Here is a 72,089-nt window from a genome sequence, read left to right as displayed (position 1 = left end):
CTCTTGAAGAGTGAAACTAGGCTGACTCCTAAGGATTGTACATTCACATACCAGTCACATACCAACACAAAACCGGAATGGGCACTTTACTCTGTGACAAACTGGACTTGGTGAAGTGACAGCACAGCTACTAGATTCTGACAGAGAGGAGTCAGTATCCACGACGATAACACTGTGGTCTGGTCTCTGTGGAGATGGCCTGGGGACTGGTTTCCATGACATTAAGGGGTCTGATGGTGATTCTGCTGTGGACTGTCACATCCACAGATGGGGGAGGTGAGTAACAACCATCATCATTCTGTCTTAGTTCATCTGTCTTTACCTTCTGTCTGTCTCAAAATATTATATTCCAAAAGAAGTCCTACGTAGTCCTAGTCCCTAGACACACCTTAGGCTCTAGTGTAGTATGAGCATTTAATAGGTGTAAGCAATGTGGTGAAACCTCTACCTAACCAGATTACAATAGCAGACTCCATATCATATGAAAAATACCATATAACTGTAAAACAAGTTTCTCTGAAACATGAATTACTGTAGATCATAAACATGGTCATTACAGAAGACTGACAAATTACTTCAAGAGCAGACTTTTCCTGTTGTGCGTACTGATCTTTGGCCACTTCCACCCTAAGTCAAAGTGTTGAACACTGAGTATACCAATTTGGGCAGTAAACCAGCATTCTGATCTCAGAACAGCCTCAATTCATTGGGGCATGGACTCTACAACGGGTCAAAAGCATTCCAAAGGGATGATGGCCCATGTTGACACCAATGCTTCCCACAGTTCTGTCAAGTTGGCTGGATGTCCTTTGGGTGGTGAACCATTCTTGAAACACACGGGAAACTGTTGAGCGTGAACAACCCAGCCGCTTTGAAGTTATTGACACAAACCGATGCGCCTGGAATCTACTACCATACCTTGTTCAAAGGCACTTACATCTTTTGTCTTGCCCATTCACCCTCTGAATGTAAAACATAAATAATCCATTTATCAATTGTTTCAAGGCTAAAAAAATCCTTCTTTAACCTTTCTCCTCCCCTTCATCTACACTGATTGAAGTTGATTTAACAAGTGACATCAATAAGTGATCAATAAGCCTTCATCAATAAGCTGACCAGTATTCACCTGGTCAGTCTATGACATGGAAAGAACAGGTGTCCTTAATGTTTCATATACACAGTGTGTATGATTCATCATGTGATTGACTATGAGGTCTCATCAACGTCTCTCTGTGATTGTTTGAACAACTAATGGAAGATCAGTGATTCAACTTAACAGACAGGACAGGCTAAGATGGTTCAACAATGTAAATGATTGCTGAATGGGTGTGTAGTATGATTAGAGGCATGAAGGAAGTGTAGTCATTCAGGTCTGACCAGAGTCTTTACTTTAGATTGTGATTTTAGTTAGAGGTTAGGTGCTGTCGGTGTGGAGGGGGGCGGGTGGAGGACCGAGGAAGACCACAATGAGAGATTAGACTCAGGTTAATATTAATAATAATAACAGCTTAATAACACTCTGATATAAACAAAGGGCCTACTCAATTTACCAAGGTATCTGACTATTGGGGAGTATAGGAGTCTGTATATGAATCCCTTCTGGTCCAGATGCTTATTTAACGTGTGTGTTTATTTACTTGCAGACGTCCATGTAACCTGTGTGTTCTCAGAGGATTGTGTCCTGCCCTGCAGCTTCCAGCCTGACAGTGAGGAAGTCATCCACTGGCTGAAACCAGAAGACAAGAACCTGAGCACCATCCACTCCTACTACTACAGTACAGATCAGCTCAAACAGCAGAGCCAGCCTTACAGAGGGAGAACAGCCCTGTTCAATGACCAGATCCCCAAAGGAAACGCTTCACTACTGCTGAGAGGGATCACACTCCAGGACCAGGGCAGATACAAGTGTTACACCAGCACTATTAAAGGCAACAAGGAGTCCTGCGTTAACATAGCAGTGGAGGGTACGGAATGTCTGTCTGTCTGTCTATGATGATCACTTCATGGCTGCTCCATGTGTAATGTCTACTTTGTTGCAGCTCCAGTCCGCTTGGTGGACATACAGTTATCAGATGACATCATCACCTGCAGTTCTACAGGTATCTACCCCGAGCCTAAACTCACCTGGTCCACTGACCCCCCCTCTGACCTTTCATTTGACCCTGGAACCATCCAGAACTCCACCAGCATCAAGGTGGATGACCGGGGCCTCTATGACATCACCAGCACAAAACAGTTTAGCAGAGACCGAACCAACATCTGTACCGTGACCTCTGGGACAGTAGAAAGGACAGCAACCCTGAAACAGCAAGGTAATCAATTAATCAACCTATTAATCAATCAATTCATACATCAATGAATAAATTCATCAATATATTTATCTGCCTGCAAACTGTACAAAAACAAGACATCATTGTGAGATAAAATACACAAAGATCAAGCTAAAAAGGCTGTTTCTCATGACATCATTTCAGATCCGGTCCAGGGTCCTCCAAGCAGTGAGGTGTCCATCCTCTGCAGTGTCTCTCAGTCTGACCTCCTGACCTTTGACCTCACCTGGAGGTTCAACCAGACAGACACCATCCTCACCTCCAGCTACACCAATGGCACACCTCAGATGCAGGTTGATGACCAGTGGACGGAGCAGGTTCAGAGTTTGTCTGACTCTGGCAGCCTTCAGCTCCACAAGTTAACCATGGTCCACCAGGGGACCTACAGCTGTGAACTCTCTACTGCCAGAGATACACACCTGATCCTCACCTACCTGCAGATCACACCTGGTCAACAATCAAGAGGTAAAAGTTTCCTTTTACTGTTTCTCCTCACTGTAAGTCATAGGATCACATTCAACAAAAAAACTGCTCATCTTTATTTTCCAGGTAGAATTGCTGTTATAGTGGCATCAGCAGCAGTGATTATAGCAGTAGTGATATGTTCCTTGCTGAAAGGTAAGTTACGATGATGACATCATAATCTGTTGAACCATTTAACACAACCACCTCCTGATGAACAGAGAGGAGGGTTAAATTGGTGGCTTTTGATGAACAGCTTTCAGTTTCTCCAATTTTACTGCCTCCCAACTCAAGGTTTTCTGCCCCAATGCAGAAGTTCTGTCCCCAATTCTGCAGGTAGACGTCCACGGAATATTCATGTCCTTATGGTTACATTTATTAACTCATACTAGCTGTTTGTGTGTCTGAATCCTGCTAACTCACCCTAAACTCACCTATCCCCCTCCAGCAAATACAAATGGTCCAAATGAAAACGGTCAGAGTGGAATACCACTTCAGAATGGAGAAGAAAGAGAGGAAGACTAGAACAAGGTCAAGGAGAAGACGGATCAGCCACATCAACCATACTAATGCCTCAGACAGAAGGAGATAACATTGACTAAGGGGAGGACAAAGAGGAAAGGTGACAATTAGATAATTGTCCAATTGCATATAGGCAATGCTAACACTTTCACCAACAAAAGGCAAGGTGTAGCTATAATCATATTGCTTACACACCTGTCCAATCCTTTCAGATCTCCATGAAGTGGCTAGCCGGGGGGTAGTGGCTAGCCGGGGGGTAGTGGCTAGCCGGGGGGTAGTGGCTAGCCGGGGGGTAGTGGCTAGCCGGGGGGTAGTGGCTAGCCGGGGGGTAGTGGCTAGGGGTTGTGTCTGGAACAAACCCATCTTTGACATCAAAAAACAATGTTTTGCAAGTAAAATGTGAATTTACCAATGTGTATCTCCTGTATCAGGTATTGTTGAGACTTCTAGCTCACTCAGGAAAATAAAAAATATATATAACCTGACCTGTGGTCTATATATATATATAGATAAAAGATTAGCAAATGGGTCTGATGTGTTCAATTAAATGGGGAACGAGTGATTTCTTTAAGTTTCTTAGATGCTCAGATATGTTACGTTATGTGCGCATGCGCAGCTTCACTAGAGACTTAAATTACAACACCTGGTAATCACTTCACCGCAGACAATCATCAGGAGCACACAGCCCGTCGGTATGTAACTGCGAACTACTCAGTCTAGCATTAATGTTTAAGTCACTTATATGTTTGTGCACTGAAAGTTTACCTCACTGTGTCGGTGTTAGTTGGCCGGAAGTAACTTGTAGCTCGCTGGGTGCGGTAGCTCAGCGACCCAGATGCTATATAGCATTAGGCTATTATTATCACCCATTTGCATTGTGCTGATTGTTCGGAGCACTCTGCTGGTTTCTGGTAGCGGTGGTGATAGCGTTGGTTTGGTTCGGTGATCCATGGTGGAGTGCCGCATTATGTTGCGTTTGTGCGTGTGTAAATCCTTTGGACGAGGCATGCGGTGGCATGGGTTCTGTGTCCTGTGACAGCGTCCATAGCAACCTGTGACGGCAGTCACTGTGCGCATGCTCCTCTGGCGCTGGGCATTCTGGGTGATGTAGTCGGTGCTGTTTCAAGCCAGATTCGCCACATTTTTGATGGTGTTGCAGTCTTATTTGATTTATTATTTACATTATGATTAGATTACTTGAATAATATCTGAATAATATATTGTCATTTTGTTTGTATTTCAGGTTTATGACCTGTGGTCATTTGATTTAAAATAAAATTAAGGACAAAACGAGTCATGACATTGTGTGCTTCCTGGTGAGCCTTTTCGGAGGGATAAATAATGAAAAATCCAAACAGTCATAAACCACCGGTTCTCCTTTACATGGATAATGCAAGGGCTAGAACATTCGTCACGAGACTAACTTCTGATAAGCAAACAGTCCACCCATAAAGCTGTCTGCTCATCTGCTGACTTATTAGGCAAATCATTAATGAGTGAAAGCCAAGAAGAGGATAGAGTCTTGTTAGGTCGCGTCAATTCGAATCTGGTATCAGAACAAAATAGTCAGCACATATTAAAGTACAAAGAAATCAGAAGTTACTTAATGCAAACACTTGAATGGTAAATATGTGGTTCGTATATATGGGGTCGCTGTGTCACCACGCAGGGCAGACAGAACTGAGTTACACATCCTTTGCATTTCATTAAATACTCTGACAGAGATAGGCCCGCAGTGAGCGGGAACTGTCAGAGGGAGGATGAGCGTGGTTTAAACTTACTCATCCTATCGTTGGCGTGCAGGTTGGTCCCAACCTCGAGACGCCTCCTGTTGCCGGGCGTAGTTATTATCTTTGGCAGTCGATTTATCTTGTGACTGCACAGTTCTCTAAAACCCGACACCCCTCTGCATATACATTTCACCCATATCCTGCCCTTATCTTTTAACAAGCTCTTCCACATCCCTGATTCACAGCATCTGCATTCTTTCCATATGACTCACCATCCCATGAGCCCCTTCCTCTCACACAGCAGTATGCTCTTGTCATATAGAGTATAAACTTTATATTATAGCATAGCTTCTTAGTTATATTATATACGTTATGCAAACAAATAGTTGGTCAAACCCTAACAGTCTACAGTTAAAGGACTACTTAAAACCCAGTTGGCAGAAAACACTTGAGCTTGAGTTAAACGCTAGAAAAGTTGGCAAGATGGCAGCATCAGAGGAGGAGCTGGAGAGGCTAAAACAGAAGCGGTCAGCAGCCCAGACTGCGTTCACTAGAAGAGCCAATTACCTCACCTCCAGAGCTAGTGCACTGGGGGAAAGTGAAATGAGAAGTGAGTGGAGGAACTTTAAAGTGGATCACTCCAGAGTCAGATGCAGGGTTTGAGTATGCCACGGCCCTGAGAGAAGTGGACGATGATGAAGCCAAAAAGAAGGTGGAAAACATTGACGGAAAAACAGCAGAATGTGACTAAGTTTGATGAAACTGAACAAATCATCCTGATCAGCTTCTGGACAAGGTTCGCTGAGGTGGAAATTACCACCCTCACTGAAGAGGCTGGATCAGCCATGGACCAGGCCGAGGACACCGATCACCACCATATGACCAGGAGGGAATGTGAATTGATTCATAGGAACCTGGAACGGGAGGTCAACAACTTCGAACGAGGATTGGATGAGTGGAAAGATTTGAACCCTCGGTCCAAGGCAACAGAGTCAAAGGACCAGATCCGGAAGTTGAAGAAAAGGCGTGAAAAACTGTGGGATGAGTGGGCATGGAAAGACGGTTCTCAATCCGGCGACGAAGAGAAACGGGGAAAAGTGAAAATTGTGGAGCAGGAGGAGCCAGTTGGGACTTACAACTACAGGCCCCAGATCAGCCTAGAACGTGCACGCTTGCCCATGTTTGCTGGTAATATGAGGGATTACTACCGCTGGAAAGCTGAATGGGAGGACTTGCAACATCTGGGAAACCCTCATGGATTGGAAAATGTGAGAAAATTCCATCTCTTGGGAAGCCTAGATGAAAAAGTCAAGAGGGACCTCATTGTCCAGCTGTGGATCCGCCAACGACGTGTTCAGGCTCCTGGACAACAAGTACGGAAATAAGCCAAAAATAGTGCTGCTGATTGCACAAGAAGTGCAAGGACTTTGCCCCATCAAAGGAAGACAATCGAACTGATTCAAGCCGTGGAGTGCTCTTCGTGACCTACAAGTCTTAGGGGAGGAAGATGCTGTAAAGAACCGAGTGGTTGTGCAGTCGATTGAAAGAAAACCACTTCTTTCAGGGAGTCAGGAAGCTAACACACAAAAATGACCCTGGAAGCGGGTTTTCACCACGCAACCACTGACTGTCTACTGCAATACTTGAAGAAGCAGGAGGACATTCGAGGAGCTAGACCAGCTACAGCCTAGCCCGGCGGACAATACTGAGAGGTCGAGCGAGAAGAAAAAAGAAAGGAGGGCATTCACCAGAGTCACATCAGGAAACACCCTAAAGGGCGCTCAACCAAGCTCATGCATCACATGTGGAGACAACGAGCACGGAGGTAGGCTGTTCGCCTGCAAGGTCTTCAAGAAGCTCAATCTGACAGGCAAGAAGGCTCAGCTTAGGAGAGCAGGAGCATGCTTTAAGTGCTTGCGCCTTCATACAAAAGTATCTATGCTCAAAGGATGACTGTCAGAAAGAGGGCTCTTCAGACCACAATTACTTGCTCTGTCCAAAGTCAGAGATCAAGAAGAAAGAGGAAAAGAGCGGAGAGCAGAGCGATGCAAATTTGGCGAAAAGGGGGCTTGGACTAACCAACAAACAGGAGGAGCTCCTTGCCAAACTTTCTCCAGAGCTGCGAGCAGAGTTCAAAGAAGCCTTTTCAAATAAGATCACGACAAAAGTGTGTGCTAGCATTGGTTGTGAGCCAAAAGAGTGCCCTGTCATAATGATGCTGTTGGATGTGACGACAAACTCTGGCCAGCTAGTCGGTACGTTGATTGATCTCGCTTCAGATACTAATTATATCTCTAATAAAGCAGCAGAGCGTCTGAAGCTAAATGGTGAGAACATTAAGTTGATTGTCCAAGGTGTTGGAGGGATGGAGAAAACCATTACTACCATGAAGTATAACCTGAGGCTGAGAGTAAAAACTCCCAGAGGTACAATAGCAGAGCACAAACTCCTCTGTTACGGCTTGGAAGATGTTGCGAAGGTGAACCAAGCTGTCACGCCACAGCAACTGCAGAAGTTCTTTCCAAATGTTCAACTCAAGGACTTGGTCCGGCCCGAAAAGATCGACCTGTTGATTAGCCACAGGGGGGGGGTCGCCTGGTCCCACAGCCAGTCAGAGTAGTTGGAGACCTCGTCCTCTGGGATGGTCCCCTTGGGAAGACTGTTGGTGGAACGCATCCTGACCTCTGAAGTGATAGACCTAGCAGTGCACAGATCTAAAACACATGTCGCTAGGTCAATGAGAACAGCTTCAAGGGCGTACAAAGAGATTCTCGTGAAGACGGGAGGACCCAGTGGAGTTTCGGTGGAAGAAGAAGACGCAATCCTCCGAAACACTGCAACTACCAACAAATACGTTTTTGAATGGTTCAAGTGGGACAGTATTGGCGCCGCCTGTGATCCTCAGTGTGGTGGCTGCAGATGCGGTAGGTGCCCCCCTGGAGGCAAGGAAATTACCCTAGGAGAGGAAAGAGACTTGGAGAAAATAAAGGAATGTCTCACCTACATGCAAGCTGACAAGCACAGCGAATCCCCTCACTGTGACGCAGCTTACCCGTGGAAAGGAGACCCCACAACGCTGCCTGACAATCGACGTGCAGTGGAAGCGACCTTTTTAAACACTGAGAAACGACTGGAGAGAGAGCCGGAATGGAAGGCTGCGTACAGAGAGCAAATCCACGATATGGTCTCGAGGGGCTGCCGGGCAACATCACCCAGGAGGAAATCGATAGCTGGAAGGGACCTAAGTGGTATATCAGTCATTTAGTTGCTCCTAATCCTCACTCAACCACTACCCCTGTAAGTATTGTCTGGAACAGTAGCCAAGAATTCATGGGAATAAGTTTAAATGATCTACTGTACAAGGGTCCTCATGTCCTAAATCAGATAAGGGGCGTGCTTCTGAGATTCAGGACTGGGTTGTACGCCGCCCTGGCCGATGTGAAAAAAATGTACTACTGTCTGGCTAGAAGACAAAGAAGTACACCTCCATCGATTCCTCTGGAGAGACAATCCTGAGGAGGTGATCGAAGTCTTTGCTGTCGTCAGGGTCAACATTGGCGATAAACCTGCTGGTTGTATCGCCCAGGTGGCAATGAGAGAAACAGCCAACCTGCCCCAGTTTGCAGCCATGGTTGAGGAGCGCAGAGTTGTGGTAGAAGATAGTTATGTGGATGTCATCTTGACGTCCCACAATGACTTGCAGATACTGGAGAAAATCAACAAAGGAGTGGGAAAGATCTTAAAGGCTGGAGGCTTCTCCCTTAAGCCATGGGTCTTATCAGGCCAAAGTGGGAGGTCCGCAACCACAACTGATGCCAGTATCAGTAAGACAACTGTGAGTGTGCCCAAAACGCTGGTGTTACCCAACCAGATGCGGGACAAAGAGAGCAAAGCACTTGGAGTCGGCTATGAACCAGAGACCTACAATCTTTGTGTGATGACCTCTGTAAATTTCTCAAAGAAGAGAGGAAAGATGAGAACAGGAGTCGATTTGCGCGAAGAGGAAGTCAGAGTTAAAACTCCAAACCCATTGACCCGTCGGATGCTGCTAAGCCAGATCGCTGGATTCTACGACCCCATTGGTCTTGCCACACCCGCAAAGCAGAAAGGGGTGATGCTTGTGAGAGAAGCTTACCAAGAAGCGAGTATAAGCAGTCCAGTTACGGACACTTGGGATGACCCACTCACCAAACTACGGGAGGCTTCCATAAGAGTCCTCGAAGAATGTGAGACTTGCCCAGATCAGGTTCGAAAGAAGCCTCACACCAACTAGAGCCATAGGCTATCCAATGGGAGTCACGTTTTCAGATGGGAGTGAGGCTTCCTACGGCGTGGTGCTCTATCGCCGTTGGGAGACGCAGAATGGGGTCGTAGTGAGGCTGGTTGAGTCAAAAGCAAAGCTTACCCCTCTCAACCAGAAAGGAGACGTGATTAAGGCAGAGGTATGTGGTGCTGTCTTTTCGATCCGCCTGAGAAAATACGTTGTAATGCACTGCCGCATCAAGTTCGCACACTGGGTCCACTTCGTGGATAGCCAAACAATCCTGGGAGCAATTCACAAGGATAGCTATGGCTACCAAACTTTCTTCGCTAACCGCATCGGAGAGATCCAGAAGGCTGGACCAGTGGAAGACTGGAGGTGGATTGAGGGCAACCTGAACATAGCAGACATTGTCACAAGGGGAGCAACTCCTGAGGAACTCGATGAAGGGTCAGAGTGGCAACAAGGCCCAGAGTTCCTGAGTTGGCCTGAGGCTGAGTGGCCTGTGAAGACGGCCAGTGAGATGGTGATCAGCGTGGCTGATGACGTTAAAAGGTTGCAGAGAAGAGCGTTCTCAGCTGTAGTCACCAGGTCTCAGGCAGAAAAATTCTCAGGCCGCAGCAATATTGATGTTGGGGCAGACTTGCAAGACTCCGCACCGCGACCGCAGATGAAAGACCAAGGTCCAACTCCAGCAGTAGAGAGGCCAAGGAGGAAGCCCTGGGGTGTGGCTCTAGTGCGCCTTGTCGGGCCCGAACGATTCAGTAGCTTGTCTAAATTGTGTGTAACGATCGCCTGGGTTCGAAGAGCGGCAGAATCCTGGCTGAGGACAAGCTACCAAGCCTCGAGCTCAGCAAACCGGGAGGTGAGGGGCCCCAGGCTGTCTGGGAGAGAGAACAGCGGCTTTCCAAGACCTAGCCCTTGCAGCCCAAGACGGCGTGAACTTTCAGGATACGACCTTAAACCGCTTTGTTGTGATGAAAGATGACAACAATGGACTCTTACTTTGTGGTGGTAGAGTCCAGTCTTGGAATGAAGACGGAACCGCTGTACCTTTTAATCCCGTTCCGGTCGTGGCTGGGGGCCTTGCTTGCGAGGGAAGCTCATGAAGCGAATCATGAAGGGGTGGCTGCCACACTGCTGCACACTAAAAGGCCTGGGTTGTGCAAGGTCAGAGGACAGTGAAGGTGGTCAACAGGTGCATCACTTGCAAGAAGCAAAGAGCCCGGCTGTGCCAGCAAGTGATGAGCGCTCTTCCTCAGGAACGTACCAGTAGAGCTTCTGCTAAATGACGTAAATGTAAATGTGATGTAGTCGGTGCTGTTTTAAGCCAGATTCGCCACATTTTTCATGGTGTTGCAGGCTTATTTGATTTTCATTATTTACATTATGATTAGATTACTTGAATAATATAATATATTGTCATTATTTGTTTATTTCAGGTTTATGACCTGTGGTCATTTGATTTAAAATAAAATTAAAGGACAAACGAGTCATGACATTGTGTGCTTCCTGGTGAGCCTTTTCGGAGGGCTAAATAACGAAAAATCCGAACAGGTATAGTTACTATTCAGTGACAGTATGTCATTCACCATCTTTGTGTCTTGGAGAGGCCCGTCATCCTCAACACACACTGAATGGACAGGAAAGGACCTGTTTCACCATCAGAAGTAACTTGCTGGCATGTTAATCAATCAATTACAATACATTATTAGGAGAAGTAGTTGATTGATTGCGGGACCTAGTTTTTAAAGTTTCAGTTTATTTTATTGTGTGTGTGAATTAATTTTGTTATAGCGGGAGGAAGTAGCTACACTGTGATACTGAGTATATCTACTGTAGCATCACAGCCACACCTTGATGAATGCAGGTGATCTTTACCTGTATGTAACATGATCCCTCTGGAAGTCCCAGACTCTCTCTGAAGAGAGAGGAGCTATAGTAGCAGGAACAATAAGTTACCTGAAACAGAATGGGAAGCTGTGATGATGATAACAACCATAGTCAGCCTCTATTGAGCCAATTAACACACCATAATTCTTATACATTTAGTAGAGAATGGTAGTGACTATTGGTTTTGATTGGGTTATACAACCTTCCCATAAAGTCTCCCACAGGTTTCCTCATGGATCTATCCAGTCATGTTCTCAATTTGTTCAGAGAACGTTAAGAAACAACATTCTTCTGTGGCAATTTCAGTACTTCAGCATAACATTTACTACAGGATTCCTTATGGTTCTATTTAAAGTCATGTTCTCAGAACATTAAGAAATCTTGCCATAAAAACTGAAAAAACATTAAACATTCAAAGAATGTTATTTAAAAACACATACATTCTGTTCTCAGCATCAACAAAACTCTTCTCTATCTTGTTAAGTGTGTTGGCTGCGCCCACTAATTGGCCACACCTGATCTTAATGAGTGCTTGTTTCCTTTGAAATAGGGTCTGTTTGAATAGACTAAAATGAACAGCTTTGTATGAGTTAAAAAAAACAGCATGGTAGCTCCATCCTGGTGGCTCAGTGGAATAATTCCATGGATAGAGAGCAGAAGATCATCAGGTTGAATCTCATTGATGCCATGCCACAATAAAAAAATCTGTGTGTTCGCATGATAAATGCATTTCCATGGGTCTTATCTTCAAATAACCTACTATTTCTGATCTCAGAATGTTAATAAAACTTTTAGGGAACCATAGAGAAATTCTCAGAATCTCCCTGGAAACTAAAAAAATATGTTCCAAGAACAGGCACATTTTTTACTTCCATTCTCAGAACGTTTAATAACTTCCAGTTTTAACTTTTGGTTTTATTACCAGAACCAATGGGAAACCAAAAACGTAGGTTCCCACAACTTCCAATGAACCAAATATGCTATCTGGGCTAATAGCGATAGCAGCAATACAGTAGCAATGCCTTATTCACAGTGGACGTCGCACAAGGCAGATATTTTCTTTCTGTTGGTTGATTTGGTTATCTGTGAATGTTTGTTGTCCTTATGTTTTGATATTGAGAAGAAAAGTACTGCCATAATAGCACTGGATCATTCCACATTATACTGTGAACATTAAATACATTCACTTTACTAGTCTTTGTTTGCTTCTGCTTCATGTTGCCTGCTCAACCCCAATCCAAACCTCTGTTTTACACCTCATAACATTTGGATCAGTGAGTCAATAATGCCTGGTCTTTGAAAGCTGTCTGGTGCATTAGAGTCTGAATGACATTCCAAGGACATTTTAGGGTGTGTGTGTGTGGTATCAGAGGCCATTGGTGGTTACTACACAGGCCGAATAGGGAGTGGTATATGGACACTTCTGAGGGTTGTGGTCCCCTCAGAACCATGGGTACTTTGGTCCATAGCCCTTCGGCGCCCAATTGGTGGTTACTACTCAGGCCGAGTAGGGAGTGCTATATGGACACTTCTGAGGGTTGTAAGCCCCTCATAACCATGGGTAATTTGGTCCATATCCCTTCGGCTGTTAAGGATAGGGGGCAGTATTTTCACGTTCGGATGAAAAATGTGCCCAAATTAAACTGCCTCCTACACAGACTCAGAAGGTAGGATATGCATATTATTAGTAGATTTGGTTAGAAAACACTCTGAAGTTTCTAATACTCACAGACATCATTCAAACAGTTTAACAGAACTCATATGGCAGGCAAAATCCTGAGAAAAATCCAACCAGGAAGTTTATCAACGTTTATGATGAGTATTTTTGTAAATTGATGTGCTCATTCACCAGAAGTTTTGGGTGGCAATACATTTTCTGAACATCACGCGCCAATGTAAAATGGGGTTTATGGATATAAATATGAACTTTATATAACAAAACATACTTGTATTGTCTAACAATGAGTCCTGGGAGTGTCATCTGATGACGATCGGCAAAAGTTAGTAATTCATTTTAGCTGTATTTGTGGTTTTTGTGATGCCTCTCCTTACTTGCAAAATGGCTGTTTGGCTTTTCTTGTTTAGGTGATGTGCTAACATAATCTAATGTTTTGCTTTCGCCGTAAAGCCTTTTTGAAATCGGACACTGTGGTTAGATTAACGAGAATCTTATCTTTTAAAATTATGTATAATACTTGTATGTGTGAGAAATTTGAATTATGAGATTTTTGTTTTTTGAATTTAGTGCTGTGCTATTTCACTGGCTGTTGTCAAATCAATCCCGCTAACGGGATTCGCGTGTTAAGTGGTCACTAAGAGGTTAACCTCTTACATCTAGACGTTCCGCTAGCGGAACACCGCTCCAATATCCAATGATTGGGCGTGGCGCGAAATAGAAACTCCTCAAATCCGAAAACTTCCATTTTACAAACATATGACTATTTTACAGCATTTTAAAGACAAGACTCCTTTATCTAACCACACTTTCCGATTTCAAAAAGGCTTTACAACGAAAGCGAAACATTAGATTATGTCAGAGTACCCAGCCAGAAATTCAGACACCCATTTTTCAAGCTAGCATATAATGTCACATAAAACCAAACCACAGCTAAATGCAGCACTAACCTTTGATGATCTTCATCAGATGACACTCCTAGGACATTATGTTATACAATACATGCATGTTTTGTTCAATCGAGTTCATATTTATATCAAAAACCAGCTTTTTACATTAGCATGTGACGTTCAGAACTAGCATTCCCACCGAACACTTCCGGTGAATTTACTAAATTACTCACGATAAACGTTCACAAAAAACAAATTATTTTAAGAATTATAGATACAGAACTCCTTTATGCAATCGCGGTGTCCAATTTTAAAATAGCTTTTCGGTGAAAGCACATTTTGCAATATTCTGAGTAGCTATTTTGACACCCACCAAGTTTGGTACTCACCAAACTCAGATATACTATAAGAAAAATTGGATTACCTTTGCTGTTCTTCGTCAGAATGCACTCCCAGGACTTCTACTTCAATAACAAATGTTGGTTTGGTTCCAAATAATCCATAGTTATATCCAAATAGCGGCGTTTTGTCCGTGCGTTCAAGACACTATCCGAAGGGTAAAGCGCGAACGCGTATCGTGACAATAAAATTCAAAATATTCCATTACCGTACTTCGAAGCATGTCAAACGCTGTTTAAAATCAATTTTTATGCGATTTTTCTCGTAAAATAGCGATAATATTCCGACCGGGAGTCGTTGTTTTCGTTCAAAGACTGATAATCTAAAATGGACTCTTCACGTGCACGCGCGCACCCGTCTCATTGTTCTCAGATCAGCTACTTACCAAATGCGCTACTGTTTTTCAGCCATGGGCTGCAAAGTCATCATTCAACGTTCTGGCGCCTTCTGAGAGCCTATGGGAGCCTTAGAAAATGTCATGTTACAGCAGAGATCCTTTGTTTTGTATAGAGATGACAAAGAAGGCCAAGAAATGGTCAGACAGGGTACTTCCTGTACAGAATCTTCTCAGGTTTTGGCCTGCCATTTGAGTTATGTTATACTCACAGACACCATTCAAACAGTTTTAGAAACTTTGGAGTGTTTTCTATCCAAAGCTACTAATTGTATGCATATTCTAGTTTCTGGGCAGGAGTAATAACCAGATTAAATCGGGTACGTTTTTTATCTGGCTGTGAAAATACTGCCAACTATCCATAACAAGTTAACATTTGGATAAGTGAGTCAAAAATAGTCAATAATGCCTGGTCTTTGAAAGCTGTCTGGTGCTGTTACGTTCCCCAGTTTCTGTGTTGTGGTTTATATATTTTCATGTATGTATTTCAGGAAATGGCTTCCTGACATTCTCCAAGCAGCTGATTGCTAATTGGAGAGCTGACCACGCCCCATTGCTAATTGGAGAGCTGTATCCCATTAGACTCCTTCTCCAGCTATATAAACCAGTGTTCTGTTGATCAGAAAGAGCGAGATGATTGCTGAGAGAGAAGGCTGATGGTTAATTCTGTGTTGTTCAGAGTTTACTTAAGTATTGTGTAGCTGCTGATTTGAGGTATGTGTGTGCGCCAATAGAACTGTGGTTTTGATTATTGGAATTGCTTACCGTAATTTCCGGACTATTAAGCGCACCTGAATATAAGACACACCCACTGAATTAAAAAATATATATTATTTTGAACATAAATAAGCTGCACATGTCTATAAGCCGCAGGTGCCTACCGGTACATTGAAACAAATGAACTTTACACAGGCTTTAACGAAACACGGCTTGTAACAAAAATAAATAGGCTTTAACGAAACACGGCTTGTAACAAAAAATTTGCAGTAAGCTTTAGTTGTCTTTTTGCACTGAATCAATTCCTCACGCTGCTGTTTCCAACGTCTTATCGACTCATTAAGACCAAGCTCCCGTGCAGCAGCTCTATTTCCTTTTCCAACAGCCAGATCAATCGCCTTCAACTTGAAAGCTGCATCATATGCATTTCTCCGTGTCTTTGCCATGATGAGGGTGACCAAAATTACTACCATAATCAGAATGATGGGAAGTTTGAGAGTGCTCGATTTAATCTAAACAGTAAACAAAAAAGTTGTTTGACCGTAACCCGTTCGGCAATTTCATTGGTCTAATGAAAGCTTCATGCCGCCAAAAAACTGAGCACGTCACAGAATGTGTGTATTTTTATTTTTAATTTTTTTAATTGAAAGCGGGAAAAATCCATATATTAGCCGCGTCATTGTTTAAGCCACGAGGTTCAAAGCCTGGGAAAAAAGTTGCGGCTTATAGTCCGGAATTTACGGTACTTAAATTTGTGATATTATGTTTCATTTGTTGCCAGGGGGGAAGGGGAAGGCACCTAGGGAGTGCTTAGGAAACAGGCCCGCGGGCATACATTACCCGTAGTAGTTTACTGTCTATGCACACTAGGAAAGAGCTGGGCGTACCGTCCCCTGTATTTTGGTTAGTGCACCAGGTGGTGCTAGTTAGGTAAGTAGTGGGTAGGCAGGTAAGGTAGGAGAGGGGGCTTTGATATTTACTTTCAAACAGCAGAGCCAGCATTACAGGATGACAAAAGGCAGAGAATACCATTTACAGGGAATTTATTCCTTCGCACGGTAAGTTTGGGGAAAAGGGGAAACTTACCGTGCGAAGGAATAAATTCCCTGTAAACGGTATTCTCTGCCTTTTGTCATCCTTACTCACACCTACAGTCCATACCGCTTTCACACCACGGAGAGTTGAGTTGTAGCAGGGTGTGGCGTTCCCTCTTCTGAGAGGCGTGTGTAACAGGTGCATTACAGAGTCTGAATGACATTCCATGGACATTATAGGGTGTGTGTGTGTGTGTGGTGTATCAGAGGCCATTGAGCCCCTACATCACACTGTGTTGTGATGACAAACTGAAAGGCAGCACATTACATTACACACCAGGTCCTCCTACACCACAGGAGTGTGTTTTCAGACCCATTTCACTCTACATGATGATTATTACCACACAGGAGAAACCTGTCCACAGCCACACAGTACTGATATATTAACACACACTACACACACGCCATAAGACTAAATAGCTAACAAAATGGCTACACTGACTATCTGCATTGACCCTTTTATTTTTGCACTGACTATCACAGGACTCAACACTCTCTCTCTCTCACACACACACACACACACACACACACACACACACACACACCATCCAATCATCATATAAGCTGCTGCTACTCCTGAGGCCAAGTCACCTTACCCCTATACATATCTACCCCTACCACTGCAGTATCCCTGCACATTGTAAATATGGTATTGGAACTGACCGTGTATATACTGTAGCTTGTATACTTTCTCATGTTCTTCTTATTTCTATTTCTCATGTGTTTTTGGTCTACTTTACTTTATTTTATGGTACTATACTGTATATTGATATTGATTACGTTATTATTGGGAAAAGAGCTGGCAAGAAAGGTATTGCACTGTACTGGTGCACGTGACAAAAACTTGACACTTAAAATATTAGCATGTTGAAACAGTGCAAAGATACTAAACCAAAGCATGTGGATATCATGAGGTGAATGCACCAATTTGTAAGTCGCTCTGGATAAGAGCGTCTGCTAAATGACGTAAATGTAAAATGCATGAATTGCTGTCATACCTTGTCCATAGACTATTTACAGGTTAAAGAAACCAATTTGTCATTTGGGTGAACTATCCCTTTAACTTGGTCTACCAATGGCACTGCTCTTGAAGAGTGAAACTAGGCTGACTCCTAAGGATTGTACATTCACATACCAGTCACATACCAACACAAAACCGGAATGGGCACTTTACTCTGACAAACTGGACTTGGTGAAGAGTGACAGCACAGCTACTAGATTCTGACAGAGAGGAGTCAGTATCCACGACGATAACACTGTGGTCTGGTCTCTGTGGAGATGGCCTGGGGACTGGTTTCCATGACATTAAGGGGTCTGATGGTGATTCTGCTGTGGACTGTCACATCCACAGATGGGGGAGGTGAGTAACAACCATCATCATTCTGTCTTAGTTCATCTGTCTTTACCTTCTGTCTCAAAATATTCCATTCCAAAAGAAGTCCTACGTAGTCCTAGTCCCTAGACACACCTTAGGCTCTAGTGTAGTATGAGCATTTAATAGGTGTAAGCAATGTGGTGAAACCTCTACCTAACCAGATTACAATAGCAGACTCCAATTCATATGAAAAATACCATATAACTGTAAAACAAGTTTCTCTGAAACATGAATTACTGTAGATCATAAACATGGTCATTACAGAAGACTGACAAATTAATTCAAGAGCAGACTTTTCCTGTTGTGCGTACTGATCTTTGGCCACTTCCACCCTAAGTCAAAGTGTTGAACACTGAGTGTACCAATTTGGGCAGCAAACCAGCATTCTGATCTCAGAACAGCCTCAATTCATCAGGACATGGACTCTACAACAGGTCAAAAGCATTCCAAAGAGATGATGGCCCATGTTGACACCAATGCTTCCTACATTTCTGTCAAGTTGGCTGGATGTCCTTTGGGTGGTGAACCATTCTTGAAACACACGGGAAACTGTTGAGCGTGAACAACCCAGCTGCGTTGCAGTTATTGACACAAACCGATGCGCCTGGAATCTACTACCATACCTTGTTCAAAGGCACTTACATCTTTTGTCTTGCCCATTCACCCTCTGAATGTCACACATACATAATCCATTTATCAATTGTTTCAAGGCTAAAAAATCCTTCTTTAACCTTTCTCCTCCCCTTCATCTACACTGATTGAAGTTGATTTAACAAGTGACATCAATAAGGGAACAATTAGCTTTCATCAATAAGCTTTTACCTGTATTCACCTGGTCAGTCTATGACATGGAAAGAGCAGGTGTCCTTAATGTTTCATATACACAGTGTGTATGATTCATCATGTGATTGACTATGAGGTCTCATCAACGTCTCTCTGTGAATGTTTGAACAACTAATGGAAGATCAGTGATTCAACTTGACAGGACAGGCTAAGATGGTTCAACAATGTAAATGATTGCTGAATGGGTGTGTAGTATGATTAGAGGCATGAAGGAAGTGTAGTCATTCAGGTCTGACCGGAGTCTTTACTTTAGATTGTGATTTTAGTTAGAGGTTAGGTGCTGTCGGTGTGGAGGGGGGCGGGTGGAGGACCGAGGAAGACCACAATGAGAGATTAGACTCAGGTTAATATTAATAATAATAACAGGTTACTCACTTTACCAAGGTATCTGACTATTGGGGAGTATAGGAGTCTGTATATGAATCCCTTCTGGTCCAGATGCTTATTTAACGTGTGTGTTTATTTACTTGCAGACGTCCATGTAACCTGTGTGTTCTCAGAGGATTGTGTCCTGCCCTGCAGCTTCCAGCCTGACAGTGAGGAAGTCATCCACTGGCAGAAACCAGAAGACAAGAACCTGAGCACCATCCACTCCTACTACTACAGTACAGATCAGCTCAAACAGCAGAGCCAGCCTTACAGAGGGAGAACAGCCCTGTTCAATGACCAGATCCCCAAAGGAAACGCTTCACTACTGCTGAGAGGGATCACACTCCAGGACCAGGGCAGATACAAGTGTTACACCAGCACTATTAAAGGCAACAAGGAGTCCTGCGTTAACATAGCAGTGGAGGGTACGGAATGTCTGTCTGTCTGTCTATGATGATCACTTCATGGCTGCTCCATGTGTAATGTCTACTTTGTTGCAGCTCCAGTCCGCTTGGTGGACATACAGTTATCAGATGACATCATCACCTGCAGTTCTACAGGTATCTACCCCGAGCCTAAACTCACCTGGTCCACTGACCCCCCCTCTGACCTTTCATTTGACCCTGGAACCATCCAGAACTCCACCAGCATCAAGGTGGATGACCGGGGCCTCTATGACATCACCAGCACAAAACAGTTTAGCAGAGACCGAACCAACATCTGTACCGTGACCTCTGGGACAGTAGAAAGGACAACAACCCTGAAACAGCAAGGTAATCAATTAATCAACCTATTAATCAATCAATTCATACATCAATGAATAAATACATCAATATATTTATCTGCCTGCAAACTGTACAAAAACAAGACATCATTGTGAGATAAAATACACAAAGATCAAGCTAAAAAGGCTGTTTCTCATGACATCATTTCAGATCCGGTCCAGGGTCCTCCAAGCAGTGAGGTGTCCATCCTCTGCAGTGTCTCTCAGTCTGACCTCCTGACCTTTGACCTCACCTGGAGGTTCAACCAGACAGACACCATCCTCACCTCCAGCTACACCAATGGCACACCTCAGATGCAGGTTGATGACCAGTGGACGGAGCAGGTTCAGAGTTTGTCTGACTCTGGCAGCCTTCAGCTCCACAAGTTAACCATGGTCCACCAGGGGACCTACAGCTGTGAACTCTCTACTGCCAGAGATACACACCTGATCCTCACCTACCTGCAGATCACACCTGATAAACTATCTGATGGTACAAAGTTTACTTTTACTGTTTCCCCTCACTGTAAGTCACAGGATCACATTAAACAATACAACTGATACTCTGTATTTTCTCCTTCAGTTTCAGATGGACTGAGTCCAGGTGCAATCACTGGTATAGCAGCAGCAATTATAGCAGCAGCAATTATAGCAGCAGCAGTGATATGTTTCAGGCTGAGAGGTAAGTTATGATGATGACATCATAATCTGTTGAACCATTTAAAACAACCACCTCCTGATGAACAGAGAGTAGGGTTACATTGGTGGCTTTTGATGAACAGCTTTGAGTTTCTGCTATTTTACTGCCTCCCATCTCGTAGCATTCTGCCCCCAATGTAGAAGCAACACGGTCATCTGAAGAGGGAGAGGCACTCTCTGCCACAGGTAGACGTCCATGGAATATTCATGTCCTTATGGTTACATTTATTTACTCATACTAGCTGTTTGTGTGTCTGAATCCTGCTAACTCACCCTAAACTCACCTATCCCCCTCCAGCAAATACAAATGGTCCAAATGAAAACGGTCAGAGTGGAATACCACTTCAGAATGGAGAAGAAAGAGAGGAAGACTAGAACAAGGTCAAGGAGAAGACGGATCAGCCACATCAACCATACTAATGCCTCAGACAGAAGGAGATAACATTGACTAAGGGGAGGACAAAGAGGAAAGGTGACAATTAGATAATTGTCCAATTGCATATAGGCAATGCTAACACTTTCACCAACAAAAGGCAAGGTGTAGCTATAATCATATTGCTTACACACCTGTCCAATCCTTTCAGGTCTCCATGAAGTGGCTAGCCGGGGGGTAGTGGCTAGCCGGGGGGTAGTGGCTAGCCGGGGGGTAGTGGCTAGCCGGGGGGTAGTGGCTAGCCGGGGGGTAGTGGCTAGCCGGGGGGTAGTGGCTAGGGGTTGTTTCTGGACCAAACCCATATTTGACATCAAAAAACAATGTTTTGCAAGTAAAATGTGAAATTACCAATGTGTATCTCCTGTATCAGGTATTGTTACTACTCAGTGACAGTATGTCATTCACCATCTTTGTGTCTTGGAGAGGCCTGTCAGCCTCAACACACACTGAATGGACAGGACAGGACCTGTTTCACCATCAGAAGTAACTTGCTGGCATGTTAATCAATCAATTACAATACATTATTAGGAGAAGTAGTTGATTGATTGCGGGACATAGTTTTTTAAAGTTTCAGTTTATTTTATTTTTGTGTGTGTTTATTCATTTTGTTATAGCAGGAGGAAGTAGCTACACTGAGTATATCTACTGTAGCATCACACCCTCACCTTGATGAATGCAGGTGATCTTTACCTGTATGTAACATGATCCCTCTGGAAGTCCCAGACTCTCTCTGAAGAGAGAGGAGCTATAGTAGCAGGAACAATAAGTTACCTGAACCAGAATGGGAAGCTATGATGATAACAACCATAGTCAGCCTCTATTGAGACAATTAACACACCATAATGTTATACATTTAGTAGAGAACGGTAGTGACTATTGGTTTTGATTGGGTTATACAACCTTCCCATAAAGTCTCCCACAGGTTTCCTCATGGATCTATCCAGTCATGTTCTCAATTTGTTCAGAGAACGTTAACCTCTTACATCTAGACGTTCCGCTAGCGGAACACCTGCTCCAATATCCAATGATAGGCGTGGCGCGAATTACAAATTCCTCAACAACAAAAAAAACTTCAATTTTTCAAACATATGACTATTTTACACCATTTAAGACAAGACTCTCCTTTATCTAACCACACTGTCCTATTTCAAAAAGGCTTTACAGCGAAAGCAAAACATTAGATTATGTCAGCAGAGTACCCAGCCAGAAATAATCAGACACCCATTTTTCAAGCTAGCATATAATGTCACAAAAAACAAAACCACAGCTAAATGCAGCACTAACCTTTGATGTTCATCAGATGACACGCCTAGGACATTATGTTATACAATACATGCATGTTTTGTTCAATCATGTTCATATTTATATCAAAAACCAGCTTTTTACATTAGCATGTGACGTTCAGAACTAGCATTCCCACCGAACACTTCCGGTGAATTTACTAAATTACTCACAATAAACGTTCACAAAAAACATAACAATTATTTTAAGAATTATAGATACAGAACTCCTTTGTGCAATCAAGGTGTCCGATTTTAAAATAGCTTTTCGGTGAAAGCACATTTTGCAATATTCTGAGTAGATAGCCCAGCCATCACGGCTAGCTATTTTGACACCCACCAAGTTTGACCCTCACCAAACTCCGATTTACTATTAGAAAAGTTTGATTACCTTTGGTGTTCTTCGTCAGAATGCACTCCCAGGACTGCTACTTCAATAACAAATGTTGGTTTGGTTCAAAATAATCCATAGTTATATCCAAATAGCGTCGTTTTGTTCGTGCGTTCAAGACACTATCCAAGGGTGACGAAGGGTTACGCGCCCGACGCGTTTCGTGACAAAAAATTTCTAAATATTCCATTACCGTACTTCGAAGCATGTCAACCGCTGTTTAAAATCAATTTTTATGCCATTTTTCTCAAAAAAAGCGATAATATTCCGACCGGGAGTGGTGGTTTTCGTTCAAAGAGAGAGAAAGTAAACATGGGTTCGACTCGTGCACGAGCCTCAGTCTCATAGTACTCTGACCGGCCACTATCCAAACGCGCTAATGTTTTTCAGCCAGAGCCTGCAAAGCCACGATTCAGCTTTTTGCCGCCTTCTGAGAGCCCATGGGAGCCGTAGGAAGTGTCACGTAACAGCAGAGATCCCCTGTTTTGGATAGAGATAATCAAGAAGGCCAAGAAATGGTCAGACATGGTACTTCCTGTATAGAATCTTCTCAGGTTTTGGCCTGCCAAATGAGTTCTGTTATACTCACAGACACCATTCAAACAGTTTTAGAAACTTTGGAGTGTTTTCTATCCAAGGCTAATAATTATATGCATATTCTAGTTTCTGGGCCGGAGTAATAATCAGATTAAATCGGGTACGTTTTTTATCCGGCCGTGAAAATACTGCCCCCTATCCATAACAGGTTAAGAAACCACATTCTTCTGTGGCAATTTCAGTACTTCAGCATAACATTTACTACAGGATTCCTTATGGTTCTATTTAAAGTCATGTTCTCAGAACATTAAGAAATCTTGCCATAAAAACTGAAAGAAAACATTAAACATTCAAAGAATGTTATTTAAAAACACATACATTCTGTTCTCAGCATCAACAAAACTCTTCTCTATCTTGTTAAGTGTGTTGGCTGCGCCCACTAATTGGCCACACCTGTTCTTAATGAGTGCTTGTTTCCTTTGAAATAGGGTCTGTTTGAATAGACTAAAATGAACAGCTTTGTATGAGTTAAAATAAAAACAGCATGGTAGCGCCATCCTGGTGGCTCAGTGGAATAATTCCATGGATAGAGAGCAGAAGATCATCAGGTTGAATCTCATTGATGCCATGCCACAATAAAAAAATCTGTGTGTTCGCATGATAAATGCATTTCCATGGGTCTTATCTTCAAATAACCTACTATTTCTGATCTCAGAATGTTAATAAAACTTTTAGGGAACCATAGAAAAGTTATCAGAATCTCCCTGGAAACTAAAAAAATGTTCCAAGAGCAGGCACATTTTTTACTTCCATTCTCAGAACCTGTCACGTCCTGACCAGTAAAAGGGGTTAATTGTCATTGTAGTTTGGTCAGGGCGTGGCAGGGGGTGTTTGTTTTGTGTGTTTCGGGGTTTTTGGTTTATGTTCTAGATTATCTATTTCTATGTTAGTTTTGTCAATGACCTCCAATTAGAGGTAGCTGGTTGTTGTTATCTCTGATTGGAGGCCATATTTAGTTGTGTGTTTTCACTTGTGTTTGTGGGTGGTTGTTTCCTGTATAGTCTGTGCACCTTACGGGACTGCCTAAGTATGACTCCCAATCAGCAACAACGATATACAACTGTTCCTGATTGAGAGCCATACCCGGCCAAAACAAAGAAATCCCAAACATAGAAACACGGACATAGAATGCCCACCCAAATCACACCCTGACCAAATCTAAATAGAGACATGAAAAGGCTCTCTCAGGTCAGGGCGTGACAACGTCGCACAAGGCAGATATTTTCTTTCTGTTGGTTGATTTGGTTATCTGTGAATGTTTGTCCTTATGTTTTGATATTGAGAAGAAAAGTACTGTCATAATAGCAGTGGATCATTCCACATTATACTGTGAACATTAAATACATTCACTTTACTAGTCTTTGTTTGCTTCTGCTTCATGTTGCCTGCTCAACCCCAAACCAAACCTCTTAGTTTTACACCTCTTAACATTTGGCTCAGTGAGTCAATAGCCAATAATGCCTGGTCTTTGGAAGCTGTTTCCTGAGGATGGCTCACCTCTCACAGTTCTAGGTGACTTTAACCTCCCCACGTCTACCTTTGACTCATTCCTCTCTGCCTCCTTCTTTCCACTCCTCTCCTCTTTTGACCTCACCCTCTCACCTTCCCCCCCTACTCACAACGCAGGCAATACGCTTGACCTCATCTTTACTAGATGCTGTTCTTCCACTAATCTCATTGCAACTCCCCTCCAAGTCTCCGACCACTACCTTGTATCCTTTTCCCTCTCGCTCTCCTCCAACACTTCTCACTCTGCCCCTACTCGGATGGTATTGCGCCGTCGCAACCTTCGCTCTCTCCCTCCCGCTACTCTCTCCTCTTCCATCCTATCATCTCTTCCCTCTGCTCAAACCTTCTCCAACCTATCTCCTGATTCTGCCTCCTCAACCCTCCTCTCCTCCCTTTCTGCATCCTTTGACTCTCTATGTCCCCTATCCTCCAGGCCGGCTCGGTCCTCCCCTCCTGCTCCGTGGCTCGACGACTCATTGCGAGCTCACAGAACAGTGCTCCGGGCAGCCGAGCGGAAATGGAGGAAAACTAGCCTCCCTGCGGACCTGGCATCCTTTCACTCCCTCCTCTCTACATTTTCCTCTTCTGTTTCTGCTGCTAAAGCCACTTTCTACCACTCTAAATTCCAAGCATCTGCCTCTAACCCTAGGAAGCTCTTTGCCACCTTCTCCTCCCTCCTGAATCCTCCTCCCCCTCCCCCTCTCTGCGGATGACTTCGTCAACCATTTTGAAAAGAAGGTCGACGACATCCGATCCTCGTTTGTTAAGTCAAACGACACCGCTGGTCCTGCTCACACTGCCCTACCCTGTGCTTTAACCTCTTTCTCCCCTCTCTCTCCAGATGAAATCTCGCGACTTGTGATGGCCGGCCGCCCAACAACCTGCCCGCTTGACCCTATCCCCTCCTCTCTTCTCCAGACCATTTCCGGAGACCTTCTCCCTTACCTCACCTCGCTCATCAACTCATCCTTGACCACTGGCTACGTCCCTTCCGTCTTCAAGAGAGTGAGAGTTGCACCCCTTCTGAAAAAACCTACACTCGATTCCTCCGATGTCAACAACTACAGACCAGTATCCCTTCTTTCTTTTCTCTCCAAAACTCTTGAGCGTGCCGTCCTTGGCCAGCTCTCTTGCTATCTCTCTCAGAATGACCTTCTTGATCCAAATCAGTCAGGTTTCAAGACTGGTCATTCAACTGAGACTGCTCTTCTCTGTGTCACGGATGCTCTCCGCACTGCTAAAGCTAACTCTCTCTCCTCTGCTCTCATCCTTCTAGACCTATCTGCTGCCTTTGATACTGTGAACCACCAGATCCTCCTCTCCACCCTCTCCGAGTTGGGCATCTCCGGCGCGGCCCACGCTTGGATTGCGTCCTACCTGACAGGTCGCTCCTACCAGGTGGCGTGGCGAGAATCTGTCTCCGCACCACGTGCTCTCACCACTGGTGTCCCCCAGGGCTCTGTTCTAGGCCCTCTCCTATTCTCGCTATACACCAAGTCACTTGGCTCTGTCATATCCTCACATGGTCTCTCCTATCATTGCTACGCAGACGACACACAATTAATCTTCTCCTTTCCCCCTTCTGATAACCAGGTGGCGAATCGCATCTCTGCATGTCTGGCAGACATATCAGTGTGGATGACGGATCACCACCTCAAGCTGAACCTCGGCAAGACGGAGCTGCTTTTCCTCCCGGGGAAGGACTGCCCGTTCCATGATCTCGCTATCACGGTTGACAACTCCATTGTGTCCTCCTCCCAGAGTGCTAAGAACCTTGGCGTGACCCTGGACAACACCCTGTCGTTCTCCACTAACATCAAGGAGGTGACCCGATCCTGTAGGTTCATGCTCTACAACATTCGCAGAGTACGACCCTGCCTCACACAGGAAGCGGCGCAGGTCCTAATCCAGGCACTTGTCATCTCCCGTCTGGATTACTGCAACTCGCTGTTGGCTGGGCTCCCTGCCTGTGCCATTAAACCCCTACAACTCATCTAGAACGCCGCAGCCCGTCTGGTGTTCAACCTTCCCAAGTTCTCTCACGTCACCCCGCTCCTCCGCTCTCTCCACTGGCTTCCAGTTGAAGCTCGCATCCGCAACAAGACCATGGTGCTTGCCTACAGAGCCGTGAGGGGAACGGCACCTCCGTACCTTCAGGCTCTGATCAGTCCCTACACCCAAACGAGGGCACTGCGCTCATTTACCTCTGGCCTGCTGGCCCCCCTACCTCTGAGGAAGCACAGTTCCTGCTCAGCCCAGTCAAAACTGTTCGCTACTCTGGCACCCCTATGGTGGAACAAGCTCCCTCACGACGCCAGGACAGCGGAGTCAATCACCACCTTCCGGAGACACCTGAAACCCCACCTCTTTAAGGAATACCTAGGATAGGATAAAGTAATCCTTCTAATCCCCCCTAAAAGATTTAGATGCACTATTGTAAAGTGGTTGTTCCACTGGATATCATAAGGTGAATGCACCAATTTGTAAGTCGCTCTGGATAAGAGCGTCTGCTAAATGACGTAAATGTAAAATGCATGAATTGCTGTCATACCTTGTCCATAGACTATTTACAGGTTAAAGAATCCAATTTGTCATTTGGGTGAACTATCCCTTTAACTTGGTCTACCAATGGCACTGCTCTTGAAGAGTGAAACTAGGCTGACTCCTAAGGATTGTACATTCACATACCAGTCACATACTAACACAAAACCGGAATGGGCACTTTACTCTGACAAACTGGACTTGGTGAAGAGTGACAGCACAGCTACTAGATTCTGACAGAGAAGAGTTTGTATCCACGACGATAACACTGTGGTCTGGTCTCTGTGGAGATGGCCTGGGGACTGGTTTCCATGACATTAAGGGGTCTGATGTTGATGGTGATTCTGCTGTGGACTGTCACATCCACAGATGGGGGAGGTGAGTAACAACCATCATCATTCTGTCTTAGTTCGTCTGTCTTTACCTTCTGTCTGTCTCAAAATATTATATCCCAAAATAACTCCTACGTAGTCCTAGTCCCTAGACACACCTTAGGCTCTAGTGTAGTGTGAGCATTAAATAGGTGTAAGCAATGTGGTGAAACCTCTACCTAACCAGATTACAATAGCAGACTCCATATCATATGAAAAATACCATATAACTGAAACATGAATTACTGTAGATCATAAACATGGTCATTACAGAAGACTGACAAATTACTTCAACAGCAGACTTTTCCTGTTGTGCGTACTGATCTTTGGCCACTTCCACCCTAAGACAAAGTGTTAAAACCTCTTACAGCTCCTTAAGGATAGGGGCAGTATTGACAATTTCGGGAAAGATATGTGCCCATATTAAACTGCCTCCTACTCAAACTCAGAAGGTAGGATATGCATAGTATTAGTAGATTTGGATAGAAAACACTGAAGTTTCTAAAACCGTTTGAATGGTGTCTGTGAGTATAACAGAACTCATATGGCAAGCAAAAACCTGAGAGAAATCCTACCAGGAAGTGGAAATCTGGATGCATGGGCTCTCTAAGTCGTTTCCTATTGAATACACAGTGATGTAGTAATAATTGTGCACTTCCTACGGCTTCCACTAGATGTCAACAGTCTTTACAAAGTTGTTTGAGTCATCTACGATGAACAGAGACCGAATGAGAAGGAGGGGAGGTTGTTGAGGCAGGGGGTGACATCACTTCTTGGTGCGCGTTCACGAGGGTGGATCCTCCGTTCCAAAACGTTTTTCAAGCCCAGGAACCGTCCGGTTGAAATATTACTGAATCTTCACATTCTAAAGGCCCTAAAGATTGATGTTTTACAACGTTTGACATGTTTGAACGAACGTAAATACAACTTTTTTTAAACTTTTCGTCGTGACATTGTCCGCGCGCTTCCTACATTTGGAGTAGCTTACTTAACACGCGAACATCAAGGAGTTATTTGGACATAAATTATGGACTTTATCGAACAAAACAACATTTGTTGTGGACCTGGGATTCCTGGAAGTGCCTTCTGATGAAGATCAAAGGTAAGGGAATATTTGTAATGCAATTTATGATTTTAGATGACTCCAAGATGGCGGCTGTCTGTATAGCCTAGTGTATTTTTCTGAGCTCAGTACTCAGATTATTGCAAAGAGTGCTTTCCTCGTGAAGCTTTTATGAAATCTTTCATAGCGTTTGCATAAAAGAGATGTTCATCTATAATTCTTTGAATGACAGCTTAATTTTGTATCAACGTTTATGACAAGTATTTTTGTAAATTGTGGCACAGATTCACCGGCAGTATTTGAGGGAAAATATTTTCTGAACGTCACGCGCCGATGTAAAATGCTGTTTTTATATATAAATATGAACTTTATCGAACAAAAAATGCATGTATTGTGTAACATGATGTCCTAGGAGTGTCATCTGATGAAGATCGTCAAAGGTTAGTGCTGCATTTAGCTGTGTTTTGGGTATTTGTGATGCATGCTAGTTGCTTGGAAATGGCTGTGTGGTTATTTTTGTCGATGTACTCTCCTAACATAATCTAATGTTTTGCTTTCGCTGTAAAGCCTTTTTGAAATCGGACAACGTGGTTCGATTCAGTAGAAGTGTATCTATAAAATGGTGTAAAATAGTCTTGTGTTTGAGAAATAGAAATTATTAGATTTGGTTTAGAATATGGCGCTCTGATTTTACACTGGCTGTTGATCCCGCTAATGGGATTGGAGCTGTAATAACACTGATTATACCAATTTGGACAGTAAACCCCCATTTTTACCCTCAGAACACCCTCAATTCATCAGGACATGGACTCTACAACGGGTCAAAAGCATTCCAAAGGGATGATGGCCCACGTTGACACCAATGCTTCCTACATTTCTGTCAAGTTGGCTGGATGTCCTTTGGGTGGTGAACCATTCTTGATACACACGGGAAACTGTTGAGCGTGAACAACCCAGCTGCGTTGCAGTTATTGACACAAACCGATGCGCCTGGAATATACTACCATAACCTGTTCAAAGGCACTTACATCTTTTGTCTTGCCCATTCACCCTCTGAATGTCACACATACATAATCCATTTATCAATTGTTTCAAGGCTAAAAAATCCTTCTTTAACCTTTCTCCTCCCCTTCATCTACATAGATTGAAGTGGATTTAACAAGTGACATCAATAAGTGATCAATAAGCCTTCATCAATAAGCTTTCACCTGTATTCACCTGGTCAGTCTATGGCATGGAAAGAGCAGGTGTCTTTAATGTTTTGTACACTCAGTGTGTATGAAGCATGTGAGCATGTGATTGACTATGAGGTCTCATCAACGTCTCTCTGTGATTGTTTGAACAACTATTGTAAGAATCAGTGATTAAACAACAGACAAGACAGGCTAAGATGGTTTAACAATGTAAATGATTACTGAATGGGCGTGTGGTGTTATTAGAAGCATGAAGGAAGTGTAGTCATTCAGGTCTGACTGGAGTCTTTACTTTAGATTGTGATTTTAGTTAGAGGTTAGGTGCTGTGGGTGTGGAGGGGGGCGGGTGGAGGACCGAGGAAGACCACAATGACAGATTAGACTCAGGTTAATATTAATAATAATAACAGGTTACTCACTTTACCAAGGTATCTGACTATTGGGGAGTATAGGAGTCTGTATATGAATCCCTTCTGGTCCAGATGCTTATTTAACGTGTGTGTTTATTTACTTGCAGACGTCCATGTAACCTGTGTGTTCTCAGAGGATTGTGTCCTGCCCTGCAGCTTCCAGCCTGACAGTGAGGAAGTCATCCACTGGCTGAAACCAGAAGACAAGAACCTGAGCACCATCCACTCCTACTACTACAGTACAGATCAGCTCAAACAGCAGAGCCAGCCTTACAGAGGGAGAACAGCCCTGTTCAATGACCAGATCCCCAAAGGAAACGCTTCACTACTGCTGAGAGGGATCACACTCCAGGACCAGGGCAGATACAAGTGTTACACCAGCACTATTAAAGGCAACAAGGAGTCCTGCGTTAACATAGCAGTGGAGGGTACGGAATGTCTGTCTGTCTGTCTATGATGATCACTTCATGGCTGCTCCATGTGTAATGTCTACTTTGTTGCAGCTCCAGTCCGCTTGGTGGACATACAGTTATCAGATGACATCATCACCTGCAGTTCTACAGGTATCTACCCCGAGCCTAAACTCACCTGGTCCACTGACCCCCCCTCTGACCTTTCATTTGACCCTGGAACCATCCAGAACTCCACCAGCATCAAGGTGGATGACCGGGGCCTCTATGACATCACCAGCACAAAACAGTTTAGCAGAGACCGAACCAACATCTGTACCGTGACCTCTGGGACAGTAGAAAGGACAACAACCCTGAAACAGCAAGGTAATCAATTAATCAACCTATTAATCAATCAATTCATACATCAATGAATAAATTCATCAATATAGTTATCTGCCTGCAAACTGTACAAAAACAAGACATCATTGTGAGATAAAATACACAAAGTTTAAGCTAAAAAGGCACTTTCTCATGACATAATTTCAGATCCGTTCCAGGGTTCTCCAAGCAGTGAGGTGTCCATCCCCTGCAATGTATCTCAGTCTGACCTCATGACTTTTGACCTCACCTGGAGGTTCAACCAGATAGTCACCATCCTCACCTCCAGCTACACCAATGGCAGACCTCAGATGCAGGTTGACGACCAGTGGACGGAGCAGGTTCAGAGTTTGTCTGACTCTGGCAGCCTTCAGCTCCACAAGTTAACCATGGTCCACCAGGGGACCTACAGCTGTGAACTCTCTACTGCCAGAGACACACACCTGATCCTCACCTACCTGCAGATCACACCTGGTCAACAATCAAGAGGTAAAAGTTTCCTTTTACTGTTTCTCCTCACTGTAAGTCATAGGATCACATTCAACAAAAAAACTGCTCATCTTCATTTTCCAGGTAGAATTGCTGTTATAGTGGCATCAGCAGCAGCAGCAGCAGTGATTATAGCAGTAGTGATATGTTCCTTGCTGAAAGGTAAGTTACGAGGATGACATCATAATCTGTTGAACCATTTAAATACCGCCACGTCCTGGCCATAGAGCCATACGGTTCAATCACAGGTATAATAATAGCAGCAGCAGCGGTGATTGTAGCAGCAGTGATATATTACCTGCTGAGAGGTAAGTTATGATGATGACATCATAATCTGTTGAACCATTTCAACACCGCCACGTCCTGGCCATAGAGCCATACGAAACATACTTTACGTATTTCTTCACCTCCAAGACGTATGAAACCTACTAATGTGTAGTTACTTTAGACCGAAATGAAAGCAGCGAGGTTGGTCAGGGAGAGTGGGTGGGTGTAATCGGTGACCGTCTAGCAATCCAAAGGTTGCGTGTTCTAGATGGGTTGGGGACATTTGTAGCATTCTAGCTAACCCTTCCCCTACTCCTTATTCTAAACGTAACCAAATTTACTTCACTTCACTTAATCTTTATCGTTAGTTCACCTAACCACCAATGTAAATCCTTCCCATTATTCTCCTTGGTTGCAACAAGCAACCTGATCTCAGAGAAAGACGTATAATGATATATGTACTCCAAGATGTATGGTATTCTAAGTTAATGGTCCCAACCTTTTTCGGTTACAGTACTGACAGCTGAATTTTGCTCTGCCCGGAATAGCCCAAAAGTACCCCATCGTGCATTTTTCAGTAGGCCTATGGTCTCGTGGGTCTTCTCAAGTACCCCCTGTGGATAGGTGATGTACCCCAGGGGTCCTAGTACCACTGGTTTGGAACCACTAGTTGGGAACCACTTAAATTCGTATCATATTGTTCTGCCAGGGAAGACGTGTAATACTACACGTCCTCTAATTCATATAATATAGTGCGACTGCTATTCCATTCATAATGTAACTCAACGTAACATATCATACTAAATGGAGTGTCACAGATTTACTTACAGAATAATATGAATTGCCCTGAGATCACGTTGCAACTAAAGAGAGTAGTGTTACCATCTCAAGGTTTTCTGCCCAAATACAAAAGTAACACGACATCTAAAGAGATGAACACCATCTCACAACCTGAAGAGGGAGAGTCACTCTCTACCACAGGTAGACGTCCATGGAATATTCATGTCCTTATGGTTACATTTATTCATACTAGCTGTTTGTGTGTCTGAATCCTGCTAACTCACCCTAAACCCACCTATCCCCCTCCAGCAAATACAAATGGTCCAAATGAAAACGGTCATAGTGGAATACCACTTCAGAATGGAGAAGAAAGAGAGGAAGACATAGAAAGACAAGAACAAGGTCAAGGAGAAGAGGGATCAGCCACATCAACCATACTAATGCCTTGAATCAACATTAAGAAAACTTTCCATTAAACCACAAAACATTGGTAACGTTCAAGGAACGTTCAAAGAATGTTATTTAAAAACACATACATTCCGTTCTCTGCATCAACAAAACTCTCTGTCCTCCATCTTGTTAAGTGTGTTCAGGTGTGTTGGCTGCGCCCAATAATTGGCCACACCTGATCTTAATGAGTGCTTGTTTCCTTTGAAATAGGGTTTGTTTGAATGGACTAAAATGAACAGCTTTGAATGTGTTAAAAAAAACATATCATGGTAGCGCCATTGTAACGGTCATCGTACGTAGTGGACCAAGGCGCAGCGGGTTGAGTGCTCATAGTGACTTTTATTGAACACAAAATAAACAAAACAAGAAAACTATCGAAAGAACAGGATTGCAGCCTACACACACAGCTATGCAAACAACAACTTCCCACAAAGGGACAGGTGAAAACAGGGCTACTTAAGTATGACTCTCAATCAGCAACAACGATGTTCAGCTGTTCCTGATTGAGAGCCATACCAGGCCAACACAGAAATACACAACATAGAAAACCATAGAAATACAAAACAAGAACATTACCCAAAAACCCCGGAACACATAAATCAAACACCCCTCTTACATAAATACATATCCCATTAAACCCCGAACCACATAAACAAATACCCCCTGCCACGTCCTGACCAAACTACAATAACCAATAACCCCTTATACTGGTCAGGACGTGACAGCCATCCTGGTGGCTCAGTGGACTAATTCCATGGATAGAGAGTAGAAAAATATTGTTTTGAATCTCGCTGACAACACGCCACAATAAAAAATGTATGTGTTTGCATGATTAATGCCTAAGCAAATGAATGTCCATGTGTCCTATCTGTGCTTAGTGTTCACACTGACCACAGATACAAGCACATCTCTTCTTCTATAAAAAACAACAGTGGGTCAGTTACAAATATTTAATAAAATCACACCAGTAAATATGTACATATTGTCACGACACCAACGGATGGTGGCGCCCCTCCCCGCCCGGGCGGCGCTCGGCGCTCGGCGGTCGTCGTCGCTGGCCTACTAGCTGCCATCGATTCTCTGTTTCACTTTCTGTTGGTTAGGTCTAGGTTAGGCACGCACCTGTTTTGTATTAGTTGTTAGTGGGGGGGTATTTAGTCTAGCTGGGTAGGTTTGTGTTTTGTGCGTGATTGTTCTGTGTCAGGACTTATGTCGTTTGAGGAACGAGTGTTTCCCTCTGCCTGTGTTTTGTTTTGCAACAGAGGTTATTGTAGGCTGCGTCCCTGCTTAATGTTTGAGCTGGGGTTTTTGGAGCATTTGTTTGTATGCGCCCTGCCCTACCGTGTTCGTATGTTGTGGATGCTCATTAAAAGTGTATTCACGGATTTTCTGTCTCCTGCGCTTGACTCTGCCTCTCCTGCTTCCTTGAGCCAACCTTGACACATGTAATTTCTGAAGAACAGAGGAAGATTGCAGTGAGCCTCAAAAGAATCCGAAAAACAGCAGATTTGTGTTTTGAAATTCGGAGTAAAGCACCCGTCAAAGGATTCATCTCAGGGAAGACAACAGATGTTCGGGTTGAATACCTGAAGAAAATTCCTTGTGTCATTGGTGCCCGGCGTCTGACTCGCTGGGTGAATGGAGAGAAATTAGAAAGTCTGTCAGTCCTGTTCTTTTTTGATAAAGAGAAAATACAGTGCCTTCGGAAAGTATTCAGACCCCTTGACTTTTTCCACATTTTGTTACATTACAGCCTTATTCTAAAATGTATTAAATAGTTGTTTTTTTCTCATCAATCTACACACAATACCCCATAATGACAGCCAAAACATACTTTTTGCACATTAAAACAAAAAAGAAAAAGGAAATATCATATTTGCATAAGTATTCAGACCCTTTACTCAGAACTTTATTGAAGCTCCTTTGGCAGCGATTACAGCCTCGAATCTTCTTGGGTATGACGCTACAAGCTTGGTACACCTGTATTTGGGGAGTTTCTCCCATTCTTCTCTGCAGATCCTCTCAAGCTCTGTCAGGTTGGATGGGAAGCGTCGCTGCAAAGCTATTTTCAGAGATATTCGATCGGGTTCAAGTCCGGGCTCTGGCTGGGCAACTCAAGGACATTCAGAGACTTGTCTCGAAGCCACTCCTGCGTTGTCTTGGCTGTGTGCTTAGGGTTGTTGTCTTGTTGAAAGGTGAACCTTCACCACAATCTGAGGTTCTGAGCACTCTGGAGGAGGTTTTCATCAAGGATCTCTCTGTACTTTGCTCCGTTCTTCTTTCCCTCGATCTTGACTAGTTTCCCAGTCCCTGCTGCTGAAAAACATCGCCACAGCATGATGCTGCCACCACCATGCTTCACCGTAGGGATGGTGCCAGGTTTCCTCCAGATGTGACGCTTGGCACTCAGGCCGAAGAGTTCAATCTTGGTTTCATCTGACCAGAGAATCTTGTTTCTCATGGCCTGAGAGTCCTTTCGGTGCCTTTTGGACCAAACTCCAAGTGTGCTGTCATATGCCTTTTGCTGAGGAGTGGCTTCCCTCTGGCCACTCTACCATAAAGGCCTGATTGGTGGAGTGCTACAGAGATGGTTGTCCTTCATCTCCACAGAGGAAGTCTGGAGCTCTGTCAGAATGACCATTGGGTTCTTGGTTACCTCCCTGACCAAGGCCCTTCATCCCCGATTGCTCAGTTTGGCCGGGCGGTGTGGTGGCTAATTTCTGCATTACCAAATGAGGAGAGTTTCAAACTTCACACACCAGTCAGAGTTATACTTAAAACTACATCTTTAATAATTAAGATGCTTTTGCAAAAGCACTTGACTTTCAATGGTGCGCTATCTCTAATGAACCATTGAAAAGTGACTACACAAAAGTACAAAGATCTTTTATAGCCAAGATATACCCCTTTCAACGTACATGACGAACCACAGATACATAGAATGGGTCACAAGGTTAAGTTTTGTATTAAAGATATCTATAAAACATAGCAGACAGAAACTGCTGTATCAACAGTGTTCATTGTATAGACCAGTGTCTGGTCCTCCTACTCCAAACTGGAACCGTCTCTCCCTGGTACGGTATAGAACAGAACCATTATCTCATGTCCTCTGGAATGCTCTTTAGGCGTTATTATCAAAAGAGATCGTAAATCTCCTCTGTCAGTGCTATCTCATAGAGGCCCATCCTCAGTAAAACACACACACATATGTAGACAATGTTCCATTGTGTCCTCTTCCCTTTCTGATATTCTGCATAGCACCAGAGACATGTACAAGACAAGCCTGACCTCTCACCTCTCTGGGCCCCAAGTGACTGAGCCCCAGCTGAGGGAAAAGTGCAACTGAAAGACACCAGAGTCCAAAGAGATACATTCTAATGACAAGTATCTCACATAAGCATATTATGCAAATAAAACATCTTAATTATCTATGTTACCCAACTAATTCTGATTCATCCGCCACAGCGGGCAGCTGTCGGAAGAGTCTTGGTGGTTCCAAACTTCTTCCATGAAAAAATGATGGAGGCCACTGTGTTCTTGGGGATCTTCTATGCTGCAGAAGTGTTTTGGTACCTTTCGCCAGATCTGTGCCTCGACCCAATCCTCTCAGAGCTCTATGGACAATTCCTTCAACCTCATGGCTTGGTTTTTGCTCTGACATGCACTGTCAACTGTGGGACTTTATATAGACAGGTGTGTGCCTTTCCAAATCATGTCCAATCAATTGAATTTACCACAGGTGGACTCCAATCAAGTTCTAGAAACATCTCAAGGATGATAAATGGAAACAGGATGCACCTGAGCTCAATTTCGAGTCTCATTGCAAAGGTTCTGGATAATAATGTAAATAATGTATTTCTGTTTTATATTTTTTATATATTTGCTAAAACAAAAAAAACAGTTTTGGATTTGTCATTATGGGGTATTGTGTGTAGATTGATGAAGGGGGAAAACAATTTAATCAATTTTAGAATAAGACTGTAATGTAACAATGTGGAAAAAGTTGAGGGATCTAAATACTTTCCGAAATGCAACAATTTCCAAGATTTTACTGAGTTACAGTTCATATAAAGATATCAATCAATTTAAATCCATTCATTAGTCTCTAATCTATGGATTTCACATGACTGGGAATACAGATATGTATATGTTGGTCACAGATACCTTAAAAAAAGAAGGGGAGTGGATCATAAAACCAGTCATTATCTGGTGTGACCACCATTTGACTAATGTAGCACAACACAAATCCTTAACATAGACTTGATCATGCTGTTGATTGTGGCTTGTGGTATGTTGTCCCACTCCTCTTCAATGGCTGTGCGAAGTTTCTGGATATTGGTGGGAACTGGAACACGCTATCGTACACGTTGATCCAGAGCAGAGGTTCACAAACTTTTTATAGTCCCTTACGCCTTCAAACATCCAACCTCCAGCTGCACCAGGGTCAGTGCACTCTCACATGTTGTTTTTTGACATCATTGTAAGCCTGCCACACACACACTATACGATACATTTATTAAACATAAGAATGAGTGTGAGGTTTGTCATAATAACCCAGCTTGTGGGAAGTGACAGAGCTCTTATAGGACCAGGGCACAAATAATAATATATTAATAATCAATAATGTTTCTCTTTATTTAGCCATCTTACTTATAAAACCTTATTTGTTCTTGTGAATAACTCACCACAGGTTAACGAGAAGAGTGTGCTTGAAAGGATGCACATAACTGCAATGTTGGGTTGTATTGGAGAGAGTCTCCGTTTTAAGTCATTTTCCACACACAGTCTGTGCCTGTATTTAGTTTTCATGCTAGTGAGGGCCGAGAATCCACTCTCACATAGGTACATGGTAGCAAAGGGCATCAGTGTCTTAACAGCGTAATTTGCCAAGGCAAGAAACTCTAAGCGCAGCCCTATCCAGAAATCTGGCAGTGGCTTCTGATTAAATTCAATTTTCACAGAACCGCTTGTTGCATTTTCGATGAGGCTCTCTTGTTCAGATATCGGTAAGTGGACTGGAGGCAGGGCATGAAAGGGATTATGAATCCAGTTGTTTGAGGTGTCCGTTTTGGGAAAGTACCTGTGTAATAGTGCACCCAGCTCACTCAGGTGCTTCGCTATATCACATTTGACATTGTCCGTAAGCTTGAGTTCATTTGCACACAAAAAAATCACACAATGATGGAAAGACCTGTGTGTTGTCCTTGTTAATGCAGACAGAAAAGAGCTCCAACTTCTTAATCATAGCCTCAATTTTGTCCCGCACATTGAATATAGTTGTGGAGAGTCCCTGTAATCCTAGATTCAGATCATTCAGGTGAGAAAAAACATCACCCAGATGGGCCAGTCGTGTGAGAAACTCGTCATCATGCAAGAGGTCAACTCTGAAGGATCCTGGCGCACCAAAAAAAAGTGTCAAGGGAAACCAGTTTGGATTTGTCTTCACACCAATCACATCACATCAAGCCAAATGTCATTGAACATAACAAAGTTCAATTGTAGCTAGCTAGCTAAGAGCTGGACCTTTCCTAAATTAGTCATAGATGGAGATAGGGATTTGGACTTGTGGTTTTACTTAATACTCCATATTGGCCAATGATTGTAATGGCGATTCTGATCCAACCATAAATTCATATATTGTGCTTCTGGCCTGATGTAGTAGGCTAATGTTAACTAGCTGGCTCATCGTTGCCCATGAAAGGAAGTTAGGCTAGCGAGCTAGCATTTTAGTCAGGTAGCCTAGGACAACAAAAACTATAAGTATGTACTGTATGACAGAGTCATAGACTGTTTTGGCAACATGAAAGTGAGGAGGATGGCATTGGAGTTTCTCTACAAGTAGGGTGAGTCAACATGTTTTTTTTTAACTTGCAAACACACACCACACACACACACACACACACACACACGAGAAATCAGTACAGTGGACAGCCATTTCATATTTAGCTTATGTTGATTGGGCTAAATTGTTTTTGGTGTCTTTTAGTTGTCACTGTATTAGACTAAGCAGAGGTGATTTGATGATGTTGAAGTTAAAATGGTGCTGGAATAGTGGAGGCAGCTCCTGTTGTCTTTGTCTGACTCTCCATGGTTCTAAATCAATAGTTGTTCAGTAGTCCGAAAATGTCTGTCACGCCCTGACCATAGAAAGCTGTTATTTTCTATGGTAGAGTAGGTCAGGGCGTGACAGGGGGGTGTTCTAGTTTAGTTTTTCTATGTTGTCGGGTTCTAGTTTTGTATTTCTATGTTGGGTTTTGTTTGGGATGATCTCCAATTAGAGGCAGCCGGTCCTCGTTGTCTCTAATTGGAGATCATACTTAAGTAGGGGTTTTTCCACCTGGGTTTGTGGGAGATTGTCTTTGAGTTAGTGTATGTTTCACCTCTGCGTCACGGTTTGTTGTTTTGTTATTCAGTTTATTTATATGGATTGCATAGTTTCACAGTGAAAATAAAATGTGGAATGACACACATGCTGCACTTTGGTCCGCTCCTTCCTACAACAACCGTGACAGAATCTCCCACCACCAAAGGACCAAGCAGCGTGTAATGGACCAGTGGACTTGGGAGGAGATACTGGACAGGAAAGGACCCTGGAGGCAGGCTGGGTAGTATCGACGTCCTAAAGAGGAGATTGAGACAGCGAAAGCGGAGCGGATATTTTACGAGGCATTATACCAACCACAAGGCAAGTGTGAGAGGCAGCCCGAAATGTCTTTTTGGGGGGGGGGCACACGGGGAGATTGGCAGAGTCAGTATGCTTTGTGAACTTCACCGGACGGAGGCTGCTCCGGTTTTGTAATAAAACAAAGATGTGGTTGAATTTATTTTGCCACAGTATCTTCTTATTGTCTCAGCATTAGGCATATAAACTCAGCAAAAAAAGAAACTTCCTTTTTTCAGGACCCTGTCTTTCAAAGATAATTCGTAAAAATACAAACAACTTCACAGATCTTCATTGTAAAGGGTTTAAACACCGTTTCACGTGCTTGTTCAATGAACCATAAACAATTAATGAACATGCACCTGTGAAACGGTCTTTAAGACACTTACAGCTTACAAACGGTAGGCAATTAAGGTCACAGTTATGAAAACTTAGGACACTAAAGAGGCCTTTCTACTGACTCTGAAAAACACCAAAAGAAAGATACCCAGGGTCCCTGCTTATCTGTGTGAACGTGCCTTAGGCATGCAGCAAGGAGGCATGAGGACTGCAGATGTGACCAGGGCAACAAATTACAATGTCCGTACTGTGAGACGCCTAAGACAGTGCTACAGGGTGACAGGATGGACAGCTGATCGTCCTCGCAGTGGCAGACCACGTGTAACAACACCTGCACAGGATCGATACATCCGAACATCACAGGTACAGGATGGCAACAACAACTGCCCGAGTTACACCAGGAACGCACAATCCCTCCATTAGTACTCAGACTGTCCGCAATAGGCTGAGAGAGGCTGGACTGAGGGCTTGTAGGTCTGTTGTAAGGCAGGTCCTCACAAGACATCACTGGTAACAACGTCGCATTTGGGCACATACACACCATTGCTGGACCAGACAGGTCTGGCAAAAAGTGCTCTTCACTGACGAGTCACGGTTTTGTCTCACCAGGGATGATGGTCGGATTTGCGCTTATCGTCGAAAGGAATGAGCGTTACACCGAGGCCTGTACTCTGGAGCTTGATTGATTTGGAGGTGGAGGGTCCGTCATGGTCTGGGGCGGTGTGTCACAGCATCATCGGACTGAGTTTGTTGTCATTGCAGGCAATCTCAATGCTGTGCGTTACAGGGAAGACATCCTCCTCCCTCATGTGGTACCCTTCCTGCAGGCTCATCCGGACATGACCCTCCAGCATGACAATGCCACCAGCCATTCTGCTCGTTCTGTGTGTGATTTCCTGCAAGACAGGAATGTCAGTGTTCTGCCATGGCCAGCGAAGAGCCCGGACCTCAATCCCATTGAGCACGTCTGGGACCTGTTGGATCGGAGGGTGAGGGCTAGGGCCTTTCCCCCCAGAAATGTCCGGGAACTTGCAGGTGCCTTGGTGGAAGAGTGAGGTATCATCTCGCAGCAAGAACTGGCAAATCTGGTGCAGTCCATGAGGAGACGCACTGCTTTACTTAATGCAGCTGGTGGCCACACCAGATACTGGCTTACTTTTACTTTTTTTCTGTTAGTCACATGTCTGTGCAACTTGTTCAGTTTATGTCTCAGTTGTTGAATCTTATGTTCGTGCAAATATTTAAACATGTTAAGTTTGCTGAAAATAAACGCAGTTGACAGTGAGAGGACGTTTCTTTTATAGCTGAGTTTATATCATGGTGGCAAGGTATTTGAACTACCAGGTTATATAGCAAACAATTATCACAACACAGGTTGTAATGTGTCTTTTCTTTCCTGCCTTGGCTTCCCCAGTGCTTTTACCCACGCGCCACTACTGCTCCAAGAAAGGTAAAAATATCACCTTTCTGGTAAAAATGCTTATAAATTGTGAGGTGTCGTAACAATTGAGGACACAAGCTCAAGTACACAGTACAGATATGATGAAAACATGAAATATTTTATATAAAATATTTCCTGTAAATAAAAAATATATATGAATAAAGGCTTGCAAATAACTTATATGCTTTCTAAATATAGTATAATCAAATTATAAAACCACTACCTATAAGACTTCGCCTTTCTTATACCTGTAAAATACATATTTGTATGTTTACTGTTAGAGAAAATGTGCATATCTTCTGCCCCCACCGCTGTGAGCGTCACACAGAGCTCTAGCTTGACTTCCGAACTCATTTAGAACTTGCCTTTCATCTCATATTACTCTTGTCCATCTATGACAAAGTGTTTTGTTGAAAATCTATTAATTATTTTAGATGTATGGCTATAAATCTAACTCTGAATGTGCTTTAGTGATCAAGCCACTCTCTACTGGTGCACTATGATGTAAGGATTGCAGGCATGTGCTTCGTCAGTGGCTGTGACTTAGGGTTTAATTAGGAGGTGATGGACAGTCTGAAGAGCGAATGAAATGATAGGAGGGGCATCCCAGTGTTGGGGTCATGAAAGTGGCTACACCAAATGTTTATGTATATAATAATTGATTATGCTTATGTTGTATTAATAGAAGGGGAAGGGCTATAAGACCCCTCCCCCTCCACATTTATAGGGTCCTAGACTACAGATTAACAATATAGATATGCATTATAAGGTTTAATATTGTTCCACAGTCTTTTCTAGTCTCTGCCTCTTATAAAGAAACGGTCTGAGAGATGTGTGAGTTATTGCAGTCAAAACAGGGTGTCTGTGAGAAAGCGCCTCAAGGCTAAAAGAGATTCATAGACACAGAACCCTGCAGGGGAGTGAAAGAGATAAGAGACTAGTCAGACATACCTCTATAAATCAACTTGGGGATTGGACATTTACTGCTGAGCCTTTAGATAACACTGAAACTATTGTTTGTATAGCTGTGTATGCATGGGCTTGGTCTCATGAGTAGAAGGTAATGACATATGTAGGGACATCATTAGGGCTGGACTTCGGGCTTAACCTGTTATGGCTAGGGGGCAGTATTTTCACGGCCGGATAAAAAACGTACCCGATTTAATCTGATTATTACTCCTGCCCAGAAACTAGAATATGCATATAATTATTAGCTTTGGATAGAAAACACTCCAAAGTTTCTAAAACTGTTTGAATGGTGTCTGTGAGTATAACAGAACTCATTTGGCAGGCCAAAACCTGAGAAGATTCCATGCAGGAAGTGCCCTGTCTGACCATTTCTTGCCCTTCTTGATTATCTCTATCCAATACAGGGGATCTCTGCTGTTACGTGACACTTCCTACGGCTCCCATGGGCTCTCAGAAGGCGGCAAAAAGCTGAATCGTGGCTTTGCAGGCTCTGGCTGAAAAAAAGTAGCGCGTTTGGATAGTGGCTAGTCACAGTACTGTGAGACTCAGGCTCGTGCACGAGTTGACTCCATGTTTTATCTTTGAACGAAAACCACCACTCCCGGTCGGAATATTATCGCTTTTTTACGAGAAAAATGGCATAAAAATTGATTTTAAACAGCGGTTGACATGCTTCGACGTACGGTAATGGAATATTTAGAATTTTTTTGTCACGAAATGCGTCGTGCGCGTGACCCTTCGTCACCCTTGGATAGTGTCTTGAACGCACGAACAAAACGCCGCTATTTGGATATAACAATGGATTATTTTGAACCAAACCAACATTTGTTATTGAAGTAGCAGTCCTGGGAGTGCATTCTGACGAAGAACACCAAAGGTAATCAAACTTTTCTAATAGTAAATCGGAGTTTGGTGAAGGCTAAACTTGGTGGGTGTCTAAATAGCTAGCCCTGTGATGCCGGGCTATGTACTCAGAATATTGCAAAATGTGCTTTCACCGAAAAGCTATTTTAAAATCGGACACCTCGATTGCACAAAGGAGTTCTGTATCTATAATTCTTAAAATAATTGTTATGTTTTTTGTGAACGTTTATCGTGAGTAATTTAGTAAATTCACTGGAAGTGTTCAGTGGGAATGCTAGTTCTGAACGTCACATGCTAATGTAAGAAGCTGGTTTTGGATATAAATATGAACTTGATTGAACAAAACATGCATGTATTGTATAACATAATGTCCTAGGGTTGTCATCTGATGAAGATCATCAAAGGTTAGTGCTGCATTTAGCTGTGGTTTTGTTTTTTGTGACATTATATGCTAGCTTGAAAAATGGGTGTCTGATTATTTCTGGCTGGGTACTCTGCTGACATAATCTAATGTTTTGCTTTCGCTGTAAAGCCTTTTTGAAATCGGACAGTGTGGTTAGGTAAAGGAGAGTCTTGTCTTTTAAAATGCTGTAAAATAGTCATATGTTTGAAAAATTGAAGTTTTTGTATTTTTGAGGAATTTGTAATTTGCGCCACGCCTATCATTGGATATTGGAGCAGGTGTTCCGCTAGCGGAACGTCTAGATGTAAGAGGTTAATAAAATAACTTGGAACCTTTCCTATTTTGCAGAACTCAGGAGAGACATCAGTTGTATGTGTGATGTTTGATCTTTGACTTCTGTCTACAGCCGTATTTCTATTAACTTCTCTAGGGCCAGTGGGACGTTATTCAAATACCTTAGAAATGCTATTACTTCAATTTCTCAAACATATGACTATTTTACACCATTTTAAAGACAAGACTCTCGTTAATCTAACCACACTGTCCGATTTCAAAAAGGCTTTACAACGAAAGCAAAACATTAGATTATGTCAGCAGAGTACCCAGCCAGAAATAATCAGACACCCATTTTTCAAGCTAGCATATAATGTCACATAAACCCAAACCACAGCTAAATGCAGCACTAACCTTTGATGATCTTCATCAGATGACACACCTAGGACAGTATGTTATACAATACATGCATGTTTTGTTCAATCAAGTTCATATTTATATCAAAAACCAGCTTTTTACATTAGCATGTGACGTTCAGAACTAGCATACCGCAAACTTCCGGTGAATTTACTAAATTACTCACGATAAACGTTCACAAAAAACAACAATTATTTTAAGAATCATAGATACAGAACTCCTCTATGCACTCGCTATGTCCGATTTTAAAATAGCTCTTCGGTGAAAGCACATTTTGCAATATTCTGAGTACATAGCCCGGCATCACAGGGCTAGCTATTTAGACACCCACCAAGTTTAGCACTCACCAAAGTCAGATTTACTATAAGAAAAATGTTATTACCTTTGCTGTTCTTCGTCAGAATGCACTCCCAGGACTTCTACTTCAATAACAAATGTTGGTTTGGTTCAAAAGAATCCATAGTTATGTTCAAATATCCTCTGTTTTGTTCGTGCGTTCAAGACACTATCCGAAGTGTAAAGAAGGGTGACGCGCACGACGCGTTTCGTGACAAAAAAATTCTAAATATTCCATTACCGTACTTCGAAGCATGTCAACCGCTGTTTAAAATCAATTTTTATGCCATTTTTCTCGTTAAAAAACGATAATATTCCGACCGGGAAAGCGTGTTTACATTCAAAGAGAGAGAAAATAAAAACATGGGATCCCCTCGTGCACAAGCCTCAGTCTGATGGTCCTCTGATAAACTTTAGCGCCTTGGTAAGTGGTCTTTCAGCCAGCGGCTGGAATTACATCATTCAGCTTTTTCCCGGGTTCTGAGAGCCTATGGGAGCCGTAGGAAGTGTCACGTTACAGCAAAGATCCTAAATTTTCAATACACAGAGCCAAGAAGCCCAAGGAATGGTCAGAGAGGGTACTTCCTGTACAGAATCTTCTCAGGTTTTTGCCTGCCATATGAGTTCTGTTATACTCACAGACACCATTCAAACAGTTTTAGAAACTTTAGGGTGTTTTCTATCCAAAGCCAATAATTATATGCATATTCTAGTTTCTGGGCAGTAGTAATAACCAGATTAAATCGGGTACGTTTTTTATCCGGCCGTGTAAATACTGCCCCCTAGCCCTAACAGGTTAAAATTGTTATGATTTATAAGTGCACATTGAGTATTCCTTATTTGTTAAGTAAATAACGGAGCCCAGAAAAACGGAACCAACACCAGCTTCAAATGGTTTCAGATTTCACATCCTACGTCACACAGGGGGACAAAAATATAAATGCAACATGCAACAATTTCAAAGATTTTACTGAGTTACAGTTCATATAAAGAAATCAGTCAATTGAAATCAATTCATTAGGCCCCTAAGTGGCGCAGTGGTCTAAGGCAGTGCATCTCAGTGCTTGAGGCGGCGTCACTACAGACATCCTGGTTCGAATCCAGGCTGTACCACAACCAGCAGAGATTGGGAGTATAAAATGGTAGGAGGGACAAGTGGTTTCAGATTTCACATCCAATGTCACACAGGGGACTTTACATCTCAGAGGTTTTAAGGCAAAGAGGGATCAGCCACATCAACCATTGTAATACCTCAGAATCAAGGAGAGGACATTGACCCAGGGGATGACAAAGAGGAAATGTGACAATTGGATAATTCTCCAGTTGCAAATAAGCAATGATGACAATTTCACCTACAAAAGGCAATGGCTAGGGGTTGTTTCTGGACCAGCCCCATCTTTGACACCAAAAAACACTTTGTTTTGCAAATAAAATGTTATTTTACCAATGTCTGTCTCCTGTATTCAGTATCGTTACTATTCAGTGACAGTATATTATCCCCTGCCTTGTCTCATTCACCATCATTGTATCGTGGAGAGGCCTGTCAGCCTCAACACACACTGAATGGACCTGTTTCATTATCAGAAGTAACTTGCTGGCATGTTAATCAATCATTTACAATACATTATTAAGTTGATTGATTGTGGGACATGGTTTTTTACGTTTTAGTTTAATTTATTGTGTGGGTGTGCTCACATTCGTGCATGTGTGCGTGGGTGTGTGCGCATGTAGTTTGCTATGAGAAGAAAGGAGAAGGAGAAAGGAGAAGAAAGTAGCTACACTGTGATACCAAGTTTATTTACTGTAGCATCACACCCACACTTTGATGAATGCACACTGTCTTTAACATCATCCCTCTGGAACTCCCAGACAGCCTCTCTCTGAAGAAGACAACAAGCAAGAGACAGTCAGAGAGAGAGAGAGAGAGAGTAGAACAAGAATTGAGAGACAGTAAGAGAGAGAGGGAGTAAAACAGCAAGTGATAATGAGATGGCAGGTCAGAGACTGGAGAGGATAAGGTGAGAGGCTGGATGCTGAGGCACAGGTTGGATTCTCATCACAGAATAACGACACAGTCTCGGGTCAGTAACCATGGCAACGGCGTTGGTAGGTCTGGTAGTCTCCTTGGTAACTCTGATGTGGACTGTCACACCTACCGAGGGCAGAAGTGAGTAACAACTATTTTATTACAGGGATTAATGCAGTATAATCTAGTTTAATCTAACTAGCAATGTGCCAGAATCCCAGTACATTAGGTAGATAGTGTTTTATGATTATGAACAGTACTAGCTACAGTATTTTCTGATCACAAACACATTTTTAGCTTAGATCTCGAATAGGTCTTTCTTTCAGTAAATGTATGTAGCCATTGTCAAAATGCTACATAAATGACTGTATATGTGGATGTATTTTATTATCTTTGTTTGGTTGTGAACTTTTTATAGATTTGTAATCACATACAGTCAGTTCTTGACCAGGAGTTAGAAATGCGGCTTGGAGGAAAAACTGGTAAAAAAAAAGCTTACATAATAAGCTTCACAATTTAATTAGCAAACCTAAAATTTAGATCAGTCCAAAATCTGCTGTGTATGTGTAAGTTCGTGTGTGCTGGAGGTGAGCGAAAGCTTGGGAGAGAGGGGGGAGTGTGGCGGGGGTACCTGTCCAGACGATGGGGGGGGGACAGATCTCCAGGTGGAATCCAAGCAGCAGTGCAGCAGGCTACTGGAGTAGGTATCACACGCTTGGGAGAGAGGGGGGAGTGTGGCGGGGGTACCTGTCCAGACGATGGGGGGGGACAGATCTCCAGGTGGAATCCAAGCAGCAGTGCAGCAGGCTACTGGAGTAGGTATCACACGCTTGGGAGAGAGGGGGGAGTGTGGCGGGGGTACCTGTCCAGACGATGGGGGGGGACAGATCTCCAGGTGGAATCCAAGCAGCAGTGCAGCAGGCTACTGGAGTAGGTATCACACGCTTGGGAGGAGCTTTTTCGGGAGGCAGATTCCTTGTAGAAAATCTTCACTAGCTAGCAAGTCTCTGTCCACCATTTTTGTTTTCACATGCAAAAGGAGGTCGTTAGCTAGCTATATATCTCTTCAGTTTCGACGACTGGTCATTTACGACACCCAAAGTTGTCCTGTGGCTGCTGTATTTTGGAGATTGCGAGGAGGATATCTCCTGATGTGATCAAAGCAACAATATTGTTTCTTATTGAGGTAATTTACAATTGAAGTGTCCTGGCTGCATATCAGTTCAAAATAGAGATGAATCCAGGGGTACTGTATTGTAATGACCTCTGCACAGAGGGGGCTTCAAAGGCCCCTGCATTTGAGTGGAGGAAGCTGTGAAACTCTCCTGCCATTGTTGGGATTTGTCACCTCTCACATCACACCTCAGTGCTAATTGAAGTCGCAGCCGTATCTGTTCTGTCCTAGCAAGCTTGGTAGCCTTAACTTAGCATTAACTTAAAATATACAATTGTAATTTATTTTTGATCTCGAGGTGAAAATGTACCTTTTTCACTGTGGATATTTTAACGCTGTTAGATCTTGCACCAGGCAAATATATTTTTCCTATTTTAAGCAAGACCCCTCTTTTACGCTACTACTACTCTCTGTTCATCATATATGCATAGTCACTTTAACCATAACATTTGGATCGGTGAGTAGGCCTAATCAATAATGCCTGGTCTCCAAGGCAACACTGCACCAGTCTTTGAAAGCTGTCTGGTGCATTACATAGCCCAAATGACATTCAGAGGTAATTCTAGTGTGCGCATGCACGCTCATGCGTTCACCAGTATGTGTGTTGTGTGTGTGTGTGTGTGTGTGGGGGGGGGGGGGGTGTATCAGAGGCCATTGAGCCCCTACAGCATTCTGTGTTGTGATGACAAACTGAAAGGCTATCACAGGACTCAACACACTCACACTGACATTCCAACCAACACACTCACACACACACACGCTCACATCCAATCATCACATACGCTGCTGCTACTCCTGAGGCCAAGTAACCTTTCCCCTATACATATCTACCCCTACCACTGCAGTATCCCTGCACATTGTAAATATGGTATTGGAACTGATCCTGTATATAGCTTACTTACTTTCTCGTGTTCTCCTGATTTCTAGTGTGTTGTTGTTCTACTTTACTTAAGTTTATAGTACTATAGTGTATAGTGTCTATTGATATTGATTACTTTATTAGTGGGAAAACAGCTTGCAAGAAGGCATTTCAGTGTACTTGAAACTTGATATGTAGAAACAGTGCCAGGGAAATTAACTTCTCTAGGGTAGGGGGCAGTATTTTCACGGCCGGATGAAAAACATACCCAAATTAAATGGCCTACTACTCGGGCCCAGGAACTAGAATATGCATATTATTAGTAGATTTGGATAGAAACCACTCTGAAGGTTCTAAAACTGTTTGAATGATGTCTGTGAGTATAACAGAACCCATATGGCAGGCAAAAACCTGAGAAAAATCCAACCAGGAAGTGGGAAATCTGGTGCTTGTAGTCTTTTCAAGTCATTGCCAATCTAACACACAGTGACTTAGGGTTCATTTTGCACTTCCTAAGGCTTCCACTAGATGTCAACAGTCTTTAGAACCTAGTTTCAGGCTTTTGCAGTGAACAGAGAGCGAACAAGAAGGCCGGGAAGTTGGTGACTCAGAAAATGACATTGGCGCAAATACACGTGAGGAGGTAGCTGTGTTCCAAAACGTTTTTCAAGACATTGAAATCGTCCGGTTGGAATGTTATTAAAGTTTTATGTTAAAAAGGCCCTAAAGATTGATGCTATACAATGTTTGACATGTTTCAACGAACGTAAATATAACTTTTTTTAAACTTTTCGTCGGGAAATTTTGGGCGCACTTCCTACATTTGGAGTAGCTTACTGAACGCGCAAACAACAACGAGGTATTTGGACATAAATATGTCCCTGTCTTAGTCGAGAACAGGTCTATTTCTGTGGCTCTACGGGTTTCATGCCCTAATATGAAACCAAACTAAACTTAGCGCAAGGCAATAAGATAACGGTGGCTAAATGCCAGAGGGGATTAGTCATCAAGAGGAGTTACTATGATTGTGACATAAGGAGGAATAATGTGTAAAACGTGTGTGCCAAGACTGGAAAGGGAGTTGTATTCATGAACCAGCTCGGCTTTTGTTAAGCTGTAATAAAAGTCTATTGGAACTCACAAGCTCCGGTATTTGTGAAATATGATTGACCAAATATTTCCATGACAAGAACCATAGAAAAACATTTGCAGATTCCTCCTGCAACCTAAAAATGTACATTCCCAGAACAGGAAAAATGTTCACTTCCATTCTCAGAACATTTAGAAACGTTCAGTTTTAACGGTCAGGAAACGTATGGCATTGTTACCAGAACCAATGGGAAACCAAAAAAACGTACGTTCCCACAACTTCCAAGGAACCAAATGTGCTAGCTGGGCTAACAGCCATAGCAGCAATACTGTAGCAGTGCCTCAGAATCAAGACATGGTTGACCTAGAGGTGAAAATGGGCCTATTCAAAGTGGACATTCAAGTGCTTCTTATGCTAAGCAAGACTATTTGACCAAAACATTCCCCTCGTCTGTAGTTACCAGTTAAATAACATGTTACTACTGTATAGGTACTGTGATTCTATTATTTCTGTTGGTCCATTTAGTTATCTGTGAATGTTTGTTGTCCTTACGTTTTGATATTGAGAAGAAAAGTACTGCCATAATAGCACTGGATCATTCCACATTATACTGTGAACATTAAATACATTCACTTTACTAGTCTTTGTTTGCTTCTGCTTCATGTTGCCTGCTCAACCCCAAACCAAACCTCTGTTTTACACCTCATAACATTTGGATCAGTGAGTCAATAATAGTCAATAATGCCTGGTCTCCAAGGCAACACTGCACAAGTCTTTGAAAGCTGTCTGGTGCATTAGTCTGAATGACATTCAGTGGACATTATAGGGCATGTGTGTGTGTGTGTTCGCCTGTGTGTGTGTGCACGTTCGCCTGTGTGTGTGTGTGTTTACCTGTGTGTGTGTGTGTTTGTGGCCAGAGAACAGACTAAGAGGTCTGGACTTCGATAACAGGTCAGGTCATTCGTCCCATAAAACACTGGGTTGCTGGTTCAAACTCTGCTGTTCCCACTATGTCACTACAGATAAAATCCCAAACACACTGATCATCAGACCAGTCAATATTTATTTAGACGTCAATACAACAGACAGAAAAACAGATGGTAAAATAATGGTAAATGCAGGATATATGGACAATAGGTTTAAAAATGCAGATAGCGGTACATTAAAATGACAGAAATTAGTTACTAATTTAGTTTAAAAATATCCATTCCTTCTGATCCTGTGTGTGTGTGTGCTGATGTCACAGACAGATTGGCAGTGTGTGTTTGTCTCAGAGGGACAGGTTGACATCACTCTTCTGTTTGCCAGAGCTGAGGCTGTGTATCATGGCAATCATAGAAGAGTGTTTGTTCAGCTCGTCCTCTTTCTTCTGCAGTTTGGCCTCCACCTGGGCTTTCTGCAGCTCCAGAGAGGACGCCTGGAGAGGAGAGGACACAAGAGGAGAGGGGATAGAAGGAAAGGACAGGAGAGGGTGAAGGAGAGGAGCGTAGACAGGAGAGGACAGGAGAGAACAAGAGGAGAGGGAAGGAGAGGGGACAGGAGGAAAGGACAGGAGAGGGGACAGGAGAGGAGAGTAGACAGGAGGGGACACAGACTTAGCCAACTTCCTTACCAGAAACTACTTTGTATTAGAATCATTTAGATCTTCCCTTGTGGGTGTATGGAGTTGGTTATTAGCTCATCCAGTACTGTGTACAAGCTAGCTGGCGACACCCTCCCTCCTCCAATACTTTACCAGTGTGTTCTTACCCTGATGCTGGCGTCTTTTCTGGCCAGCTCAGTTTTGTTGAGTTCCTTCCTCAGAATATCCACCGTTTCCTCTAGTTCCTCCCTCTCTTTCTCTTTCGCTCTCCCCCTCTCCTCCTGACCCCGCAACTCACCACGCAGACCTGAGAGAAGAGGGACAGAGTTAGCGAGACAAAGGGAGAAAGAGAGACAGTAAAAGAGCGGGAGAGTAGGAGAGAGAAGGGGTTGGGAGTTAGAGGGAAGGAGAGTAAGAGAGTGGTAACTGGGTTATTGAGACAGCTCTTTCTGGTTTAGCTCAAACTGACCTGTGATGTCACTGTTTCTCTGCTGAAGCTCTGATTGAAAGGATTTCATTTGCTCCTCCCTCTCTTTCAGCTCACACAATGCCCTGAAAGAGAAAGAAAAAATAATTGTAAATAGTTGGTGAGGGAATGCTTTTATTGCTACTGTGTGTCTCTTACTTGTCGTGCTGTAGTCGTAGTGTGTCCTGGGTCTTCCTCAGTGTGTCCATCTGTTTAGTGAGGGAGATATGAGCCGCCTGCAGCTCCTTCAACAGACGCTCACTCTCATTAAACCTACACAGGAACAGGAATCGCATCATCAAATACCTGCATATGAAACCTCTTTGTAGAGAAGACCATAGAGCGCAGTGTGTGAGAGTGTAACCTGTTAAGCAGCTGGTTATAGGATCCTTTGAGAGACTGGTGCTCCTGAGAGTCAGCCTGCAGTCTAGCATTGTGTTGCAACAGCTCCTCGATGTCTCCCTTCGCCCTCTCTGCCTCCAGCACCTGGCTGCCCAACTCCGCCTAACAGACACACACCTGTTAGCATCTGCTAGCTAGTCTTTAGCAAAACAGTAATGCTAAACCTCTTAGCATGTGCTAACTCTTCTGTTACGAACCTGCAGCTCCTCTCTCCTCTGTTCTGCCTCCTTCAGCATAGATGCTAGCTTACGTGCCTACAGAGAGACCGAGACAAAGGCCATCTGTGTTAGAAGCCAAGGCCTCTCTGTGTGTGCGTCTGTGTGCGTGTGTGTGTGTGCGTGTGTGTGTGTGTGTGTGTGTGTGTGTGTTACCTCGGCCTCTGCCTGAGCTCGTTGACAGCGGTACTGAGTGATGAGGCGGTCAGCCTGAGAGAGAGCCAGAGCTTTGGCCTCTAACAGATCCTGTAACCTCCCCTCCTTAGACTGGAGAGAGAGGGAGAGAGAAGCAGTTACAATACTAACTCAATTAAATGTCTCATGGTGGTAACATCAAATGCAAAGAAATGGTGGAAAAGAGAGTTGACAGTTGACAGCACCACCGTGACCATCAGAGTTGACAGCACCACCGTGACCATCAGAGTTGACAGCACCACCGTGACCATCAGAGTTGACAGCACCACCGTGACCATCAGAGTTGACAGCACCACCGTGACCATCAGAGTTGACAGCACCACCGTGACCATCAGATTTGACAGCACCACCGTGACCATCAGAGTTGACAGCACCACCGTGACCATCAGAGTTGACAGCACCACCGTGACCATCAGAGTTGACAGCACCACCGTGACCATCAGAGTTGACAGCACCACCGTGACCATCAGAGTTGACAGCACCACCGTGACCATCAGAGTTGACAGCACCACCGTGACCATCAGAGTTGACAGCACCACCGTGACCATCAGAGTTGACAGCGTGATGGGAGGTGTGAGGAAGGTGCTGGTGGGGAGTGGGCGGGGGGCTCACCGCCAGAGAGGAGATCTTCTGTTCATAAACATCCATGATCTCTGACACACGCACATCCTTCATCTGATCCTGCAACTACAACAAATACACGTCACACACACACCATCTACAACACACGTCACACACACACCATCTACAACACACGTCACACACACACCATCTACAACACACAGCACACACACACCATCTACAACACACGTCAGAATACAGACACACACCATCTACAACACACGTCACACACACACACACACCATCTACAACACACGTCACACACACACACCATCTACAACACACGTCTCACACACACACACACCATCTACAACACACGTCTCACACACACACACACCATCTACAACACACGTCACACACACACACCATCTACAACACACGTCACACACACACACCATCTACAACACACGTCTCACACACACACCATCTACAACACACGTCAGAATACAGACACACACCATCTACAACACACGTCACACACACACACACCATCTACAACACACGTCACACACACACACACCATCTACAACACACGTCACACACACACACACCATCTACAACACACGTCACACACACTATCTACAACACACGTCACACACACACACACCATCTACAACACACGTCACACACACACACACCATCTACAACACACGTCACACACACACACACCATCTACAACACACGTCACACACACACACCATCTACAACACACGTCACACACACACACCATCTACAACACACGTCACACACACACACCATCTACAACACACGTCTCACACACACACCATCTACAACACACGTCTCACACACACACCATCTACAACACACGTCAGAATACAGACTCACACCATCTACAACACACGTCAGAATACAGACTCACACACACACACCTCCATGCCGTTCTGTAGTTTCTCTATGAGGCTGTGAATGCTGTGGGAGGGGCTGGAGGGAGAAGGCCCTGATAGGCTTTTCCCCATGGGGGCTGGGACATCCTGTTGCACAGCAACCCGTTTGACAGACAGCTCAGCCTCCCTCTGGCGATATGCATTGTTGGCAGCGATGCTCTCCCCTAGACTGAGACACAGACAGAGTCAGAATGAACACTGACTGACTGACTGACTGACTGACTAAATGTGTTCAATCACTCACACCAGCGAAGGGAAGTCTGGGAGAGGCGTGGCCTCCAACAGTAGGCGAAGCCCGGTCTGAACATGCTCTCTGTGACTGGACGTCAGCGCCAGAGAGAGGGGCGTGACCATCCTCTGGTCCTGTAGGGAGAGACATTTAACTATGGCAATCTTTAAGCTCGGCTCCACAGGTGTGTGTGTGTGTGTGTGTGTGTGTGTGTGTGTGTGTGTGTACCTGTAGTATTCTGTAGAAGCTGGTCTCCATGTCCTTCACCTGCTGTCTCAGTTTACTCATCAACTCCACAGCCTTCAACACAGCCTCACTACACACCTGACTGGAACACACACACACACACAACACACGCTGATGTTAACAACTATGTTCTGTGTGTGTGTATGTTCTGAGTGTGTGTGTGGTCACTGACCTGAGGCTACTGTCGTGGCCGGTGAGGGGGCAGGTGAGCGGGTCATTGTTATGGCAACAGGAGAGCAGTAGTTCCACCTGAGAGAGACAGAGCTGGGAGCTCATCTGACGACACACCACCCTACACACCGAGTCCTCACTACACAGCAGTGGAAGAGTTAAGGCTGATACACACGCACGCACGCACGCACGCGCACACGCACACACACACACACACACAGGTAAAGGATATCTAGCAGCAGGCTGGTGGTGTGTGTTGTGCGTATGCAGTGTGTTCTGAGCTGGCTGTCTGGTGCGGCTGGGTCCAGTCCCTGCAGTAGATCCAACACCACTGGAACCAACAACTCAACGAAGCCCAACACACACACAGACACGACCTGTGAACCCAACGCCTCCTGGAGAGAAAAACACCAGGACAAAGAGCCAATCAGTGCAAGTCACTTTATCTGCAGGAGTCATCACTGTGCTAGACTGAATTGGTGAAAGCGTTGTAGTGAAATCCAGGTTTCCACTTTTAGTTCTGTGTGTCCGTGTAGGGCTGCCGTACTTCCAGTAGTTCTGTCAGCAGCTGCAGGGCCTGTAGACAGCATAACTCCTCCCCCTCAGCCGGAGAGCTCAGCCATTGGATGAGAGCTAAGCCCGGCTGGGTTTTCTGCCCTGCGTCTAGGCCCGCCCCCTGTCTGCGGCTTGCAGCTCGGAGCCGTGGGGCGGCGGGACGGAACACGACCTCACACAGCAGAGACCTCAGGCCTGACACACCACACAGAGCCAGGAGCAGCTCCAACACCTTGGCAGCAGAGTCCGGGTCTTTAACATGTAGCAGACCCAACACCTGGGACACGCACGCTGAGAAGTGTTCATACCTACACAGAGAGGAGGGAGAGACATACGCAACATTACTTCTACTCTTCTATAAAACTGTGTGTGTGTGTGTGTGTGTGTGTGTGTGTGGGGGGGACCTAGTCAGGTAGTCAGCCATCTTGGGGTTCTTTAGCAGGTCCACCAGTAGGTCTACAGAGTACTTCCTGGTTAGGGTTCCGTCGCCGTTGACGATGATGTTAAAGATCAGCTGGAATGTCTGGTGGATGTTCTTAGCATGGAACAGCTGAAACACACACACACACACACACACACACACACACACACACACACACACACACACACACACACACACACACACACACACAGAGTTGTCACCACCAGAACTAAAGATAGACAAACACACAGACACCAAGGTTTTCTCTGTCTCATTGTGTGTGTGTGTGTGTGTGTGTGTGTGTGTGTGTGTGTGCATTGTGTGTGTGTGCATCTCTGTGCACGTGTCTCTGTGTGTGGGTGTGTCTCAGTGTGTGGGCGTGTCTGTGTGTGAGTGTGTGTCTCTGTGTGTGTGTCTCTGTGTGTTTGTCTCTGTGTGTGTGTCTCTGTGTGTGTGTCTCTGTGTGTTTGTCTCTGTGTGTGTGTCTCTGTGTGTGTGTCTCTGTGTGTGTGTCTCTGTGTTTGTCTCTGTGTGTTTGTCTCTGTGTGTGTGTCTCTGTGTGTGTGTCTCTGTGTGTGTGTCTCTGTGTGTGTGTCTCTGTGTGTTTGTCTCTGTGTGTTTGTCTCTGTGTGTGTGTCTCTGTGTGTGTGTCTCTGTGTGTGTGTCTCTGTGTGTGTGTCTCTGTGTGTGTGTCTCTGTGTGTGTGTCTCTGTGTGTGTGTCTCTGTGTGTGTGTCTCTGTGTGTGTGTCTCTGTGTGTGTGTCTCTGTGTGTGTGTCTCTGTGTGTGTGTCTCTGTGTTTGTGTCTCTGTGTGTGTGTCTCTGTGTGTGTGTCTCTGTGTTTGTCTCTGTGTTTGTCTCTGTGTGTGTCTCTGTGTTTGTCTCTGTGTGTGTGTCTCTGTGTGTGTGTCTCTGTGTGTGTGTCTCTGTGTGTGTGTCTCTGTGTGTGTGTCTCTGTGTGTGTCTCTGTGTTTGTGTCTCTGTGTTTGTGTCTCTGTGTGTGTGTCTCTGTGTGTGTGTCTCTGTGTGTGTGTCTCTGTGTGTGTGTCTCTGTGTTTGTCTCTGTGTTTGTCTCTGTGTTACCTTCTCCCCCACATCCTCATTGAGAGTGAGGCTGGCCAGTATGGAGAGAGCGAACACCACCACCGTCAAACTGTTGTGGGCCAGGAAGTTAATCAGGGTTCGGTAGAACACCTTCACATTGCTCTGTAGGAACACACACCCAGATGTTAACCAGCGCTCAGTAGAATGCCTTCCCATTACAACAAGCCGTTCCATCAAAGAGAACGAGGGAGAGGAAAGAGGGTGAGTAAGGGTTAAATGGAAAAGCTGGATAGACGGCGGTAGAGAGAGGGTGGTCCTCACCAGAGCTTTAATGTGAGTCTGGACTGACAGGTTGTAGCGAACCAGGTTAGCCATCAAGCCCAGGCACGGCATGGTGATGTCATCATTGTGCGACTGGCTGGAGGGGGGGTATACAAAGGGGACAAAATGAATACTTACATGTAAACATTCACCTCTGCTATACTGTGGAGTGGGAGAAGAGAGAGAGGAGAGGTATCTTACATGTTGCTCATCAGAAAGTCTATGAGCTCATGGATGTAGTTGGAACAGTGGAATATCCGTCCGTTATAGGTGAGTCTCTGTAGCACCTTTAAACACTGAGACACAGAGTTACTACAGCAGTTATAGGTGAGTCTCTGTAGCACCTTTAAACACTGAGACACAGAGTTACTACAGCAGTTATAGGTGAGTCTCTGTAGCACCTTTAAACACTGAGACACACAGAGTTACTACAGCAGTTATAGGTGAGTCTGTAGCACCTTTAAACACTGAGACACACAGAGTTACTACAGCAGTTATAGGTGAGTCTCTGTAGCACCTTTAAACACTGAGACACAGAGTTACTACAGCAGTTATAGGTGAGTCTCTGTAGCACCTTTAAACACTGAGACACAGAGTTACTACAGCAGTTATAGGTGAGTCTCTGTAGCACTTTTAAACACTGAGACACAGAGTTACTACAGCAGTTATAGGTGAGTCTCTGTAGCACCTTTAAACACTGAGACACAGAGTTACTACAGCAGTTATAGGTGAGTCTCTGTAGCACCTTTAAACACTGAGACACAGAGTTACTACAGCAGTTATAGGTGAGTCTCTGTAGCACCTTTAAACACTGAGACACAGAGTTACTACAGCAGTTATAGGTGAGTCTCTGTAGCACCTTTAAACACTGAGACACAGAGTTACTACAGCAGTTATAGGTGAGTCTCTGTAGCACCTTTAAACACTGAGACACACAGAGTTACTACAGCAGTTATAGGTGAGTCTGTAGCACCTTTAAACACTGAGACACACAGAGTTACTACAGCAGTTATAGGTGAGTCTCTGTAGCACCTTTAAACACTGAGACACAGAGTTACTACAGCAGTTATAGGTGAGTCTCTGTAGCACCTTTAAACACTGAGACACACAGAGTTACTACAGCAGTTATAGGTGAGTCTGTAGCACCTTTAAACACTGAGACACACAGAGTTACTACAGCAGTTATAGGTGAGTCTGTAGCACCTTTAAACACTGAGACACAGAGTTACCACAGCAGTTATAGGTGAGTCTGTAGCACCTTTAAACACTGAGACACAGAGTTACTACAGCAGTTATAGGTGAGTCTCTGTAGCACCTTTAAACACTGAGACACAGAGTTACTACAGCAGTTATAGGTGAGTCTCTGTAGCACCTTTAAACACTGAGACACAGAGTTACCACAGCAGTTATAGGTGAGTCTGTAGCACCTTTAAACACTGAGACACAGAGTTACTACAGCAGTTATAGGTGAGTCTGTAGCACCTTTAAACACTGAGACACAGAGTTACTACAGCAGTTATAGGTGAGTCTGTAGCACCTTTAAACACTGAGACACACAGAGTTACTACAGCAGTTATAGGTGAGTCTCTGTAGCACCTTTAAACACTGAGACACAGAGTTACTACAGCAGTTATAGGTGAGTCTGTAGCACCTTTAAACACTGAGACACAGAGTTACTACAGCAGTTATAGGTGAGTCTGTAGCACCTTTAAACACTGAGACACACAGAGTTACTACAGCAGTTATAGGTGAGTCTGTAGCACCTTTAAACACTGAGACACACAGAGTTACTACAGCAGTTATAGGTGAGTCTCTGTAGCACCTTTAAACACTGAGACACAGAGTTACTACAGCAGTTATAGGTGAGTCTCTGTAGCACCTTTAAACACTGAGACACAGAGTTACTACAGCAGTTATAGGTGAGTCTCTGTAGCACCTTTAAACACTGAGACACAGAGTTACTACAGCAGTTATAGGTGAGTCTCTGTAGCACCTTTAAACACTGAGACACAGAGTTACTACAGCAGTTATAGGTGAGTCTCTGTAGCACCTTTAAACACTGAGACACAGAGTTACTACAGCAGTTATAGGTGAGTCTCTGTAGCACCTTTAAACACTGAGACACAGAGTTACTACAGCAGTTATAGGTGAGTCTGTAGCACCTTTAAACACTGAGACACAGAGTTACCACAGCAGTTATAGGTGAGTCTGTAGCACCTTTAAACACTGAGACACAGAGTTACTACAGCAGTTATAGGTGAGTCTGTAGCACCTTTAAACACTGAGACACAGAGTTACTACAGCAGTTATAGGTGAGTCTCTGTAGCACCTTTAAACACTGAGACACAGAGTTACTACAGCAGTTATAGGTGAGTCTCTGTAGCACCTTTAAACACTGAGACACACAGAGTTACTACAGCAGTTATAGGTGAGTCTGTAGCACCTTTAAACACTGAGACACACAGAGTTACTACAGCAGTTATAGGTGAGTCTCTGTAGCACCTTTAAACACTGAGACACAGAGTTACTACAGCAGTTATAGGTGAGTCTCTGTAGCACCTTTAAACACTGAGACACACAGAGTTACTACAGCAGTTATAGGTGAGTCTGTAGCACCTTTAAACACTGAGACACAGAGTTACCACAGCAGTTATAGGTGAGTCTGTAGCACCTTTAAACACTGAGACACAGAGTTACTACAGCAGTTATAGGTGAGTCTCTGTAGCACCTTTAAACACTGAGACACAGAGTTACCACAGCAGTTATAGGTGAGTCTGTAGCACCTTTAAACACTGAGACACAGAGTTACTACAGCAGTTATAGGTGAGTCTGTAGCACCTTTAAACACTGAGACACAGAGTTACTACAGCAGTTATAGGTGAGTCTCTGTAGCACCTTTAAACACTGAGACACACAGAGTTACTACAGCAGTTATAGGTGAGTCTGTAGCACCTTTAAACACTGAGACACACAGAGTTACTACAGCAGTTATAGGTGAGTCTCTGTAGCACCTTTAAACACTGAGACACACAGAGTTACTACAGCAGTTATAGGTGAGTCTCTGTAGCACCTTTAAACACTGAGACACAGAGTTACTACAGCAGTTATAGGTGAGTCTCTGTAGCACCTTTAAACACTGAGACACACGAGTTACTACAGCAGTTATAGGTGAGTCTGTAGCACCTTTAAACACTGAGACACAGAGTTACTACAGCAGTTATAGGTGAGTCTCTGTAGCACCTTTAAACACTGAGACACACAGAGTTACTACAGCAGTTATAGGTGAGTCTCTGTAGCACCTTTAAACACTGAGACACACAGAGTTACTACAGCAGTTATAGGTGAGTCTCTGTAGCACCTTTAAACACTGAGACACCAGAGTTACTACAGCAGTTATAGGTGAGTCTGTAGCACCTTTAAACACTGAGACACAGAGTTACTACAGCAGTTATAGGTGAGTCTGTAGCACCTTTAAACACTGAGACACACAGAGTTACTACAGCAGTTATAGGTGAGTCTCTGTAGCACCTTTAAACACTGAGACACAGAGTTACTACAGCAGTTATAGGTGAGTCTCTGTAGCACCTTTAAACACTGAGACACACGAGTTACTACAGCAGTTATAGGTGAGTCTCTGTAGCACCTTTAAACACTGAGACACACAGAGTTACTACAGCAGTTATAGGTGAGTCTCGTAGCACCTTTAAACACTGAGACACACGAGTTACTACAGCAGTTATAGGTGAGTCTCGTAGCACCTTTAAACACTGAGACACAGAGTTACTACAGCAGTTATAGGTGAGTCTCTGTAGCACCTTTAAACACTGAGACACACAGAGTTACTACAGCAGTTATAGGTGAGTCTGTAGCACCTTTAAACACTGAGACACACGAGTTACTACAGCAGTTATAGGTGAGTCCTGTAGCACCTTTAAACACTGAGACACACGAGTTACTACAGCAGTTATAGGTGAGTCTCTGTAGCACCTTTAAACACTGAGACACACAGAGTTACTACAGCAGTTATAGGTGAGTCTCTGTAGCACCTTTAAACACTGAGACACAGAGTTACTACAGCAGTTATAGGTGAGTCTCTGTAGCACCTTTAAACACTGAGACACACGAGTTACTACAGCAGTTATAGGTGAGTCTCTGTAGCACCTTTAAACACTGAGACACACAGAGTTACTACAGCAGTTATAGGTGAGTCTCTGTAGCACCTTTAAACACTGAGACACAGAGTTACTACAGCAGTTATAGGTGAGTCTCTGTAGCACCTTTAAACACTGAGACACAGAGTTACTACAGCAGTTATAGGTGAGTCTCTGTAGCACCTTTAAACACTGAGACACACAGAGTTACTACAGCAGTTATAGGTGAGTCTCTGTAGCACCTTTAAACACTGAGACACAGAGTTACTACAGCAGTTATAGGTGAGTCTCTGTAGCACCTTTAAACACTGAGACACACAGAGTTACTACAGCAGTTATAGGTGAGTCTCGTAGCACCTTTAAACACTGAGACACACGAGTTACTACAGCAGTTATAGGTGAGTCTGTAGCACCTTTAAACACTGAGACACACAGAGTTACTACAGTAGTAGTTGAACATCACATCCTACAGCCATGTTTCCCACCGGAGCTGTGGCTTTGTGTAGCACTGTAATTCTCCAAGACCAGGGTTCATGAGCCCTGGTTAAGTCTCATCATGTCATTCTGGTGAGTAGCCGGAAGACCAGACGCTGCTTTTATAGAATTCTACGTCGGGGAGAAATGAGTGTTTGGAGCAGGAGAGTTCTCTCACAACCTCTACAAGCCAGAGTGCTGAATAAAATGTTACTTTACCAGTTGTCCGTGTGGTTGGTCCTTTTTCAGGTAGGAATGTGTGACAATATATCCACAGGAAAGTAGAAATGTGTAAATGTTTCAAAGTGCTGGTAGTGCGTTCAGATTTCTATCACGTGAAGCATGCGCACAAGATGAAAATACATGCACGTGACGCATGCATACTTGCCGAGCTCATGCACGTGTTTACATGGTTCTGCGCATGCTTCAGGAGATAGGAATCTGATCGCACTTCCAAACAAACATATGGCATTAATGTTAGACTGTGAACCAGAGGTATCCCAGTCTGATTGTCAGGCAATATGGAGAGTTCTGTCCTTACCTGTAGTACCAGGGGCTCCCTGGGGGTTGCGCTGTGGCAGTGGATGATGGAGGCCAGAGTGCTGGTCAGGTTATAACTGCTCTGAAGAACATCTCTGCTCTCATCATCACAGACTGGGGGAGAGAACATACACACCGACACAAGCTCAATTGGTTTAGTATTGTTTTTGTGTGAGAGAAACATTGTCGGCTGTTGACAAAAATGGTATGACTGAAATGTGTTGGGATTAGTCATTGACTGAGTGTGTGTGTGTACCTAGTTGGGCCAGTAGAGAGATGATGGTTCCAGTGAGTGTGGGGCTGGTGTTAGGGTCTCCTGCCAGCTCCACAAGTCCACAGACACACTCACTGGGCAGGACCTGGCCCGACGTCAGCAGACGAACACACCGCATTCCTGACAGCTCCTACACACACACACACACACACACACACACACACACACACACACACACACACACACACACACACACACACACACACACACACACACACACACACACACACACACACACAAAACCAGTAAGTATGTTTACATGCACACTAATAATTCGATAATAAACTGATTATGGCAAGACATGTAAACAGGTTAATTTGCGTTTTAACTGCGTATTTGAAGCAACTTGAAGCAGCAGCTTTGGCACAATCAATCAGAAATGGACAGCACATGGTGCTGAAAGTCGGTCAATTCCAGTAGGTATAATTCATTTAAACCGTCTTCATTTTAGTTTGACTTTACTAACAAGAGGGCTTTGTGTTGAAGCCTATTTCTTCCTATTTAAGAAATAAGAGGTAGGCCTACCTGTTCGACCCGACAAAAATGAGGCTATAGGCTGCTATATGCATAGATTTAACAGTCAATTCCTCCACCCACCATGCACTCTTTAAATAACCTACCTATGTGTCAGTGGAAGGGCTGTTAAAACCAAGACTTGAATTGAGGGGATATGCTATAGGCCTACCTTTCATTAAAAGAAATGGCAAAAAGCACAGGCCTACCCCTTGTAAGCTTAAGATTTGGTAGAAAACGAAAACGGATCCGATTACATAAAGTGGTCTATAACAGCGCTTTGGTCCGCAATACTTTATGCTTGAAACAAGCAGTAAAATACCCTGGAAAGACGTGACTGCGATGAATATAGGGATATCATTGTTTTGTTTCTTTGACATTCAGAGGCTGAGATGCAACTTTCTGTAGCCGAGGAGACAAAAATATATACTTAACTTCACAAGCAATCAGTTGATTAAGCTATTCACTTTCTGTACAATAGAAAATGTTTAAACCAAGACAGCTTTTAGGGAAACACTTGTGACCTTCTCTCGTTGAGTTAAGCAACAGAAGAAGAGCAGCCAGCAGTTAAAGCTTCCATTTGTCTGCGTCAGTAGGCCTACTCTGGCTGGGATGGAAAGGTAGGCCTAACTTTCGAAAGTACAATGCTCAGATTCCTAATGACGTCTCAGATTTTATTATTTGCAAACAGGGACAGTTTCGTTGCAAACAAGACACATTGATTTGGCATTGGAGAAATATGACAAGAACAACACATATCTATCTCCCTGGCCATTCTTAGACTGTAATTTTGGTCATTTAAAAAGGTATAAAAAAAGATTCTGCTAATATGTAAAATGACGTAGAGCTGCATGACATTTTTATAAAAGGCTATTTTATTCTGACCTGCAAATACGATGATAGATTCATGCAATGTTTTTACACTAAAGGAGATCATTCCAACCCCTAGTCTTGTCCAAACCCACAACCTTCTGGCCCGCAGACCTGTGCACTATCAACATTTCTACATTGCCATGTAATGCTTACAGGACAAAGAACAGTTTCTAAAACTGCATATCTAAGGCTCTGGTCTGTCCAAGAAGTGAGGGTAAACGGTGGACAAGTTCTCTGTTATCTACGTTATATTTAAATTATTATTTTGGGTATAGGGGAGGGTCACTTGTTTTTTTCAATCGTTCAGGGAGGGTTTAGGTAAAAAGTATTTTGCTGAAGGGAGGCCCATCCATTTTCATTTCAGTGGTCCAATTTTCTGTAACCCTTATTATAAACAACGTTCACTCCCACATCGTATTGTGTGTATGTAACAGTGCTCAGTGTCACGTTGATATATCTCACAAAGTAGGCACTGTGTGGACATGTTGAAACTGACCTCCACTTGTTTCTGCAGCTGGGCAGCGTTATGGGCCGTCCTGTTGTCTCTGTACTGGTGGATGGCCAGCAGGAGAGACTTCAGACACGTCGTTACGTCCATTCTGCAACACAACAGCCCTTTTGAGCTCAGTAGCAGTTCATCTGTATGACACTGTTTATCAGCTACAGGCGTTGTTTGGAGCGTTTGCTGGGAAGCTTAGTCAAACAGTATAGATCGCTACCTACAGTTCTAAAAACGCAATGGCTGAACTACAGCTGATACGGCTTTGGTTTGACAACTTGTTAGCAAAGGAAAACAGTTCATGCTAACTAGCTAGCTACCTAGGCTAACTATTGTTATGATCCCCGACTAATGTTTAGATGTGGCAAATTATATCAGCATTGATGATCATTATTCACGTAACTTTATGAAATATACATCAATAACATAAACACCAATTTGATTTTTTTTAAATAATAAAAAGCATACATTATTTCTGTCCTCTTCTGTCAAGCGTTGTCGTACGTCTTCTACTTCCTCCCGCTTTCCACTTCGAATAGCGGAACAGCCAATGAGATATTGAAGGAGAAGGGGGTAGCTGCATTCCAATATGGCGACCGGAGTATGGCTGTGTTGGTCGAAAGGGAAGTGGTGGGCGTGTGGAAATTAGTGGGTGTGTCGAAAGCGCTCTGCTATAGGTTAGACGGTTTTGATTGAGCGGTGTTTTTTGTCTTCCGTTTCTTACCACGCAACTACTGTACTATCATAAAGTCATATGGTTGACTGTAAGAATATGCAGTAATGATGGTAAGAAATACTCTGGTGGTTACTGGAAACTAAATAACTCATTGTTATTGCATGATGATTTAAAAAATGTGATTATGAATCTAATTTCTGTTTACTGGAGTTTAGCTACATCTAATGCAGAATATGGGAAATATTGGGAACTGCTGAAATTTAAAATCCGCTCAGCCTGTATTACTTATGGAAAACGGCTTGCTTTAAGAAGGAGATGTGAGGTAGCTGAACTCTCTAAGACAATTGCCGATATCACAGATATTGAGCATCTTGATCTTAATGAGAAAGCTAAATTGAATGATTTACAGAATCAACTAGATACATTGTATGAGGAAAAGGCTAGAGGAGCTTTCATAAGATCTAGAAAACAATGGCTTGAAAAAGGAGAAAAGAACAGTAGATACTTTTTTAATTTGGAGAAGAGGAGAGGGGAACTCAACACACTTCGGAAACTTAAAATTAATGGGGTTACCACTGAGGATAGAGAGTTGATATCAGAATTTACCACTACATTTTATGAGAATCTTTACTCCTTAGATAACAATTTGAGTGACTCTAAGGATCTCCTTGATTCTATAGAGAATGTTAATTCGATTAGTGAAGAACTCAATCAGTCTTGTTGCCAAGATTTATCCATTATGGACATCCAGTACGGGGTTGCTCAGTTAAAAAAGAACAAATCTCCAGGTTGTGATGGATTAACCTCTGAATTTTACAAAACCTTCTTTGAAGAAATAGCACCTTTTTTACTTGAAACCTTTAAGGAGGCTATAAAGAAGGGAGAACTACCTGCCTCTCTGAAGCAAGGGGTTATTACTCTTATACCTAAACCACACAAGGATCTCCTAAGTATTGATAATTGGCGTCCAATCACACTCCTAAATAACGACTACAAAATTATAGCCTTAATCTTTGCAAAAAGGTTAAAGTCTTGCTTAAATGATCTGATTGATGAATGTCAATCAGGGTTTATGAAAGGGCGCCATATATCTAATAATCTGAGGCTGATATTAGACTTGGTTGAGTATCGTGATCTATTAGATGACTTCCCTGTTATCCTATTTCTGGATTTTCAGAAAGCATTTGATACAGTAAGTCACAATTTTATCTTTGATTGTCTTAAGCATTTGAAATTTGGTCGTTTCTTTGTTGATGCTATTAGAACTCTGTATAATGGTGGCAATAGCTGTATCAAACTCTGTCATGGAACATCCTCAAGATTTAACATTTACAAAGGAATACGACAAGGTTGTCCAATTTCACCTTTTTTATTTTTGTTAGTTTCTCAAATGTTATGCTCATTAGTTCATAAAAGTCCATTTGAAGGCATTACATTCCAGTCCAGAGAGATCAAGATATCCCAACTGGCGGATGACACCTCACTTTTTTTGAAAAATGTATCTCAAGCTAGATTAGCATTGGATATCGTGAAGCAGTTCTCCAAAATCTCGGGCTTGACTTTAAATCTTTCCAAATGTGAGTTGTTTGTTGTGAAAGGAGCTGTCAAGCCAGCAGATTGTAACATCTCTGAAAAAGATACTGTAACCTACCTCGGTGTAAAGATCACCAAAAATCTTAAGGCTATGAATGATCTTAATTTGAACCCTGTAACTGAATCTGTCCAAAAAAAATTATCCTCATGGTTAGGGAGGGATTTAAGTCTTCAAGGAAGGGTGCTTTTATCCAAAGCTGAGGGGCTATCTCGTGCATCCTATCTTTTTTCATCTATTGACATTCCCAAATCCACTTGCTGTACCTTAGATAGGCTTTTGTACAACTTCATATGGAAAAACAAGCCACATAAGATAAAAAGAGATGTTATCACCAACAGGGTTTGTGATGGCGGTCTAAATGTCTTAGATTTCACTCTCTTCAATCAGATATCAAAGGTCAACTGGATTAAAAGGTACATAAAAAATCCTCATAGCTTCTGGAATATTATACCTCATTTTGTTTTTCAGAAGTTCGGCGGGCTTAATTTTTTACTACAATGTCCATATATTGTGGGTAAAATTCCTGTGAAACTGGCGGTTTTTCACAAACAGGCTTTAATGTGCTGGGCTTTGTTGTATAAACACAACTTTTCACCTCATAAATGTTTTATTTGGAACAATGGGTCAATATTACATAGAAATAAGATGTTATTTAACCATAAATGGTTCTCGAAAAACATTGTTCTTGTCAGCCAATTGGTTAATAACAGTGGGAATCTATTTACACGGAGAGAATTTATGGAAATATACAACTTTGAGGTTTCAAGCAAGGAATATGACACTGTTATTAAAGCTATACCTAGTGGGATAAAAACTTTACTTCAGAATAATGCATATTTTGGAATATCTCCGATTGTAAGCGATATTCAGGTGAATGGCATTGGTCTACTAGATACGAAATTCAACAATCGTTTAATAAGGGATATTTTCTACAGGAAGTCTATTCCCTCTGCGATATTTTGTTGGGCTTCATCGTTTGATGTAAACTGGCGCCGTGCTTGGCTCACTCCACACAGATTTATGGTGACCAATAAAGTAAAGGAGATCTCCTTTAAGATAATCCATAGATGCTATCCGTGTAATAGCTTGATTTCTAAATATATATTTGACGTTACCAGTGAATGCAGTTTTTGTGAACTAGAAACTGAATCTATTGAACACTTATTCTGTAATTGTTTATATAGTGAAGTGTTTTGGACTGATGTAAAACTATATCTTAGCCGCAAATTGCATACAACCATTGATATTACTAAGTTTGACATATTATTTTACTACACTGATTCCACAATTGAACGTGAGTATGTCATAAATCTCTTTATTTTATTAGGAAAATCTTTTATCCATAAATCAAAATTTATGAAGAAAAAGCCCCTTTTCTTAATTTTTTTATCTGATTTGGAACAGTACGTAGAATCTTTAAAACGTATACAAAACAATATGTCAAAAAAATGTATTCGATATATGTCTGTATTTGATTTGATATAATAGTTTTTTGTTTTTTTTTCTCTAATTTCTTTGGATTCCCTCTGGCTGTTATGTTATGTTATGTTTATGTTTTGCATGTTACTGTTATTTACAGCAAGTTAAATAAAGATTTGTGCAAACTTAAAAAAAAAAAATAAAAAAAAAAAAAAAACTGTACTTATTTGAGCTACCATACCGCGAGAGTTTGGAATTCGTTTTTAAGCCAGGGGATGAGTTTGAGTCGCATTTCACAGTTAGTTTTACACAAATAATTGTACATTTCAGTTATAAAACTGATGATTGATTATTTTTTATTAAAAGTATTCAGGATGGGTGTACTGTTGCTTCATGCGTTGTATGCATGTGCTTACTTTGATTGTCACCCTGATATTGGCTACTAGGTAGCTACTTCCCATGTGTTGCCAGCTGTTCTTGTCATGCAGGAGCTAAGGGCACTGTGTCGCCTTCCATGCCCTCTTCATTGAGTAGTAGGCTATGTATAAAGGTGACATCTAGATGGTTATTAATGTTAGTTATTTCTTGGGTAGGCTGCTATCCTTGAAAAACAATTGTGAGAGAAAAAAATAGCCACGTTAGCTACCTCCGGCAACACTATTGTGATGCCCAGTTGGAAGTCGCCATGCAGGCCTATACAAGTGTCTTGCTGCCCAATCAGCCAAGCAAAACGTTCTTGAGTGCCAACAAATGTGCCCAATTAGCTGATTTGCTTTTCATATAGCGAAGTTGCTTTCCATACACCCACTTCTTTCCACCACAAATGGATCAGCCAAAATGTAGGGGTGCACAGTGCATTCTTCTTCTTTGGCATCATGACATTCGCACATTTTGTCTGTGCATGTCGCCACGTACTGTGTGTGTGTAACAAACAGTATTGCTTCTGTTCCTCTCCTCGCCCCTACCTGGGGCGAGGAGAGGGACAAACCAGGGACACTCTGCACACGTCAACAACTGCCTCCCACGAAGCATCGTTACTAGAGGTCGACCGATTATGATTTTTCAATACCAATACCGATTATTGGAGGACCAAAAAAAATCGATACTGATTAATCGGCCGATTTTTATATATATATATATATATATATATATTTGTAATAATGACAATTACAACAATACTGAATGAACAATGAACACTTTTATTTTAACTTAATATAATACATAAATAAAATCAATTTAGTCACAAATAAATAATGAAACATGTTCAATTTGGTTTAAATAATGCAAAAACACAATGTTGGAGAAGAAAGTAAAAGTGCAATATGTGCCATGTAAAAAAGCTAAAGTTTAAGTTCCTTGCTCAGAACATAAGAACATATAAAATCTGGTGGTTCCTTTTAACATGAGTCTTAAATATTCCCAGTTAAGAAGTTTTAGGTTGCAGTTACTATGAGTCGACTATTTCTCTCTATACCATTTGTATTTCATATACCTTTGACTATTGGATGTTCTTATAGGCACTTTAGTATTGCCAGCCTAATCTCGGGAGATGATAGGCTTGAAGTCATAAACAGTGCTATGTTTCAAGCATTGCTAAGAGCTGCTGGCAAACGCAGTAAAGTGCTGTTTGAATGAACAAGCCTGCTGCTGCCTACCACCGCTCAGTCAGACTGCTTTATCAAATATCAAATCATAAACTTAATTATAATAAACACACAGAAAAACGAGCCTTTGGTCATTAATATGGTCAAATCCGGAAACTATCATTTCGAAAACAAAACGTTTATTCTTTCAGTGAAATACAGAACCGTTCCGTATTTTATCGAACGAGTGGCAACCCTAAGTCTAAATATTGCTGTTACATTGCACAACCTTCAATGTTATGTCATAATTATGTAAAATTCTGGCAAATTAATTATGGTCTTTGTTAGGAAGAAATGGTCTTCACACAGTTCGCAACGAGCCAGGTGGCCCAAACTGCTGTATATACCCTGACTCTGCTTGCACTGAACGCAAGAGAAGTGACACAATTTCCCTAGTTAATATTGCCTGCTAACATGCATTTATTTTAACTAAATATGCATGTTTAAAAAAATATACTTCTGTGTATTGATTTTAAGAAAGGCATTGATGTTCATGGTTAGGTACATTTGTGCAACAATTGGGCTTTTTTCGCGAATGTGCTTTTGTTAAATCATCACCCGTTTGGCGAAGTTGAAGTAGGCTGTGATTTGATGGTAAATTAACAGGCACCGCTTTGATTATATGCAATGCAGGACAAGCTATTTATCCTAGTAATATCATCAACCATGTGTAGTTAACTAGTGATTATGTGAAGATTGATTGTTTTTTATAAGATAAGTTTAATGCTAGCTAGCAACTTACCTTGGCTCCTTGCAGCCACAAGGTCCTTTTGATGCTGCACTCGCGTAACAGGTGGTCAGCCTGCCACGCAGTCTCCTCATGGCTTGCAATGTAATCGGCCATAATCGGCATAAAAAAAGGCTGATTACCGATTGTTATGAAAACTTGAAATCGGCCATAATTAATCGGCCATGCTGATTAATCGGTCAACCTCTAATCGTTACCTATCGCTCCAAAAATAGCCACGGCCCTTGCAGAGCAAGGGAAACAACTACTTCCAGGTCTCAGAGCGAGTGACATCACTGACTGAAACGCTATTAGCCCGCACCCCGCTAACTAGCTAGCCATTTCACACCGGTTACACTCACCCCCCTTTGACCTCCTCCTTTTCCGCAGCAACCAGTGATCTAGGTCACGGCACCAATGTAACAGTATTGCTTCCATCCCTCTCCTCGCCATTACCTGGGCTTGAACCAGGGAACCTCTGCACACATCAACAACTGCTTCCCACGAAGCATCGTTACCTATCACTCCACAAAAGCCGCAGCCCTTGCAGAGCAAAGGAAACAATTACTTCCAGGTCTCAGAGCGAGTGACGTCACCGATTGAAATGCTATTAGCACGCACCCCACTAGCTAGCCATTTCACACAGGTTAGATGTGTGCGGTAGTGTGTGGTCGATCACCCCCAACTAACCCTACAGCTATATACCACTTTTTCATAAAATAAAAATCACCACCCAGTCCACTACTTTGACCTGAACTGATCCTACACCAGGCCAATGGCCTGGGAGGATGGACTCTATCGTTCAACACATCGTGTAACTCTTTATCCCTATAACCTTCTACACTCAAGTACTTCTCTGCAGCTGCCACCACATCTATTTTCTGTGATTTACGTTTAATTTCTGGAGTACAGTTAATAATCATGGCAATGAATGGTAAGAAGCCAACCTTACTGAAGCACAAATACGTATCACTCTGTATTGGCCTAGGTCTACTACTCACCCTTGACCCATCATCCTATACTCTCTTCACTGCCTCAGCATATGTGACCTTCTGTTCTACTCTGACCCTGGCAGCTTCAACCTGTCTCTCTCGCATCGGGCATTTATGATCCCCAGCAACATGGGCCCCCCCCCCTACAATTGACACACACAGTTTGTTCCACCGATACTACACATTCCTTTGTCCTGTGACCTCCTGCACACTTCTCACATCTTGGAATCTCCATCCTACACACTGCTGCAACATGACCATAAGCTTGGCATCTGAAACACCTTAGTGGGTTCGGCACAAAAGCTCTCATGGGATAACTGACATATTCCAACATGACTGTATCTGGTAAACACTCTGCTTCAAAACTCAAAAGGACAGACAGTGTATTCTCAGTTTCACCACGCTCGCCACCATGTCTGCGTCGCACCAAACGGCGCGCCTCACAGACACAGGGAATCTTGCATTTCAGTTGCTCCACCTCAACACTTAAAGGAAAACTCCACCCAAAAACTATATTTTGGTATTGGTTT

General features: G+C 43.2%; 3 protein-coding genes across 6 annotated transcripts; 2 read left to right on the top strand and 1 right to left on the bottom strand.

Moving 5' to 3' along the window:
- Positions 1-17,383: 17,383 nt before the first annotated feature.
- Positions 17,384-32,955, top strand: LOC123733135 (CD276 antigen). 2 transcript variants are annotated; one of them, XM_082970775.1, is made up of 8 exons: positions 17,384-17,727; positions 19,059-19,379; positions 19,455-19,727; positions 19,890-20,210; positions 20,301-20,399; positions 20,539-20,602; positions 20,715-21,000; positions 32,870-32,955. In XM_082970775.1, exons 1-6 carry the CDS (start codon positions 17,646-17,648, stop codon positions 20,574-20,576), a joined length of 1,134 nt encoding a protein of 377 aa, XP_082826901.1. In that variant the 5' UTR covers positions 17,384-17,645; the 3' UTR covers positions 20,577-20,602; positions 20,715-21,000; positions 32,870-32,955. The 2 variants fall into 2 exon arrangements, with proteins under 2 accessions (XP_082826901.1, XP_082826900.1); XM_082970774.1 differs by lacking the exon at positions 20,539-20,602 and having other exon boundaries at positions 17,386-17,727; positions 32,870-32,947.
- Positions 27,326-34,345, top strand: LOC123731532 (HERV-H LTR-associating protein 2). Of its 2 annotated transcripts, XM_045710590.2 has the most exons (6): positions 27,326-27,545; positions 30,312-30,632; positions 30,708-30,980; positions 31,143-31,463; positions 31,548-31,625; positions 32,820-34,345. In XM_045710590.2, the coding sequence occupies exons 1-6, from the start codon at positions 27,458-27,460 to the stop codon at positions 32,957-32,959; spliced, it is 1,221 nt and encodes a 406-aa protein (XP_045566546.1). In that variant the 5' UTR covers positions 27,326-27,457; the 3' UTR covers positions 32,960-34,345. The 2 variants fall into 2 exon arrangements, with proteins under 2 accessions (XP_045566546.1, XP_045566547.1); XM_045710591.2 differs by lacking the exon at positions 31,548-31,625 and having other exon boundaries at positions 27,332-27,545.
- Positions 34,346-50,855: 16,510 nt separating this feature from the next.
- cip2a (cellular inhibitor of PP2A) lies at positions 50,856-65,111 on the bottom strand. Of its 2 annotated transcripts, none has more exons than XM_014181590.2 (22): positions 64,977-65,111; positions 64,506-64,608; positions 62,606-62,753; positions 62,351-62,463; positions 57,386-57,480; positions 57,185-57,281; positions 56,903-57,025; positions 55,804-55,949; positions 55,392-55,707; positions 55,077-55,239; positions 54,846-54,993; positions 54,656-54,755; positions 54,443-54,561; positions 54,184-54,367; positions 53,285-53,359; positions 52,634-52,744; positions 52,460-52,516; positions 52,225-52,364; positions 52,020-52,133; positions 51,864-51,946; positions 51,562-51,701; positions 50,856-51,229 (listed from the first exon to the last, which is right to left on the bottom strand). In XM_014181590.2, exons 2-22 carry the CDS (start codon positions 64,605-64,607, stop codon positions 51,083-51,085), a joined length of 2,721 nt encoding a protein of 906 aa, XP_014037065.1. In that variant the 5' UTR covers position 64,608; positions 64,977-65,111; the 3' UTR covers positions 50,856-51,082. The 2 variants fall into 2 exon arrangements, with proteins under 2 accessions (XP_014037065.1, XP_014037066.1); XM_014181591.2 differs by having other exon boundaries at positions 53,285-53,353.
- Between the last annotated feature and the right edge of the window lie 6,978 nt (positions 65,112-72,089).

Source organism: Salmo salar, chromosome 29 (genome assembly GCF_965601325.2).
Source record: "Salmo salar chromosome 29, fSalSal1, whole genome shotgun sequence".
Lineage (NCBI taxonomy): Eukaryota > Metazoa > Chordata > Actinopteri > Salmoniformes > Salmonidae > Salmo > Salmo salar.
The sequence above is the reverse complement of the archived record's forward strand: the minus strand, read 5'-3'. Positions and strand labels throughout refer to the sequence as shown.

Excerpts from the sequence above, each read along its gene's own strand:
- LOC123733135 (XM_082970774.1), top strand. The coding sequence starts at position 17,646 with ATGGCCTGGGGACTGGTTTCCATGACATTAAGGGGTCTGATGGTGATT. Across the intron at positions 19,380-19,454 it reads CGTTAACATAGCAGTGGAGG|CTCCAGTCCGCTTGGTGGAC; the intron begins GTACGGAATGTC and ends ACTTTGTTGCAG. Across the intron at positions 20,400-20,714 it reads GATATGTTTCAGGCTGAGAG|CAAATACAAATGGTCCAAAT; the intron begins GTAAGTTATGAT and ends ATCCCCCTCCAG.
- LOC123731532 (XM_045710590.2), top strand. The coding sequence starts at position 27,458 with ATGGCCTGGGGACTGGTTTCCATGACATTAAGGGGTCTGATGTTGATG. Across the intron at positions 30,981-31,142 it reads AACAACCCTGAAACAGCAAG|ATCCGTTCCAGGGTTCTCCA; the intron begins GTAATCAATTAA and ends ACATAATTTCAG. Across the intron at positions 31,464-31,547 it reads ACCTGGTCAACAATCAAGAG|GTAGAATTGCTGTTATAGTG; the intron begins GTAAAAGTTTCC and ends TTCATTTTCCAG.
- cip2a (XM_014181590.2), bottom strand. The coding sequence starts at position 64,607 with ATGGACGTAACGACGTGTCTGAAGTCTCTCCTGCTGGCCATCCACCAG. Across the intron at positions 51,947-52,019 it reads CTACGACTACAGCACGACAA|GGCATTGTGTGAGCTGAAAG; the intron begins GTAAGAGACACA and ends TTTCTCTTTCAG. Across the intron at positions 51,230-51,561 it reads GAAAAGACGCCAGCATCAGG|GCGTCCTCTCTGGAGCTGCA; the intron begins GTAAGAACACAC and ends TCTCCTCTCCAG.